Raw genomic sequence first — 72,089 nt, 5'->3', positions numbered from 1 at the left:
ACATACCGATGACAAAGGGAACAACGTATGTTGTTATGCAGTCTGACCGATAAAGATCTTCGTAGAATATGTAGGAGCCAATATGAGCATCTAGGTTCCGCTATTGGTTATTGACCGGAGACGTGTCTCGGTCATGTCTACATTGTTCTCGAACCCATAGGGTCCGCACGCTTAAGGTTTCGATGACAGTTATATTATGAGTTTATGTGTTTTGATGAACCGAAGTTAGTTCGAAGTCCCGGATGTGATCACGGACATGACAAGGAGTCTCGAAATGGTCGAGACATAAAGATTGATATATTGGACGGCTATATTCGGACACAGGAAGTGTTCCGGGTGACTTCAGAGAAAACCGGAGAGCCGGAGGGTTACCGGAACCCCCCAGGAGAAGTAATGGGCCATATGGGCCTTAGTGGAGAGAGAGAGGGGCAGCCAAAGGTGGGCCGCATGCCTCCCCCCCTGGTCCGAATTGGACTAGGAGAGGGGGGGCACCCCCCTTTCCTTCTCCCTCCCCACTTCTTTCCCCCTCCTAGTAGCAGTCCTACTCCTACTAGGAGGAGGACTCCTCCTTGGCGCGCCATAGGGGCCGGCCGGCCTCCTCCCCTTGATCCTTTATATACGGGGGCCGGGGGCACCCCTAGACACACAAGTTGATCCACGTGATCATATTCTTAGCCGTGTGCGGTGCCCCCTTCCACCATAATCCTCGATAATATTGTAGCGGTGCTTAGGCGAAGCCCTGCGACGGTAGTACATCAAGATCGTCACCACGCCGTCGTGCTGACGGAACTCTTCCCCGACACTTTGCTGGATCGGAGTCCGGGGATCGTCATCGAGCTGAACGTGTGCTAGAACTCAGAGGTGCCGTAGTTTTGGTGCTTGATCGGTCGGGCCATGAAGACGTACGACTACATCAACCGCGTTGTGCTAATGCTTCCGCTGTCGGTCTACAAGGGTACGTAGATCACACTCTTCCCTCGTTGCTATGCATCACCATGATCTTGCGTGTGCGTAGGAAATTTTTTGAAATTACTACGTTCCCCAACAGCTGGTGGGCGAAAGGAGAAAAAGACCAGCTCGGAAAGCCAGTCGCGCGAGGTTGAAGCACTCAACGCGCAAGTGGCCCGGATTCCGGAGATGGTCCAAGAGCAAGTGCAACAACAACTGGGATCGACGCTTACTGGCATTATGCCTACCTTGATTCATGGGATAACGACGTGGATTGCGGGTGGCCAACATGGGCCGCCCCCGATTCCCAGCTTCACGGCCAGCAACTCACATAACGCGCAGGCGGCGCCATTGGTGTCTCCGGCGGCGGCGGTATTGGTGTCCACGGCGGCGGCACCATTGGTGTCTCCGGCGGCGGCGGTATTGGTATCTCCGACGCCAGCATTGGAGCTTAATGCACCCGGGTGTACGCCGGTCGGCACCTCGCCAGCAAGCGGCCCCTCCGTCAGTTGCACGCCCGCCGTTGGCGGAGCCTCGACATTAGCCGAGCTCGACGGCATCATGGTAACTAAGCCTCTCGGCCGAGGACTACATCTCCTTGCCTTTGACTGGGCATCCCTGACGCCCTACATGTTTTCGCAGGGCGCCGCCAACTTCCTTGCACTCTCCAGCACTTCGTGGGCGGCGAGTTGGTCGATGTCGCCAAGGGCAGAATCATTCAACCGGGCAACCCCGTGTTCCATGGTAATCCGATGCCACCCACAATGTATAGGGTTGAAGTGGTTCGGGTGCTGCCAGGCTGCGACGAGCTGTTACCTCCGATTCGACCCGCTGGGCCGACGAAGAAGATGAGATGACCCTCAACGCCTGCGTAAGCTGGCCCCTGCTTTGGCCGAAGAGCCAGATTCGTTTGGGGGCGGGGGACACCACCCCACAGACAAGACCGCCAGTCGTGCCGGCGCCAAGCCATGGCAAGAACGCCGCAATGCTACCGGACATGCCGGACATCCCTATGGCACAGGATCCGGACATGCATATGGCACAGGATCCGTACGACGACAACGATGATGGTACATTTACCAACGTCGATAAGTACTTTGCCGAACATGGGTACGGTGACGAGTTCTGCGGGCCTCCTTCTCAAGAACCCAAACAAGACGACTGCGATCTAGCTGGTACGGCGGAGAAACCCAATTGCAACAGGCGTCGTCTGGCATTCAGTTCTCAGGAGACGCCTCCAGCTGCCGCCTTCACCGAGCCTCAGATAGCGGAGGTGCCAAATATTATCAGCCCCAACATGCTCAAGAAGGTGGTCTGTGAGCAGAACTCGGTCCCATTACAGCGGATCAAGAAGAAGGGCCGGAAACGGCCGACTAAAAAGGCCGCCGGTGTGAGCCAGCCGGCACCGAGTACGATCCGTGCTCAGGACGGGCCACCTTCACCTAAGGATATCTCGAGGAGGGTGCATGTGGCGGGTAGGGCGATGCTACCGACAAATATGCTCAGTGCTGTAACCGGTGCTATGCGGAGTCTGCACGACAGTGTTCTTTCTTTGGAGAAGCGGCGTCTCAGAGAGAATGATGTGGCATACCCGGTTTTCGTGGCCAAGGTGCCAGAGGGCAAGGGCTTTGTGGATGGCGCCATCGGGGGTATGATCGTCCTGCGGTTTGATGACATCTTTGCTATGTTCAACCTTCATCCGCTGCACTACACCTTCGTTCGGCTGTTTTCGCTGAGTATGGAGATGCGGATCATTAGAGACAAGACCCCGGACATCGTGATCGTCGACCCCTTCTACATGCGTGCCAAGCTCTTGAGCAGCGCTGGGGATCGCCAAGTCGCGAGTTCACACCTCGAAGACGTCATTCTAGCAAACCCAGATAAGGATAACTTCCTTGTGCCTTACTTTCCCGAGTAAGTCATCCCTTAACCGCCAAGTCGCGAGTTCACACCTCGAAGACGTCATTCTGGCAAACCCAGATAAGGATAACTTCCTTGTGCCTTACTTTCCCGAGTAAGTCATCCCTTAACCGCCCCATAACATATGATTTCTTAGATTTTGATCGTTCTTTTTTTTCTAACATTCCGTGTTCTGTGCAGTGACACACATTGCACACTCATCCTCTTAAGCCCGAAATATTCCATGGCCACGTATTTCGACCCGAACCATAACTCCAAGATAGACTACACAAATATCAAGAAAGTTCTTGATGATGTTCTCCCTGGCTACGCCAAATCTGGAGGCACCTTCATCAGGGCAGTTCGTAAGTACGGCAAGCACGTGTTCGCCCACAATACGATGTTCTGCTGCGTCAAGCAGCCGCCTGGCGGTCAGAAGGATGCCTACTACGCCCTCCATCACATGCGGGCGATCGTAAGGGACCATCATCACCTTCTGCTACCAAATAATCTCAAAGATTGGGCCGCGAGCTTGTCGGCAATCCAGGACGCGGACATCAGACAAGAATTCTTTCGCATCCAGTCGGAGTTTGCGAACATCATCCAGCAAGATGTCCTTCATACCTCGGGGCAGTTCTTCCTCAGATATCAACCGTCCAACATTGAGATAGACGGAGTGCTACAAATGCAGGCTGACAACGCCCGCGATTTCAAGACCATCACAACAGACGGCGGCTTCATCCACGCTCCTGTCCATGAGTCGAGTCGAAAGTAGTGATGTGTAGTTCTAAAACATTGATTGGCTCATGTTGTAATTAAACTTTAATGAATTGTATGTCTCTTTGGTTTGGACAGCCATTCAACTTAGATGTAATCGATGCTATTTATTATTAGGACCATGAATCGTGCTATTAATGTCTTGCTTTTCTCTTCTGATCCTTTTGTTGCATAATTATATATTGCTTATGTATGTATTGTCTGTTGTTTGGCTTGTGCATAGCCGTCGTATGTCGTGTACAAGGGTAAGGTTCCCGGAGTCTACGACGACTGGGAGGAGTGTCAGGTTCACCGTTTCAGCGGTAACAGTTACAAAGGGTACACCACTAGGGCGGAGGCCGAATCTAGATACGCCCACTATCTAGCGGGAGAGAGGAGGGAGCGTTGGAGGAACCGGATGAAGACCAGTTTGATCGCGATGATGCTCATCGTGATGATCGCAGCTCTCTTCTATGTGATGGTAGTTTAGATGATTGATATCGACTTGTAATGTGAAGACAAACTCGATACTCGCGGTCTCGAGACTTGTAATGTTTTATCTTTGTTCGGTCTTTTGAATTCGGAGACTAATATGATGAATTGTATTCGGAGACTAATCTTCTATTATATTCGATGAATCTGCTGTTGTTGTGTGCTACTGTCTATATTCTGTTAAATAATATATTTTGTAACCTGTGCAAAAATCAGAAAAGTAAAAAAAACCAAATATTCATACTAATGGCGCATCACCACAAGGTGCGCCATTAGTATGCCAAAGGATACTAATGGTGCATCAAGACAGAGTGCGCCATTAGTATGCCAAAGGATACTAATGGCGCATCAAGACAGAGTGCGCCATTAGTGTGCCAAAGCACATGGTTAAATATGGCCCCTGGGAGGCACACTAATGGCGCATGGTGTTATATACTAATGGCGCACTGGATGGTGCGCCATTAGTATACCAGATACTAATGGCGCACTAGTGGTGCGCCATTAGTAAAAATAACTAGTGGCGTGCTACTAATGGCGCACCAGTGATGCGCCATTAGTAGGCAAAACTGGTGCGCCATTAGTAGGCAAAACTGGTGCGCCATTAGTAGGCCTTTTCCTAGTAGTGCCACAGCCGATTAGTAGAGTTGTAGACCCAGGGGTTTCTCCCTCCTGCGTATATAGTCCCCGTCCAAGCCGGACTAGCCACTTATAATGGCGGGGAGCAAGCGGAGAGCTTCCCCAACTCATCCAGGGGGGAGCGGGTATGCCTTGTCCCTTACTTATTGAGGGGACTCAGATTTCCAATCCATCCGTTCCTCCGTGGGCTCCTGGAGTTCTATGGCCTCCAGTGGCATAACTTTACTCCCGGCTCCATATTACACATCGCCGGCTATGTCACCTTTTGCGAGTTGTTTCTGGGCTGCGAAGCTCATTTCGAGCTATGGAAGAGGCTATTCTGCCTCATACCCCGTACACAGGAGGGGTCAATATATCAAGTGGGCGGAGCCAAAATATGGCGCATCGCCGGGATCGGATACCTGTCCGGTACTCCGACGAAGACATCCGAAGATTGGCCTTCGGAGTGGTTTTATATGGAGACGTCCCCCTTCCGGACCCTATTCAGATGGGCCTTCCTGAGTTTAATAATGCCCCTTTGAAAAAACGCCGTAGCTGGCGCCCTCGGAGCCCCTAGGAGGAAGATAACAGAGAGGTCCTTTACCTGATGGGCGGGATAAAAATGTTGGCCAAATCAGGACTGACAATAATCGAGGTTATGTCAATATGTATAATTCGGGGGGTGCAACCACTTCAGTATCGGGGGAAACCCATGTGGCACTTCAATGGAGAAGACGATGCCACCCGATGCGGCCGTAAAGGTCCGGACTCCGCCGCTGCTCTAGCAAAAATACTGTCCGATTTATACAAAGGAGAGGAAGAGGAGTTCATCCGCATTAAGCCACGGGATGGATTCTCCATGTACAACCCCCCAAACTGGGTGAGCTGCTACCTTTTATCCTAGACCTTCCCACATTCTTCATCACAAATATTTACCTTGCTATTTCATAGCAGGAACTACGAAAAGCTGTGAGGGAGGTCCACAGCCCGTCTCCACAACCAGAGGACCCTGACCGGACCCTCGACCCCGGACTCGAAGAAGATCCAGACATATTTGTGGAGCTCATCGATAGGACATTCTATCAGTTAAGCTGCGACGGTGCCTTGGTGGCCATCATAGCCGATTATCCTGTCTTGCTCCCTTCGTCGCATGTAAGTAAAACCAGAGTCCCGACTTCCGAGAAGGATCCCTTTTTTGCACTTCACCCACCGCACACATATGGTGTCTTACAGGCAAGGCCCTCGGGACGCCATGCCGAACCCGCGGTGACTCACCAACAAGGGGCACCGAAGCCGGGTAGGCTTAAAAGGAAGGCGGTCAGGACTGAGACGCCGTCGCAGAGGTATGAACAAAAAACCTGCTCCGTAGTTGTCGTCTTTAAAATATAATAATGTCCATGGTTCTTGGCAGAAAAAACGCTCACCGAACCTTGTCCGGAGAGCCTGCTGGCCACGCCTCCACTAGCCGGACTCCAGAGCGAACTTAGAGGCAGATGCTAACGTGGGGACAACACCGGATGTTCCTCCTACAAAGGACGCGGATAGGCTGTCTGCTACGAATTCCAAAGTGGAGAGTGCCATGAATCACAGGCGTTGTCGGGCCGTACTCCGCGACCCTGGTTTCTTCGAAGAGGCGTTCGATCCCTTCAACTCAGGAGATGCATACATCCGAGCTGCTCAAAATGGTCTTGCCAGAGCCACGGACCAGTATGTAAAGGATGTATGGGTAAGAAAATCTGATAATTATGTATATTAGTAGCCCCTGAGACTTGAAACAGTTGGCACAACTGATTTAAGGATCATTATATGCGTAGGTTCTTACGGAGAAGAATACCCAGTTGTCTCAAGAGTTGTAGGAGTGCAAAGCCCAGCTACAGGACACAGTTGCCGAAATGAAGGAGTCCAAGAAGGCCCCATCTGGTAACACTTGTTCTGATCGAAAAGAATGAAATGACATGTACCGAGGGGAGGAGCAACATGCTCAACGACAGCTAGAGGCTGGCGAGTGTGTGCTTACGCGGGTTAGGCAGGAGAAAACCGATCTCCAAGATGCCAATACCCGGCTGGGTGTTGAACTAAAAGATGTTCGGGCCCAGCTAGCTGACTCCATAAAGGAGAATAAGAGGCTTCGACACGGCATTTTTAGTAAGTGCTTGAACGAACGTTTATAGAGTTCGACGAAGAAACTGGCTAACAGAGTTATATCTGTAGGTATGCTGACGGGTCATCCCGAAGAGGAGATGCCCGGATCTGCGGACGATCTTCTGCCAGAGCTCTCACAACTGCATGAACAAGTTTGGCAGGTGATGCAGGGCATTGCCCAGGCCTTGTGGCCATCCGCCTCCCTGCCAGGAGGCATGGGGGAGCTCATAGAGATGCTCAAGGGAGCGCGGCAGCGCTTCCGATTATGGAAGATATCTGCCTACCGACAAGGTGCAAGGGAAGCATGGGCCATGGTGAAGACGCGATATACCAAGGCTGACCCAAACCACATGGCCGAGGTCGGACCTGTAGGGTCTGATGGGAAAGAGATCCCCGTTAGTATGGTATATGACCAGGTAAAATTAGCCACAAAGTATTCCCAACAGGATTGTAGGCTAGACAGCCTGTTGGATGGTATAGAAGAAGAATTTAGTCAGTCTAAGTGACTGTGTACTTCAAGTGACATATTTTGTCCCTAGTCAAATTGTAAATCATTTGTCATGCCGGACCTTTTCGCTTCGACCTCCGGACTCGACAATCCGGAGTGCATCCGAATACCCGCTCAGTTGTGTAAAAACCGGGGTACGCGTGGAAACCAGGCGTAGGGGTCATAAGTGCTTGAACAGACAAGTACCCAACTAGCTATGTTATATTACATGGATAGTAAGAAACATCTTCCAGGGAGAATAGTTCCGTTAAGGGTTCCTTTCCCTGGGTACGCATGCATTAGTGTGCATGTCCGAACTGCAAAAAGAGACGCAGGATATGAACATCTGGGGGGCATGTATTGCAATAAGTAAAAGTCATCTTTTGTTCACCGACCGAATATTCCCTTAAGAACGCTAGCTTTTGGCTTCACCCAGTCTGAGGTACACATCCGGCTGACCCGGCAGTAACAATCACAGAAATGCTCCCCTTATGCCCTAGCCGAATTAACGGGAATGTAGGGCATAAACACAAGAACCAGGCAACCTAGCTTGCCCAAAACTTAAGTCATATTGATTCATATAATGGCGAAGAAAAGGTACATGTGGAAAAGTAACACATGTGCAGGGGGCATAGAGCCCGGAACATAATTATATTAAGCTTCTATATAAGAAGCCCCAATGTGTAATGAGCATGCATGGCGAGTCAAGATTGTGTAGTCAAGACACATTTTAACCTTTTAAGGTTGTGAAGAAAAAGGGAAGAAAGAAAGAAAGAAAGAAAGAAAGAAAGATAGAGGATATGTATAAAAAAGGCGGAGGTAAGGAGACGAACACAGAGTCCGACACTAGGCGTAGAACCTTCGGAGTCTGGCCGCATTCCATGGGTTTGGCTCGAGTCGATTGTCCGATGCATCAAGCAGGGGATACGCTCCACTGGTTAGAACTTTGTCGATGATGAAGGGACATTCCCATTTGGGCTTGAGCTTGTCCTTTTTCTTCTCGGGTAGGCGTAGAACGAGTTTGCCAACGTTTTAGGTTTGGCCCGTACTTCTCTGCTTTGATACCGTCGAGCCTGTTACTAATAGAATGCGGAGCGGGCTTTTGCAACGTCATGCTCCTCCTCCAAGGCGTCTAAACTGTCCTGCCAATCAAGTTCGGCTTCTTTCTCTTCGTACATGCGCACTCGAGGTGGGTCATGAATGATGTCACAGGGCAGTACCGCCTCTGCGCCGTACACCATAAAAACGGTGTGTATCCGGTAGTGCGATTTGGGTGGTCTGCAGCCCCCATAGTACGGAGTCGAGCTCCTCAACCCAATGCGTATCTGATTCCTTCAAGGATCGCACTAATCTGGGTTTAATGTCGCTCATAATAAGACCAGTTGCTCGTTCGACTTGACCGTTTGTTTGGGGGTGATAGACGGAGGCATAATCGAGCTTAATGCCCATGTTGCCGCACCAAGTTTTTACCTCGTTAGCTGTAAAGTTCGAGCCGTTATCGGTGATGATGCTGTGGGGGACACCATAACGGTGTACAACCCCGGATATGAAGTCTATCACTGGTCCGGACTCGGCCGTTTTAACTGGTTTGGCTTCTATCCATTTGGTGAATTTATCCACCATGACCAATAGGTACTTTTTCTTATGGCTTCCTCCTTTAAGGGGTCCGACCATATCAAGCCCCCAGACCGCAAAGGGCCAAGTAATGGGGATTGTTTGGAGAGCGGTAGGTGGCATATGGCTTTGGTTTGCAAAAAGCTGGCAATCGACGCAATGTTGGACGAGGTCCTGTGCGTCTGCTCAGGCTGTCGGCCAGTAGAAACCTGTACGGAAGGCCTTGCTTACAAGGGCCCGAGCTGCGGCGTGATGGCCGCCGAGTCCAGCATGAATTTCTGCCAAAATTTCTCGTCCTTCCTCTTCGGAGATGCACCTTTGAAGTACTCCGGTAGCGCTTTTCTTATAAAGCTCTCCCTCGTGGACCTTGTAGGCTTTAGACCGCCGCACAATGCAACGTGCCTCGTTTGGGTCCTCAGGGAGTTCTTGCCTATTTAGGTAAGCCAAGAAGGGTTCTATCCACAGGGCGATTGCAGCCATAATCACGTGGGTCGGAGGTGTTATTTCGGTGGCGGGGCCTCCGATTACGTCAGAGTGTTCGGGATCTGGTGTTGTGGCCGGATCCGGACTGTTGTTGCTGGTCTCCCCTTCCCACACCACGGATTGCTTAAATAGCCTTTCCAAGAAGATATTAGGTGGGACAGGGTTGCGCTTAGCGCCGATGCAGGCGAGGATATCCGTCGCTTGATTGTTTTCTCGGACCACATGGTGGAATTCGAGCCCCTCGAACCGAGCTGACATTTTGAGGACGGCATTGCGGTAGGCCGACATTTTTGTGTCCTTGGCGTCAAAGTCTCCATTTATTTGAGATATTGTGAGGTTCGAATCCCCATGCACCTCCAGGCGTTGAATGCCCATGGAGACTGCCATCCGGAGACCATGCAACAGGGCCTCATATTTTGCTGCATTGTTGGAGTCTGTGTATAATATTTGGAGTACGTATTGGACTGTATCTCCGGTGGGGGATGTCAGGACGATGCCTGCCCCCAGACCAGCCAGCATCTTAGAGCCGTCGAAGTGCATGATCCAATTGGAGTACGCGTCGTACTCTTTAGGGAGTTCGGCTTCTGTCCATTCGGCGACGAAATCAGCCAGTAGTTGCGACTTAATGGCTCGCCGTGGTTTGTATGTTATGTCGAATGGGAGGAGCTCAATAGCCCATTTAGAAATCCGGCCCGTGGGATGGCGGTTATTTATTATGTCGTTGAGTGGTACTTCAGAGGCCACCGTAATTGAACACTCTTGAAAGTAGTGTCGTAATTTTCGGGATGCCATGAAGACTGCGTATGCTATCTTTTGATAATGTCGGTACTGTGATTTGCATGGAGTGAGGACAGTGGATACGTAGTATACCGGCTTTTGAAGCGGGAACTTGTGTCTGTCCGTCTCTCGTTCGACGACGAGCACTGCGCTTACAACCTGGTGTGTTGCAGCTATATATAACAGCATTGGTTCGCCGATATTTGGTGCGGCCAAGATTGGGTTGCTTGCCAAGAAGGCTTTTATTTCTTCCAATCCGGTCATGGCCGCATCCATCCACTCGAAGTGTTCGGTGCGTCGAAGAGGCGATAAAGAGGTAATGCCTTTCTCCCAATCGGGAGATAAAGCGGCTTAAGGCAGCCACGCATCCGGTTAATTTCTGGATTTGCTTGAGGTCTATTGGGATAGCCAACTGTGACAGAGCTCGGATTTTAGCCGGATTTGCTTCAATTCCTCTATTGGAAACGATGAAGCCCAAGAGCTTTCCGGCGGGCACGCCGAAAACACATTTTTCCGGATTGAGCTTGATGTCATATGTTCGGAGATTGTCGAACGTAAGCCTCAAGTCGTCTATTAAAGATTCGACGTGTCTGGTTTTAATGACCACATCATCTACATATGCCTCCACTGTTTTGCCAATTTGTGTTTCCAGGCATGTCTGAAACATGCGTTGATAGGTTGCACCGGCGTTTTTGAGCCCGAAAGGCATGGTGTTAAAACAGAAGGGGCCGTATGGAGTGATGAATGCCGTTGCGGCTTGATCGGACTCTCCATCTTTATTTGATGGTATCCGGAGTATGCGTCGAGGAAACACAATGAGTCGTGTCCTGCGGTAGCGTCGATAATTTGATCGATGCAGGGGAGGGGGAAGGGATCCTTGGGGCAAGCCTTGTTAAGGTCCTTGAAATCGACACATAGGCGCCAGCATTTGTCGTTCTTTGGTACCATCACCAGGTTTGCTAGCCAGTCCGGGTGTTTTATTTCTCTAATGAATCCGGCCTCAAGTAACTTGGCTAGCTCTTCTCCCATGGCTTGTCGCATAGGCTCTGAGAAACGCCGAAGAGTTTGCTTGACCAGCTTGAATCCCTTTAGAATGTTTAGGCTATGCTCGACCAGCCTGCGTGGGATACCTGGCATGTCTGAAGGATGCCAGGCGAAGATGTCCCAATTCTCGCACAAGAACTCCCGCAGTGCGGCGTCTGTTGTGGGGTTCAGCTGTGCCCTGATGGATGTTGTTTTTGTAGGGTCCGTTGGGTGGACCTAGAATTTGACTATTTCGTCCGCTAGTTTAAAAGAGGTGGACTTGGGTCTTTTGTCGAGTATCACATCGTCCCTGTCCACTGTGGAGCGCAGCGTAGTTAGTTCTTTGGCGAGAGAATTCCTTATTTAACACTACCCTAAAATATGATGCCCTATTTGACATTGGAAAAATATTTCTTCCCTATCTAACTTCAACTTTAAATTTTGTTCCCAATATAACACTTTCATCCATTTTCTGAGGTAACAGTGTTAAATGGCACATGAAATGACATTTTTGCCCTCAAACATCTATTTGATCTTTTTTTTGCGGGGTATCTATCTGATCATTAGCTGGGGGTGCGCCCTCTCCTTTCTCTTGTATCTCTCTGGGTCCGCCCTCTCCTTTCCCTTGTATATCTTCTGATGTTTGTGCGTGAGTTCTTCCTGGATACTACGTGCGTGTATGATGGGTGCGTGAGTTCCCCTTGCGATGTCTGCGTATGAGTGGATCAGACGCATCGCAATAGTCCGGATATTCTGGATCGTTGATGCCTTTCCTTGCCCCCACGACCAAGTTGATCGGTTCCTAGTCAACACGCCTGGAAATAAAAAAATTCTTTAACCATACATACACAGGTGTATGAGTATTCAGGTATGTATGTGTGCTTGCATGTACGCGCGTGGATATTCGAGTATGTATACGTGTGTCTTCGGCCGCCGCAGATATTCAGGTATGTACAAACGATAAGTATCAGATGGCCATGATCATGTCATCACCGTGTACTTGCTCACAATGCATCCATGGATGGGTACGTGAAGGAGAACCCACATGCATGAATGAGTCACTAACTAATGTGCCAGTACACGTGTGTGTGCTTGCCGTTGTTATTGTTTTTTTCTTCTTTTTCTACAACGCCAAGTATAAGTATTTTGACATAGCTCCGTACAAAACCACTTCAAAGAAAAAAAAACACAGAGGCATGGGAAAGAGGAGTAAAAAATATCATATATTAGTTACAGGGGTAATATTGTCATTTCATGTGCAAGTTAACACTGTTAGCTCACAAAACTGATGGAAGTGTTATATTGGGAACAAAGTTTAGAGTCCGGGTTAGATAGGGAAGAAATATTTTATCAGTGTTAAATAGGGAAGATGATTTTAAAGTAGTGTTATATAAGGAATTCTTTCTTCTTTGGCCGCGAGGGCTTTGGAAAACGCCTCGAGGGCCAGTACGGCGGTTTTTTTTGGTGCGGAATGCTATGTCCGGATCACTAGCTAGAGTGATGATTTCATTGGGCCCGGGCATCTTGACCTTCATGTACCCGTAATGGGGTATAGCTTGGAAGATCGTGAATGCCTCCCGCCCTAAAAGGGCGTGGTATCCGCTACTAAACGAGGCCACTTGGAATGTGATTTCTTCGGACCTATAATTCTCCGGCGTGCCGAATACCACATCTAGTGTGATTTTTCCCGCACATCGTGCCTCCCGACTAGGGATGATTCCTCTGAAGGTCGTGCTTCTTTGCTCAATGCGGCTCTTGTCTATTTCCATTTTGCTGAGAGTCTCCTCGTAGATGAGGTTTAATCCGCTGCCACCGTCCATGAGCACTTTAGTAAGCCGGAAGCCGTCCACAATTGGACTAAGGACCAAAGCGGCCGGTGCTCGGGCTGTTCGGAATTGAGGTTCGTCACTGGCATTGAAGGTTATAGCCGTATCGTTCCATGGATTTATTGTTGCAACGTGGCAGACTTCGGTGAGGCTGCGGAGTGCTCGCTTGCGCCTATTATTTGAGGCGGAAGTCTCGAAGACTGTCAGTACTGTATTGTTATTTTCCACGGGATGGTGCTCTGTGGTATTGTTGATGAGGAGATCCTTGCCGCTCTTGGCCACCTGCCGGAGTATCCAACATGCTCTAAGGCTATGTGTTGGCATGGTATCCGGTGTACTGTGAATTTTGCATGGCCCATTGAGCCATCCCTCCAATACGGTTCCACGCCCTGTAGTGGTCTTTGGTTTCTTTGTACTTCAATCGGGTGACTTACGAGAGTACACCCTTTTAGTTCGGACGGAGGGTTTAGTGAGAGCCGGAGGATCCCAGAATTTTGTTTGGGTTTTCCAGGTGCTTTCCATCGCACAGTGGTTATGTACTATGGCCGCCAAGTCAGCAAAGTGTGCTATGTCATGGCGACTTATGGCGTTGAGGATTCCCTTGTCCGTGCAATTTTTGCAAAAGAATGAAATTGCGTCTTCCTGATGACAGTCCTTGACCTTGCTCATTACAAGGAGGAATCTAGCCCAATAGTGATGTAATGTCTCTTGGGGCTCTTGTCTGATGTGGGAAAGATCACTTATGTGAGGGTGGGTGGGCAGATTTAGGTCCAAACCCTGACCCGATCTGAGACCCAGGGGCAGAGGAGTTTTCGAGCTTGGCAGTTCGGGCTCCAGGACATTGCCCGATAGTTCTGGCCCGCTTTCTGATTCTAGGTTCGAAGCATGGGCCATGTCCTCCCGTAGACGGGTATCCGGCTTGGAGAGATCGGGAATCCGGACATAGTTTGTCCTCAAAATAGAGGAAGAATCGCTGCATTGCTCCTCCACCACCGCTATTTGATGGGTGACCGGCGGAGAGTTAATCTCCCTTCGGTCGGGTTTAAGCCCGATCTGATCATAGTCCGTAGCGACTCCCAAGGTGGCGATGCGATCCAAGAGCTCGTTCAAAGAAGAGAACTCCATTGGATCCATCTACTCGGTGAATCCCGAGCCGACATGGAGGCTGATTTTGATGACCCGAGAAGTCATCGTCGGCGGCGACGGCCGAACGGACGGTCATGATGAAGCCGCCTAGTCGGAGAGTTTGGCCTACAGCCAGGGCTCCCCCAGAGGTAATGTTGTCCTTGACAACAAGACGATCCATCAAGCCTTATCGTGATGGCACAGTGGAACTCTCAATGAAAGCGCCAATGTCGGTGTCAAAACCGGCGGATCTCGGGTAGGGGGTCCCGAACTGTGCATCTAAGGTTGATGGTAACAGGAGGCAGGGGACACAATGTTTACCCAGGTTCGAGCCCTCTCGATGGAGGTAATACCCTACTTCCTGCTTGATTGAGATCTTGATGATATGAGTATTACAAGAGTTGATCTACCACGAGATCGTAGAGGCTAAACCCTAGAAGCTAGCCTATGATTATGATTGTTGTTGTTGTCCTACGGACTAAACCCTCTGGTTTATATAGACACCGGAGGGGTCTAGGGTTACACAGAGTCGGTTACAAGTGAGGAGATCTACATATCCGAATTGCCAAGCTTGCCTTCCACGCAAAGGAGAGTCCCACCCGGACACGGGACGAAGTCTTCAATCTTGTATCTTCATAGTCCAACAGTCCGGCCAAAGTATATAGTCCGGCTGTCCGAGGACCCCCTAATCCAGGACTCCCTCACCCTCCACAGTTACACACCTCGGTCATATCGTCGTAGTGCTTAGGTGAAGCCCTGCGCCGGTAACTTCATCATCACCGTCACCATGCCATCGTGTTGACGAAACTCTCCCTCGGCCTCAGTTGGATCAAGAGTACGAGGGACGTCACCGAGTTGAAAGTGTGCAGATCGCGGAGGCGTCATGCGTTCGGTACTTGATCGGTTGGATCGCGACGACATTCGACTACATCAACCGCGTTACTAAACGCTTCCGCTTTCGGTCTACGAAGGTATGTGGACACACTCTCCCGTCTCGTTGCTATGCATCTCCTAGATAGATCTTGCGTGATCATAGGAAATTTTTCGAAATACTGTGTTGCCCAACACTTTGAACTTTTCAAATATTTCAGACTTATGTTTCATCAAGTAGATATACCCATACCTACTCAAATCTTTTGTGAAGGTCAGAAAAAGCAGCAACTGGCGCTGAGGACTAATTTAATAGATTAGTCCCAAAAAATGATATATAATTGCTTGTAAATGTATATAAAACATCCAAGATAATATAATTGCATGGAACAATAAAAAATTATAGATACATTGGAGACGTATCACCGCCCTGGGCGGTACTACCGCTAGCAACTGCAGCTCTACTTATGCTCGAGGGATAGAGCTATCCAAAAAGCAAAAAAGAAGCGGTGCTCCGTGCGGTAGAGGACAATTAGTAGTTCCACCGGAGAGATACTACCGTGCCGTAGAGCAGTACTTCCGTTTAGCTGAAGTATTGCCAGTAAACCTACGGTAGTAGGGAGGTAGCCAGGGCCGCAGTACCATTGGAGCGGTACTACTGTGCTGAACTACCGCTCTACTATCGCCCATTAACAGAACATAAAAAACAAGTGGAACCGAGCAGAGCATTACTACCGCTTAAGATGCTCTGGAAAGCCCAAGCATAGGGAAAGGCCGAGCTCAAATGCTGGGAAGGAAAGAGGGTGCAAAGGAACTATGTACGTGTTGATTGCAGCCCAAACCTTCTCGAAGCGGACCCCCTCTTAATACTATGGTATTCCTACGACTCAAAACCACCGAAAATGAAACGAAGGAAAAACACAGTCTTCGCAGTAGCTCAAAGGGGATGCTTGAGTGATTCAAAGCAATGGTCTATTGTTTGACATGAAGACATCAATACTCAAGCATAATAACAAATCAACCATGTCTTTCAAAATATCAACGCTAAAGAAAATTATCCCTAGCCCATTATGCTCAATCATTGATTCATTCATGAAACACACTCAACATTAGCTACACCCAATGCACAAGTATGACAATAGTGTTCCCTACTTGGTGTTTTGTAAGAGAAGATGGAGACTTAAAATAAAAACAAAAATTGCATAAAAGTATATAGATAGGCCCTTTGTAGAGGGAAGCAGAGATTTGCAGAGGTGCCATAGCTCAAGGCTTAAATTGAGAGAGATAAAATTATTTTGAGGGGCATGCTTTTCCTATCAACGAAAATTACCGAGAATTCCTAATATCTTCGATGCTAGACACATTATAAGCAGTTCTCAAACAAAAAATAAAGTTTATTTCCTTTTCTATCATTCTTTCACAATTCATGGCTAGCCGTATGCACGGGTGCCTTTCATACCAACACTTTCCAAGAAATTTATTATTATCATCATATTGAAAAAAATCATTTCAGGATTGGGCATCCCTATTACCAGCCACACTCTCGTGCAATGACAAATGAATAAATACTCATCATGAGAATAACCCACCTAGCATGGAAAATATTGGCCACCCCCTGCCACTTCATGAGCGGTACGGACACACAAAATGGAAAATTATTTTGAAAAACTAGAGTTGACACGTGCAAATTTACTTGGAACGACATGGAAATACCACATATAGGTAGGTATGGTGGACTCGGCACAACTTAGGGTTTAAGGAATTGGATGCACAAGCAGCATTCCCGCTTAGTACAAATGAAGCCTAGCAAATAGATTGAGAAGCAACCATCCAAAAAATGAAAATGATCATAAACATGCATTAAACATAATTAGGGGTGAGCCTCTCCTGGGGATCATGCGCAGCAAGGGCGGCCTATGGCTTCAACTCCTTTTGTAAAATACCCTAGGGGTGAGCCTCTCCTGGCATACTCCCGCTTGGGCGGGTCCCAGTTTTGGAGATCCATCCAAAGGATCAAGGAAGACATTCGTGTAGGAATCTCCTTCTCTATAGAAAATTGAGCTGGGACCCAATTTTGGCTGGACCCCAAGGTGGGTACCAAGCCTCTTAGGGTGAGCTTTCCTAGCCTATTCTAAATTTGTGTGGACCCGCTACTACTCATCTCCGAGGCTTTCTGATCTGGACAGAGGGATCTACAGTTCCGTCGTATTTGGGCAAGTGGAGAATGACGAGTGGAGTAGATTGCACACAACCCTCCCGTCGATGCTGCCGGACTATCCAGACATCGTATCCTAGCGGCTCTCACCATCGAGTGAATTCTCGATGAACTCGGCATACAAGGCATTATGCCAGTCACTCATCATTGCTTGGCTTTCCCCATGTGGAAGGCACACCTTTGCCTTTGAAGAATAAGATCTTTGTGCGGCAACTTCTACAAGATCGCATTCCTTCGGGGACCGAACTGCTTAAGTGGCATGGCCCGAGTGATGGCATGTGCCCCTTATGTGCGGTACCGGAGAATGGGACTCACACCCTATTCTTGTGTACGGCGGCTCGGGTCATATGGACATTTCTCGTGAAGCCCTAGGGCCTGACTAGGAGGCCCTGGACCTAACGGACTTCCTCCACGCCAAAGCTACACAGCCTGGACGACATCGATGTCTATTCTGGCTTATCTTTGCGGCTATGTCATGGAATTTATGGATGACTGATACGTCCATTTTGCATCATGCTTTTATATTGATATTTATTGCATTATGGGCTGTTATTACACATTATGTCACAATACTTATGCCTATTCTCTCTTATTTTACAAGGTTTACATGAAGAGGGAGAATGCCGGCAGCTGGAATTCTGGGCCAGAAAAGGAGCAAATATTAGAGACCTATTCTGCACAGCTACAAAAGTCCTGAAACTCCACGTCAGTCATTTTCAGAATATATAAAAACTATTGGGCGAAGGAAGCACCAAAGGGGGGCCACCCACCATCCACGAGGGTGGGGGCGCACCCTACCCCCCCTGGGCGCACCCCCTGCCTCGTGGGCCCTCTAGCAGGCCTCCGGTGCCCATCTTCTGCTATATGAAGTCTTTCGTCCGAGAAAAAATTATAAGCAAGCTCATGGGATGAAACTCCGCTGCCACGAGGCGGAACCTTGGCGGAACCAATCTAGGGCTCCGGTGGAGCTGTTCTGCCAGGGAAACATCCCTCGGGAGGGGGAGATCATCACCATCGTCATCACCATCGATCCTTTCATCGGGAGGGGGTCAATCTCCATCAACATCTTCACCAGCACCATCTCATCTCAAACCCTAGTTCATCTCGTGTATCCAATCTTTGTCTCAAAACCTCAGATTGGTACCTGTGGGTTGCTAGTAGTGTTGATTACTCCTTGTAGTTGATGCTAGTTGGTTTACTTGGTGGAAGATCATATGTTCAGATCCTTTATGCATATTAATACCCCTCTGATTATGAACATGAATATGATTTTTGAGTAGTTATGTTTGTTCCTGAGGACATGGGAGAAGTCTTGCTATAAGTAGTCATGTGAATTTGGTATTCGTTCGATATTTTGATGAGATGTATGTTGTCTTTCCTCTAGTGGTGTCATGTGAACGTCGACTACATGACACTTCATCGTTGTTTGGGCCTAGGGGAAGGCATTGGGAAGTAATAAGTAGATGATGGGTTGCTAGAGTGACAGAAGCTTAAACCCTAGTTTATGAGTTGCTTCGTAAGGGGCTGATTTGGATCCATATGTTTCATGCTATGGTTAGGTTTACCTTGATACTTCTTTTGTAGTTGCGGATGCTTGCAAGAGGGGTTAATCATAAGTGGGATGCTTGTCCAAGGAAGGGCAGTACCCAAGCACCGGTCCACCCACATATCAAATTATCAAAGTACCGAACGCGAATCATATGAGCGTGATGAAAACTAGCTTGACGATAATTCCCATGTGTCCTCGAGAGCGCTTTCCTTTATATAAGAGTTTTTCCATGCTTGTCATTTGCTACAAAAAGGATCGGGCCATGTTGTTGGACCTTATTTACTTTTATTACTTGTTACCCATTACAAATTACCTTATCACAAAACTATCTGTTATCGATAATTTCAGTGCTTGCAGAGAATACCTTACTGAAAACTGCTTATCATTTCCTTCTGCTCCTCGTTGGGTTCGACACTCTTACTTATCAAAAGGACTACGATAGATCCCCTACACTTGTGGGTCATCAAGACTCTTTTCTGGCATTGTTGCCGGGGAGTGAAGCACCTTTGGTATGTGGAATTTGGTAAGGAAAAATTTATATAGTGTGCTAAAATTTACTGTCACTTGTTACTATGGAACATAATCCTTTGAGGGGCTTGTTCGGGGTATCTTCACCCCGACCAGTAGAGCAAAGATTTGCTCCTCAACCTACTGAACCTACTGAAAATGTTTACTTTGAAATTCCTTCGGGTATGATAGAGAAATTGCTAGCTAATCCTTTCACAGGTGATGGAACATAACATCCCGATTTGCACCTAATCTATGTGGATGAAGTTTGTGGATTATTTAAGCTTCCAGGTATGCCTGAGGATGTTCTCAAGAAGAAGCCCTTTATCTTTGAACGGAAAGGCATTGACATGGTTTAGGCTATGTGATGATATGGGATCATGGAACTACAACCGATTGAAATTGGAATTTCATCAGAACTTTTACCCTATGCATCTTGTTCATCATGATCATAATTATATATATATAATTTTTGGCCTCGCGAAGGAGAAAGCATCGCTCAAGCTTGGGGGAGGCTTAAGTCAATATTATATTCATGCCCCAATCATGAGCTCTCAATAGATATTATTATTCAAAAAAATTATGCTCTGCTTTCTCTCAGTAATCGCTCCATGCTTGATACTTCTTGTACTGGATCTTTTATGATGAAGACTATTGAATTCAAATGGGATTTATTGGAAAGAATTAAACACAACTCTGAAGGTTGGGATCTCGGCGAAGGTAAGGAGTCAGGTATAACATACAAGTTTGATTGTGTCAAATCTTTTATGGATACCGATGTTTTCCGTGAGTTTAGCACTAAATATGGACTTGACTCTAAGATAGTAGCTTCTTTCTGTGAATCCTTTGCTACTCATGTTGATCTCCCTAAAGAGAAGTGGTCTAAATATAATCCTCCCATTGAAGTAAAAGTAGTTGCGCCTATTAAAGTTGAAGAAAAGACTATCACTTATAATGTTGATCCTATTTTTCCTACCGCTTATATTGAGAAACCACCTTTCCCTATTAGAATAAAGGATCGTGCTACAGCTTCAACTGTGGTTCGTAAGATTAATACTAGAACAGCTATACCCCCTGAGCAAATTAAAGTTGAACCTAGTATTGCTATGGTTAAAGATCTCTTGGCCGATAATATTGATGGGCATGTTATTTATTTCTGTGATGAAGCTGCTAGAATTGCTAGACCCGATACTAAAAATAAACATAGACATGTTGTAGGCATGCCTGTTATTTCTGTTAAAATAGGAGATCATTGCTATCATGGCTTATGTGATATGGGTGCTAGTGCAAGTGCAATACCTCATTCCTTATACAAAAAAATTATGCATGATATTGCACCTGCTAAGATAGAGGAAATTGATGTTACAATTAAGCTTGCTAATAGAGACACTATTTCACCAGTTGGGATTGTTAGAGATGTTGAAGTCTTGTGTGGGAAAGTTAAATACCCTGCTGATTTTCTTGTTCTTGGTTCCCCACAAGATAACTTTTGTCCCATTATATTTGGTAGACCCTTCTTGAATATTGTTAATGCTAGAATAGATTGCAAAAAGGATGTTGTTACTAATAGTTTGGGGGATATGTCTCATGAGTTTAATTTTGCTAAATTTCGTAGACAACCCCATGATAAAGAATTGCCCAGTAAAGATGAAATTATTGGTCTTGCTTCTATTGTCGTGCCTCCTAATGATCCATTAGACCAATATTTGCTCGACCATGAAGATGATATGTTTATGAATGAAAGAAGGAAAATAGATGAAGTATTCTTTAAACAGGGACCTATTTTGAAACAAAACTTGCCTATTGAAATCCTAGGGGATCCTCCTCCACCCAAGGGTGATCCCGTGTTTGAGCTTAAACCATTACCTGATACTCTTACATATGCTTATCTTGATGAGAAAAAAATATCCTGTTATTATTAGTGCTAACCTTTCAGAGCATGAATAAAAGAAATTATTGAAAACTCTGAAGAAGCACCGTGCAGCTATTGGTTACACTCTTGATGATCTTAAGGGCATTAGTCCCACTCTATGCCAGCACAAAATAAAATTGGAGAAAGACACGAAACCGGTTGTTGATCACCAATGACGGTTAAATCCTAAGATGAAAGAAGTAGTAAGAAAAGAAATACTAAAGCTTCTGGAGGCAGGTATAATTTATCCCGTTGCTGATAGTCAGTGGGTAAGTCATGTCCATTGTGTCCCTAAGAAGGGAGGTATTACTGTTGTTCCTAATGATAAAGATGAATTGATCCCACAAAGAATTGTTACAGGTTATAAAATGGTAATTGATTTCCGCAAATTAAATAAAGCTACTAAAAAGGATCATTACCCTTTACCGTTTATCGATCAAATGCTAGAAAGATTATCCAAACATACACATTTTTGCTTTCTAGATGGTTATTCTGGTTTCTCTCAAATACCTGTATCAAAAGAGGATCAAGAAAAGACAACTTTTACTTGCCCTTTCGGTACTTTTGCTTATAGACGTATGCCTTTTGGTTTATGCAATGCACCTGCTACCTTTCAAAGATGTATGACTACTATATTCTCTGATTTTTGTGAAAAGATTGTTGAGGTTTTCATGGATGATTTCTCCGTTTATGGAACTTCTTTTGATGATTGCTTAAGCAACCTTGATCGAGTTTTGCAGAGATGTGAAGAAACTAATCTTGTCTTGAATTGGGAGAAGTGCCACTTTATGGTTAATGAAGGTATTGTCTTGGGGCATAAAATTTCTGAAAGAGGTATTGAAGTTGATAAAGCTAAAGTTGATGCTATTGAAAAGATGTCGTGTCCTAAGGACATTAAAGGTATAAAAAGTTTCCTTGGTCATGCCGGTTTTTATAGGAGGTTCATTCAGGACTTCTCTAAAATTTCTAGGCCTCTACCTAATCTCTTACAAAAAGATGTTACTTTTGTCTTTGATGATGATTGTGTAGAAGCATTTGAAATACTTAAGAAAGCTTTGATTTCTGCACCTATTGTTCAGCCTCCTGATTGGAATTTACCCTTTGAAATTATGTGTGATGCTAGTGATTATGCTGTAGGTGTTGTTCTAGGACAAAGAGTTGATAAGAAATTAAATGTTATCCAATATGATAGTAAAACTCTAGACAGTGCCCAAAGAATATGCTACTACTGAAAAAGAAATTTTAGCAGTTGTATTTGCTTGTGATAAGTTCAGACCTTATATTGTTGATTCTAAAGTAACTGTTCACACTGACCATGCTGCTATTAAATATCTTATGGAAAAGAAAGATGCTAAACCTAGACTTATTAGATGGGTTCTCTTGCTACAAGAATTTGATTTGCATATTATTGATAGAACGGGAGCTGAGAACCCCGTTGCAGACAACTTGTCTAGGTTAGAGAATGTTCTTGATGACCCACTACCTATTGATGATAGCTTTCTTGATGAACAACTAGCTGTCATAAATGCTTCTCGTATTGCTCCATGGTATACTGATTATGCTAATTACATAGTTGCTAAATTTATACCACCTAGTTTCACATACCAGCAAAAGAAAAAGTTCTTCTATGATTTAAGACATTACTTTTGGGATGACCCACACCTTTATAAAGAAGGAGCAGATGGTGTTATTAGACGTTGTGTACCTGAGCATGAACAGGAACAGATCCTACGCAAGTGTCACTTCGAGGCTTATGGAGGACACCATGCTGGAGATAGAACTGCACATAAGGTACTGCAATCTGATTTTTATTGGCCTACTCTCTTCAAGGATGCCCGTAAGTTTGTCTTGTCTTGTGATGAATGTCAAAGAATTGGTAACATTAGTAGACGTCAAGAAATGCCTATGAATTATTCACTTGTTATTGAACCATTTGATGTTTGGGGCTTTGATTATATGGGATCGTTTCCTTCCTCTAATGGGTATAAACATATTTTAGTTGTTGTTGATTACGTTACTAAGTGGGTAGAAGCTATTCCAACTAGTAGTGTTGATCATAACACCTCTATTAAGATGCTTAAAGAAGTTATTTTTCCGAGGTTTGGAGTCCCTAGATATTTAATGACTGATGGTGGTTCGCATTTTATTCATGGTGCTTTTCGTAAGATGCTTGCTAAGTATGATGTTAATCATAGAATTGCATCTCTGTATCACCCGCAGTCTAGTGGTCAAGTAGAATTAAGTAATAGAGAGCTTAAATTAATTTTGCAAAAGACTGTTAATAGATCTAGAAAGAATTGGTCCAAGAAACTTGATGATGCATTATGGGCATATAGGACTGCATACAAAAATCCTATCGGTATGTCTCCGTATAAAATGGTTTATGGAAAAGCCAGTCACTTACCTCTTGAACTAGAACATAAGGAATATTGGGCCATTAAAGATCCCAATTATGATTTCAAACTTGCTGGTGAGAAGAGGCTTTTTGACATTAGCTCACTTGATGAATGGAGAACCCAGGCCTATGAGAATGCCAAACTGTTTAAAGAAAAAGTTAAAAGATGGCATGACAAAAGGATACAAAAACGTGAGTTTAATGTATGTGATTATGTATTGCTATACAACTCTCGTTTAAGATTTTTTGCAGGAAAACTCCTCTCTAAATGGGAAGGTCCTTACGTCATTGAGGAGGTCTATCGTTCCGGTGCCATAAAAATCAACAATTTCGAAGGCACAAATCCGAGGGTGGTGAACGGTCAAAGAATGAAACATTATATCTCACGTAATCCCATAAATGTTGAAACTAATGTTATTGAAACCGTATCCCCGGAGGAATACATAAGGCACACTTTCCAGAATGTTTCAGACTTCGAAAAAGAAGAGGTATGTGGTACGGTAAGTAAACCGACTTCAAAACAGTTCTAATAGCAATTTTTCTCCGTTTTGGAATATTTAAGAAAATAGGAAAATAAGAAGTAGTCCGGGAAGGGCACGAGGCGTCCACGAGGGTGGAGGGTGCGCCCCCTGCCTCGTGGGCACCTCGTGTGCTCTCCGGACTCCGATTTCTTGCATGATACTTCTTTTGGTCGGTAAAAATTCATTATATAATCTCCCGAAGGTTTTGATCACCGTACCACGCAAATATCTCCTGTTTTTGTTTCGAGCTGTTTTCTGCTAGGGTTGTCAAGGCCAGGCATCATGTCGTCTCCCTCCTCCAACAATGAGGGCAACGATGCTTGGGTAATGAATATAGAGCTGGAGAGAGAAGATCCCGGAGAGATCAACAAGGATGATGGGATCAAGAAGGCCATGGGGGATCAAGTTCCGGCAGTAGAAGACAAAGACATCCTTCAACCTCATCACAATCTCTTTACCTCAATGAAGATTGAAGCTTTCAAGATGATTGAGTTAGCTCGCATTCAAAACAAGTATCTCATAAGTGAAAATATTTTGTTGAAGGAGCATATCATCGCACTCAAGGGCATTATCCGAAAATTGGAGGATCTCCTACGCTCGATGTGCGACTATCCATCATCACCAACATCTTCTTCACCAACAAAGAAGAACAGAGTATCGGGTATGGGCACTCCACTTGGCAACTACCAAGCTTGGGGGAGGTGCCCCGGTATCGTATCACCATCACACTTTTATCTTTACCGTTTTTTCTTAGTTCGGTCCTTTTGGTTATATCTTGATCTAGTAGAATAATTTTTAGTATGATCTAGTTTTGAGTTTTGCTTTATGATCCTTCTATGTAATCGAGTCCATGAGCTATATATAATAAAGATTAGTTATGAGTCAAGGGCTTGATTATTTTGCCATGATCTGGAGGGAATAAAAATAAAAGAGAAGAGAAAGAATAAAAATAAATAAAGAGATCATATGGATCTTATGAAGAGTAATGACTTCACATATAAAGAGTATGATGAATAAAAGTTGTTGAGAGTTGACAAACATAGTTTTGGTCATCGTTGCAATTAATACGAAGTAATAAAGAAAGAGAGGTGTTCACATATAAATATACTATTCTGGACATCTTTTATGATTGTGAGCACTCATTAAAATATGACATGCTAAAATGTTGAGGTTGTACAAGGAAGACAACGTAATGGGTTATGCTTTCTTACATCCAAAATAAATTATATTGTTATGGATCATCCAACATGTTGAGCTTGTATTTCCCTCTCATGCTAGCCAAATTCTTTGCACCAAGTAGAGATACTACTTGTGCTTCCAAATATCCTTAAACCCAGTTTTACCATGAGAGTCCATCATATCTACCTATGGATTGAGTAAGATCCTTCAAGTAAGTTGTCATTGTTGCAAGCAATAAAAATTGCTCTCTAAATATGTATGATTTATTAGTATGGAGAAAATAAGCTTTATATGATCTTTTGATGTGGAAGAAATAAAAGCGACGGACTGCATAATAAAGGTCCATATAATAAGTGGCAATATAAAGTGACGTTCTTTTGCATTAAGATTTCGTGCATCCAACCATAAAAGCACATGACAACCTCTGCTTCCCTCTGCGAAGGGCCTATCTTTTATTCTTGTCTTATACTTCATACAAGAGTCATGGTGATCTTCACCTTTCCTTTTTACATTTTATCCTTTGGAAAGCACTATGTGTTGGGAAGATCCTGATATATATAGCTAATTGGATGTGAGTTTTCATGAACTATTATTGTTGACATTACCCTTGAGGTAAAAGGTTGGAAGGCAAAACTATAAGCCCCTATCTTTCTCTATGTTCAATTAAAACTTCATACCCATAAATATTGCCGGAGTGTTAGCAATTGTGAAATTCTAAATGATAGTTGAGTATGTGGACTTGCTGAAAAGCTATTATATTGACTCTTTCCGATGTTATGATAAATTGCAATTGCTTCAATGGCCGAGATTATAGTTTGTTAGTTTCCAATGAAGTTTCTGATACATGCTTGAAATTGTGGATGAATTGTTACTTTAGCATAAAAATCATATGACAATATATATGTTTGTGTTCTAAGAATGATCATGATGCCCTCATGTCCGTATTTTATTTTATCAACACCTCTATCTCTAAACATGTGGACATATTTTTCGATATCGGCTTCCGCTTGAGGACAAGCGAGGTCTAAGCTTGGGGGAGTTGATACGTCCATTTTGCATCATGCTTTTATATCGATATTTATTGCATTATGGGCTGTTATTACACATTATGTTACAATACTTATGCCTATTCTCTCTTATGTTACAAGGTTTACATGAAGAGGGATAATGCCGGCAGCTGGAATTCTGGGCCGGAAAATGAGCAAATATTAGAGACCTATTCTGCACAGCTCCAAAAGTCCTAAAACTCCCAGGGATTCATTTTCAGAATATATAAAAAATATTAAGCAAAGGAAGCACTAGAGGGGGGCCACCCACCATCCACGAGGGTGGGGGCGCGCCCCCTGCCTCGTGGGCCCTCTGGCAGGCCTCCGGTGCCCATCTTCTACTATATGAAGTCTTTCGTCCGAGAAAAATCATAAGCAAGCTCACGGGACGAAACTCCACCGCCACGAGGCAAAACCTTGGCGGAACCAATCTAGGGCTCCGGCGGAGCTGTTCTACCAGGGAAACATCCCTCCAGGAGGGGGAAATCATCACCATCGATCCTCTCATCGGGAGGGGGTCAATCTCCATCAACATCTTCACCAGCACCATCTCATCTCAAACCCTAGTTCATCTCTTGTATCTAATCTTTGTCTCAAAACCTCAGATTGGTACCTGTGGGTTGCTAGTAGTGTTGATTACTCCTTGTAGTTGATGCTAGTTGGTTTACTTGGTGGAAGATCATATGTTCAGATCCTTTATGCATATTAATACCTCTCTGATTATGAACATGAATATGATTTGTGAGTAGTTACATTTATTCCTGAGGACATGGGAGAAGTCTTGCTATAAGTAGTCATGTGAATTTGGTATTAGTTTGATATTTTGATGAGATGTATGTTGTCTTTCCTCTAGTGATGTCATGTGAACGTCGACTACATGACACTTCACCATTGTTTGGGCCTAGGGGAAGGCGTTGGGAAGTAATAAGTACATGATGGGTTGCTAAAGTGACAGAAGCTTAAACCCTAGTTTATGAGTTGCTTCGTAAGGGGCTGATTTGGATCCATATGTTTCATGCTATGGTTAGGTTTACCTTAATACTTCTTTTGTAGTTGTAGATGCTTGCAAGAGGGGTTAATCATAATTGGGATGCTTGTCCAAGGAAGGGCAGTACCCAAGCACCGGTCCACCCACATATCAAATTACCAAAATACCGAACGCGAATCATATGAGCGTGGTGAAAACTAGCTTGACAATAATTCCCATGTGTCCTCGGGAGCGTTTTCCTTTATATAAGAGTTTTTCCAGGCTTGTCCTTTGCTACAAAAAGGATTGGGCCATGTTGATGAACCTTATTTACTTTTATTACTTGTTACCTATTACAAATTACTTTATCACAAAACTATCTGTTACCGATAATTTCAGTGCTTGTAGAGAATACCTTACTGAAAACTTCGTATCATTTCCTTCTGCTCCTCATTGGGTTCGACACTCTTACTTATAGAAATGACTATGATAGATCCCCTACACTTGTGGGTCATCAATGACATGTAATAAAATAATGATTGAGCGGGTCTTTCCGTGACAGGCGTCTGACTCCGTCAAATTCCTTGCTTTTCTGCAGCATTGGCACTCACTCTCTAGGTGAGGCAGTCCTGGATTAGGAGGTCCTCGGAGGTCCGGGTTACTCGATATGGGCCAGACTGATGGGTCGTGAAGATACAAAGCGGAAGGTTTTCCCCCGTGTCCGGGTGGGACTCCCCTATGCGTCGATGGCAAGATTGGTATCTGGATACGTAATTTCCTTCCTCTACAAACCGACTCTGTATAACCCTAGGCCCCTCCGATGTGCATATAAACCGGAGGGTTTAGTCCGTAGAGGCTATCAGAATTCTCATAGGCTAGGCATCTAGGGTTTAGTCATTACAATCTTGAGGTAGATCAATTCTTGTAACCTCTATACTCATCAAATACAATCAAGCAGGATGTAGGATTTTACCTCCATTAAGAGGGCCAGAACCTGGGTAACACTGTGTCCCATTGTCCTTTGTTACCTTCGATCCTCAGACGCACAGTTCGGGACCCCCTACCCAAGATCAGCCAGTTTTGATACTGACACTAGGCAGCGCGACCACGGTTTGTAAGGCTGCTTGTCGGCAACCACTAGGTGGTTTTTTTCTATTTCTATTGTGTTTTTTGGATGTGATTGTGCTGTTACCCCAGCAGTTATTTTTATTTTCGGAGTTTGGATGTTGATTGTATGGATCATTGCTATATTTATAAAGTGTGGGGAAAGCCTATTTTCTTCTAAGGAAACGTTCGCCCTGCCATAAAATACAGGTAGGAGAGGACGTGAAAAGTCTGCTGGAACTTGCAGTCTGGTGAGGCGAGGATTTAATTTTAAATGACAACTGAGATTTCTTCTAATCCTAAAGTTTTGTCAAACGTCCATCTGCATTATGTTGCTGGTGGAGTGGACACGCATTGTCAAGCCAGAGCTGTTGGCTGTAACTTTGCGAACTTTGTAACTTAGTGGAAGAGCTTTTGGCTATATACTCATGCAGAGAGCGACGAAGAAAGCAACGACGGACCAGCCGATAATGAAGAAAGGAAAACCCTCGCCAAAAAAATACAATGAAGAAGAAAACATCGTTCGGTCATGCGTAACAAGTAATCCAACAACGCGAATTGGCAAAAAAACTATAAGAAGAAAATAATCCATTGTTGGAGGCTCGTATTTTGAAAACCGTCCGAAGTACTGACAATTGAACATTTCAACGCTGAGAAGATGGCGAGATCCAACGCCTGAAGGTATTTCCACCCTCAGCACCTCATTGTCTTCCACCCTCCCGACGGCATTTTCAATCACCACGAAAGCACGTCCCTGAGGGGAAACCTTAGCTCTTCATCGCTCTCTCCTGAACATATTTTATATTATATTCCCTTTGTAAATAAATATAAAAGCGTTTAGATCACTAACCTTAGGTCCTAACAACCAAATAACATTGCACCAATCAGGACAAAAACTACAATAAGAAATAGGAGTAGTGGAAAACAAGGTGTGAACACAAAGCCGAGAGGAATCGGTCCCAACCCTAGCAACGATTCGATGCACTTGCACCAATAATCAACACTAAAAATATAATATAGGACGTATGAGTGGTTAGTGTGTCTAAAGTAAAGTAAAGGTACTCTGCTTTGAAAAGAAAGATGGTTAGATGAACCTTTGGTTAGCAAATTCCCTGAGTTATATTCATTTGTCAAAAACGATGGCCCTACAGCTGAAAGTGGGATAATCTCAGAGGATCCCACTTTGAGAGCAAGCTCTTGTCCAGTACAATGAACTACTGGTGTTGCTGGAAATGCACACAAAGAAATGATATCTGGATTGGGCAGGATAGGGTGCTAAGTTTTTTTCCATCAAAATGTATCGCCAAATTTGTCTTGAAGAAGATCATTTTTTGTTCAAGTGGATGTGGAAAGCTGCTAATAGACTGGGGCACAAAATATTTTTTTGGCTCCTCATACATGCACTACTGGAATCTAGTTATATGCCGAGTGCCACGGACACTCGGCAAAGGGCCAATAACTGTCGGCAAAGCCTTTGCCGAGTACTACACTCGGCAAAAGCAACCCGGCGTACACCTCTTCGGCAAACAGGAATTTGTCGTGAGCCAGGACACGGGCACTCGGCAAAGACTTTGCCGAGAGCCAAACAATACAACTGGGCAAAATAAAGGGACTTTCACGTCGGCTGGTTCCGTCGGCTGTTTGCCGAGAGTGGCTCTCAGCAAAGATGCCACAGCCAATAGTTGGCGCATGCCGCTTTGCCGAGAGCAGCTCTCGGCAAAGATCCGTTCCCAGACAACATTTTACTGCTTTCCCCCTGATCCCTGTTGCAAAAATTTATATACAATACACAAACAAGCATTTCAAGTCTCAGTGCCTAACAACAAAGTCACATAACCATTACATAAAATAATTCACACGAACTTCTTTTAAGATCACAAGCTGGTAGCTCTTTAGTACAAATGCCTACTTGCTGAACAATAAAGTGGCCAATGCATTTCTACATGTGACCACAAGATAAAAGCAACACCACAATTATCACAAACTGAAGAAGAATTATCAAGTTCTTCTATCCACTAAACCCGATAAGACGTTTCTGGCTAGCACACCCAGTCAACCCATCCACTGAACCCACTAATTCAGATTTTCACTTCTGCTTAAGCACATACTGATTGTAATGATACTCTGCCTTCTCTCTGCTATTGAACGAGTCGTGGGAGCTGCCTTCATAGTAAATCACTTGTTCATTGCATTCAGACCATGAATCGTAGACTCCTGGACATCTACCTCTATCCACCGCATACCACTTCATCTACAAAGATAGAGAAAAAAGGTAGAGAAATAATGAATGGTTAAAAACAGCACATCATACATAATCCACGTAAGCGTTCATCGCTCATACTACAATCAAAAGCATCGCAAGTGGCAATCTAAGAAGTCCATATCAGCATATACATGACTACATCACTAAATCAACGCCAAACTATATAGGTGGACTACTCAGAGGTGTAGTCCATGAAACCAGTGATTGTGGAGTCAGAGCACGTCGGGGCATCCCCCACGGTGGAGGACCAAGCGTCATAGGGAATGTACGTCGGTGGACTCAATGGCGTCGGGTCATCACACTCCTTACGTGGTGGGGCCTTCTTCTCCTTGGTTGGGGGATTCTTCTTGGCCAGATCCTCAAAATACTTTATTAGGATCAGCTGCGGGTTCTTCTCAATAAGCGCCGCCAAGCGGTCCTCGGCGAGCTTCTCCTTGACAGCGGAGTCAACCCTAATGGAAGATGCGTAGTCGGAGGAAGCATAGCCACGAAATCGATCGGTGCTAACACCTTTCATCACACAATGAAAAATAGCATAAGAATCAAACATCAAAGATTACTTCTAAGCAAATTAATCATGATGGACACTATCTCACGGATATTTCGATTTTCGGTGATGGTCGAGCTGGGCGAGTCCATCGTGCGTGAAAATGTATAGCACAAGACGAACTCGCCCAGGTCGACCGCCTTCAGCAAAAGACAATTTTCTTCCTCCAAGAACAACTCTCATCTCTCTCACGTATATATGGTGGAACTCTCTTTGCTGGTGGTATATATGATGGACACTATCTCACGGATATTTCAACTTTCGGTGATGGTCCAGTTGGGCGAGTCCATCGTGCGTTGCAAATGTATATCACAAGAAGAACTCGCCCAGATCGACCGCCATTGTCAAAAGTCAATTTTCTTCCTCCAATAACAACTCTCATCTCTCTCATGTATATATGGTGGAACTCTCTCTACTGGTGGTATATATGGTGGACACTATCTCATGGATATTTTGACTTTCGGTGATGCTCAAGCTGGGCGAATCCATCGTGCGTGACAAATGTATATCACAAGAAGAATTCACCCAGATTGACCGCCTTCGTCAAAAGTCGATTTTCTTCCTCCATATAGCATCCATACGAACAACAAGAACTATTAGATGCATCAACAATTAATTATCTATACAAAAAATTAACAATTATCTACATTCATCCGTACTTCTTTGCATCCATCTATGCATTCATGCATACATACATACATACATCTATATATTGATACATAACAAAAACTACCAAAATTTTACTACAAAAATAGTCCATGCATCAATCCATGCATTAAAACATACATATATACATTCATACATCTAGCCATCCATCAATCCTTGCATCCATATAAAAATCCATGCATCCATATGATACGTCTCCAACGTATCTTCAATTTTTGATTGTTCCATGCTATTATATCATCTGTTTTGGATGTTAATGGGCTTTATTTTACACTTTTATATTATTTTTGGGACTAACCTACTAACCCAAGGCCCAGTGCAAATTGTTGTTGTTTTTTGCCTATTTCAGTGTTTCGCAGAAAAGGAATATCAAACGGAGTCCAAACGGAATGAAACCTTCGGGATCGTGATTTTTGGAACAAACGTGATCCAGAGGATTTGGAGTGGACGTCAAGAAATGAACGAGGTGTCCACGAGGCAGGGGGCGCGCCTACCCCCTAGGTGTGCCCTCCCCCTCGTGGGCCCCTCGTGGCTCAACCGACCTACATCTTCCTCCTATATATGTTCACATACCCCGAAAACATCCAGGAGCACCACGAAATCCTATATCCACCGCCGCAACCTTCTGTACCCAAGAGATCCCATCTTGGGGCCTTTTCCGGAGCTCCGCCGGAGGGGGCATTGATCACGTAGGGCCTCTACATCAACTCCATGGCCCCTCCGATGATGTGTGAGTAGTTTACTTCAGACCTTCGGGTCCATAGTTAGTAGCTAGATGGCTTCTTCTCTCTCTTTGAATCTCAATACAACTTTATCCTCGATCTTTTTGGAGATCTATTCGATGTAACTCTTTTTGCGGTGTGTTTGTCGAGATCCAATGAATTGTGGGTTTATGATCGAGTCTATCTATGAACAATATTTGATTCTTCTCTAAAATCTTTTATGCATGATTGGTTATCTTTGCAAGTCTCTTTGAATTATCAGATTGGTTTGGCCTACTAGATTGATCTTTCTTGCAATGGGAGAAGTGCTTAGCTTTGGGTTCAATCTTGCGGTGCTCGATCCCAGTGGCAGAAAGGGAAATGACACGTATTGTATTGTTGCCATCGAGGATAAAAAGATGGGGTTTATATCATATTGCTTGAGTTTATCCCTCTACATCATGTCATCTTACCTAAGGCGTTACTCTGTTCTTATGAACTTAATACTCTAGATGCATGCTGGATAGCGGTCGATATGTGGAGTGATAGTAGTAGATGCAGGCAGGAGTCGGTCTACTTGTCACGGACGTGATGCCTATATACATGATCATGCCTAGATATTCTCATAATTATTTGCTTTTCTATCAATTGCTCGACAGTAATTCGTTCACCCACCGTAATACTTATGCTATCTTGAGAGAAGCCACTAGTGAAACCTATGGCCCCCGGGTCTATTTTCCATCATATAAGTTTCCAATCTATTTTACTTTGCAACCTTTACTTTCAATCTATATCATAAAAATACCAAAAATATTTATCTTATCATTATTATCTCTATCAGATCTCACTCTCGTAAGTGATCATGAAGGGATTGACAACCCCTTTATCACATTGGTTGAGAGGTTCTTATTTGTTTGTGTAGGTACCGGGGACTTGCGTGTGGCCTCCTACTGGATCGATACCTTGGTTATCAAAAACTGAGGGGAATACTTACGCTACTTTGCTGCATCACCCTTTCCTCTTCAAGGGAAAACCAACACAGTGCTCAAGAGGTAGCAAGAAGGATTTCTGGCGCCGTTGCCGGGGAGTCTACGCACAAGTCAAGACATACCAAGTACCATCACAAACTCTATCCCTCGCATTACATTATTTGCAATTTGCCTCTCGTTTTCCTCTCCCCCACTTCACCCTTGCTGTTTTATTCAGCATCTTTTTCATTCGCCTTTTCTTTCGCTTGCTTCATCGTTATGGCTAGTCCTTTATCTACTCCTTTGTCTCCCGAGAATGAGGTCCTTAATTTTAAACAAGGAGAGGGAGAAAATCTAAGAGATGCTTGGTTCAGAATTTGCAATGCGCAAAATAGATCTACTAGGAAGCAATCTACTTCCGTTCTTCTTCGCAATTTTTATGTAGGCATCATTCCTTGGAATAGATATATTCTTGATACCATTACCGGAGGAAATTTCTTGGGTAGCCACACTTTTGATTCGTATAACGCTATGATAGATTTGTTTGGCACACCACCTCTCTTGGTTAATGGAACTATGTTAACTTTGAAACATGTTATGCAAAGGCTCGATATTATTGAAAATAAAGTTGCCATTGTTGAATTGATTGGGAATTTGGATAAAAAGATCCACAACCAAATTACCCAATATGGATCTAAGGTAGGAGTTACTCTAAAAACTTTTAAATAAAAAGAACCCGTAGTTAATGAAAGAATATTACCAACTTGGGGTCCGCTTTTTCTGCCGTTAGGAACACTCAAATCCTCCTACCAAAGTTGCCAAAATTATGTACGTTCCTAAAAATAAGGGTGAAACTTCTAGTAAGGAAAATGCGGATCTCAAATCCATTAGTGTTCACCCCAACTTTCTCACTATCATTAAGGAACCTTTTGCTACAAATGATTTTCTTGATTTCTTGCCTAGGAGCTTAGTCATTAATAAAGAGAAGAAAACTCCTAAGGGTTATAAGTGTTCTATTGAAGAATTGCATACCAAAGATGATAATACCTAGATCTATCATTGCTTTTATGCCTAGCTAGGGGCGTTAAATGATAGCGCTTGTTGGGAGGCAACACAATTTTATTTTTGTTTCTTGCTTTTCGATTCTGTTTAGTAATAAATAATCCATATAGCCTATGTTTATATATGGTTTTATGCTTTTAATTAGTGTTTGTGCCAAGTAGAACCTTTGGGAAGACTTGGGGAAAGTCTTTGCGATCTTGCTGTAAAAAATAGAAACTTTAGCGCTCACGAGAATTGTTGCCATTTTTTATTGGAGAGTGATATTTAGTTAATTATTTTTGAATATGATTAATAAATAAAGTCCTCACGTCTAGCAAATTATTTTAGAATTTTTGGGGTTCCAGAAATATTCGAAACCTACAGATTACTACAGACTGTTCTGTTTTTGACAGATTCTGTTTTTCATGTGTTGTTTGCTTATTTTGATGAATCTATGGCTAGTAATAGAGTTTATAAACCATAGAAAAGTTGGAATACAGTAGGTTTAACACAAATATAAATAAAGAATGATTTCATTACAGTACCTTGAAGTGGTGGTTTGTTTTCTTTTACTAACGGAGCTCACGAGATTTTCTTTTAAGTTTTGTGTTGTGAAGTTTTCAAGTTTTGGGTAGAGATTTGATGGATTATGGAACAAGGAGTGGGAAGAGCCTAAGCCTGGTGATGCCCAAGGCACCCCAAGGTAAAATACAAGGACAACCAAAAGCCTAAGCTTGGGGATGCCCCGGAAGGCATCCCCTCTTTCGTCTTCGTCCATCAGTAACTTTACTTGGAGCTATATTTTTATTCACCACATGATATGTGTTTTTCTTGAAGCATCTTGTATGATTTGAGTCTTTGATTTTTAGTTTACCACAATCATCCTTGCTGTACACACCTTTTGGGGGAGACACACATGAATTGGAATTTATTAGAATACTCTATGTGCTTCACTTTTATCTTTTGAGTTGGATAATTTTGGCTCTAGTGCTTCGCTTATATCTTTTAGAGCACGGTGGTGGTTCTCTTTTATAGAAATAATTGATCTCTCATACTTCACTTATATCATTTTGAGAGTCCTTTAGAATAGCATGGTAATTCACTTTGGTTATAACTTTTAAATGCTAAGAGAAGTTGGATGCTTGATAGATGGTTTTGAGATATAAAGGTGGTAATATTAGAGGTGTGCTAGTTGAGTAATTGTGAAATTGATGAATACTTGTGTTGAAGTTGGCAAGTCTCGTAGCATGCACGTATGGTAAACGTTATGTGACAAATTTGAAGCATGGGGTGTTCTTTGATTGCTTTCCTTATGAGTGGCGGTCGGGGACGAGCGATGGTCTTTTCCTATCAATCTATCCCCCTAGGAGCATGCGCGTAGTTCTTGGTTTTGATGACTTGTAGATTTTTGCAATAAGTATGTGAGTTCTTTATGACTAATGTTGAGTCCATGGATTATACGCATTCTCACCCTTCCATCATTGCTAGCCTCTTCGGTACCGTGCATTGCCCTTTCTCACCTTGAGAGTTGGTGCAAACTTCGCCGGTGCATCCAAACCCCGTGATATGATACGCTCTATCACACATAAGCCTCCTTATATCTTCCTCAAAAAAGCCATCATACCTACCTATTATGGCATTTCCATAGCCATTCTGAGATATATTGCCATGCAACTTTCCACCATTCCATTTATTATAACACGCATCATCATTGTCATATTGCTTTGCATGATCATGTAGTTGACATCGTATTTGTGGCAAAACCACCATGCTCAAATTTTTCATACATGTCACTCTTGATTCATCGCAATCCCGGTACACCGCCGGAGGCATTCACATAGAGTCATATTTTGTTCTAAGTATCGAGTTGTAATTCTTGAGTTGTAAGTAAATAAAAGTGTGGTGATCATTGTTAGAGCATTGTCCCATGTGAGGAAAGGATGATGGAGACTATGATTCCCCCACAAGTCGGGATGAGACTCCGGACGAAAAAAAAAGAGGCCATAAAAAAAGGAAAGAAGGCCCAAATAAAAAAAAAGGAGAAAAAGAGAGAAGGGACAATGTTACTATCCTTTTTCCACACTTGTGCTTCAAAGTAGCACCATGGTCTTCATGTTAGAGAGTCTCTTATTTTGTCACTTTCATATACTAGTGGGAATTTTCATTATAGAACTTGGCTTGTATATTCCAATGATGGGCTTCCTCAAATGCCCTAGATCATCGTGAGCAAGCAAGTTGGATGCACACCCACTTAGTTTCTTTGATGAGCTTTCATATATAGCTCTAGTGCATCCGTTGCATGGCAATAACTACTCCTTGCATTGACATCAATCGATGGGCATCTCCATAGCCCATTGATTAGTCACGTCAATGTGAGACTTTCTCCCTTTTTGTCTTCTCACACAACCTCAATCATCATATTCTATTCCACACATAGTGCTATGTTCATGGCTCGCGCTCATATATTGCGTAAAAGTTGAAAGAGTTTGAAAAGGCTAAGTATAAAACAATTGCTTGGCATGTCATCGGGGTTGTGCATGATGGAAGCATTTTGTGTGACGAAAATGAAGCATAGCCAAACTATATGACTTTGTAGGGATATGTTTTCTTTGGCCATGTTATTTTGATAAGACATAATTGCTTGATTAGCATACTTGGAGTATTACTTTTTTATGTCAACAATAAACTTTTATCTTGAATCTTTTGGATCTGAACATTCATGCCACAATAGAGAAAAATACATTGAAGAACATGCTAGAAAGCATTCCACATTAAAAATTCTGTTTTTATCATTTACCTACTCGAGGACGAGCGGGAATTAAGCTCGGGGATGTTGATACATCTCCAACGTATCTATAATTTTTGATTGTTCCATGCTATTATATTATCTGTTTTGGATGTTAATGGGTTTTATTTTACGCTTTTATATTATTTTTGGGACTAACCTATTAACTCAAGGCCTAGTGCAAATTGCTGTTTTTTTTGCCTATTTCAGTGTTTCGCGGAAAAGGAATATCAAACGGAGTCCAAACGGAATGAAACCTTCGGGAGTGTGATTTTTGGAACAAACGTGATCCAGAGGACTTGGGGTGGACGTCAAGAAACGAACGAGGTGTCCATGAGGCAGGGGACGCACCTACCCCCCCCCCCTTTGCGCGCCCTCCCCCTCGTGGGCCCCTCGTGGTTCAGCGGACCTACTTTTTCCTCCTATATATGTTCACATACCCCGAAAACATCCAGGAGCACCACGAAACCCTATTTCCACCGCCGCAACCTTCTGTACCCAAGAGATCCCATCTTGGGGCCTTTTCCGAAGCTCCGTCGGAGGGGGAATTTATCACGGAGGGCCTCTACATCAACTCCATGCCCCCTCCAATGATGTGTGAGTAGTTTACTTCAGACCTTCGGGCCCATAGTTAGTAGCTAGATGGCTTCTTCTCTATCTTTGAATCTCAATACAAAGTTTTACTCGATCTTCTTGGAGATCTGTTCGATGTAACTCTTTTTGCGGTGTGTTTGTCGAGATCCGATGAATTGTGGGTTTATGATCAAGTCTATCTATGAACAATATTTGATTCTTCTCTAAAATCTTTTATGCATGATTGGTTATCTTTGCAAGTCTCTTCGAATTATCAGTTTGGTTTGGCCTACTAGATTGATCTTTCTTGCAATGGGAGAAGTGCTTAGCTTTGGGTTCAATCTTGCGGTGCTCGATCCCAGTGGCAGAAAGGGAAACGACACGTATTGTATTGTTGCCATCGAGGATAAAAAGATGGGGTTTATATCATATTGCTTGAGTTTATCCCTCTACATCATGTCATCTTACCTAAGGAGTTACTCTGTTCTTATGAACTTAATACTCTAGATGCATGCTGGATAGAGGTCAATGTGTGGAGTAATAGTAGTAGATGCAGGCAGGAGTCGGTCTACTTGTCACGGACGTGATGCCTATGTACATGATCATGCCTAGATATCCTCATAATTATTCGCTTTTCAATCAATTGCTCTACAGTAATTCGTTCACCCACCGTAATACTTATGCTATTTTGAGAGAAGCCACTAGTGAAACCTATGGCCACCGGGTCTATTTTCCATCATATAAGTTTCCAATCTATTTTACTTTGCAACCTTTACTTTCAATCTATATCATGAAAATACCAAAAATATTTATCTTATCATTATTATCTCTATCAGATCTCACTCTCGTAAGTGATCGTGAAGGGATTGACAACCCCTTTATCGCGTTGGTTGCGAGGTTCTTATTTGTTTGTGTAGGTACGAGGGACTTGCGTGTGGCCTCCTACTGGATCGATACCTTGGTTCTCAAAAACTGAGGGAAATACTTACGCTATTTTGTTGCATCACCCTTTCCTATTCAAGGTAAAACCGACGCAGTGCTCAAGAGGTAGCACCATACATACACTCATGCATAAATACAAGATCGGGGAGGGGGGTGAAACTCACCGAGAGGGCGAGGTGGTGCCGGCCGGGTTGGTGGGGTCGCCAGTGGGCTTGGGGAGGGGGCGCCAGCGGGGTCGGGGGGGCACCGATGGGGTCGTGGGGCGCCGGTGGGGCTGGGGGCGTCGGTGGGGAGGGCACCAGTGTGGAGGGCGCCGACCGGGGCGGGGGGCGCCGGTGAGAAAGAGAGAGAAGAGACCACACAGGGGGTTAAGTGTTCGCCGACCTTTACCGAGCGTCTGTCGGTGCGGCTCTCAGTAAATGTACACAACCTAGATCTAGATTTTCCACCTTTTCCGAGAGAAACGCTCGGCAAAGGATAAAGCACACTCGGAAATGGAAAACATACCGAGTGAGGCACTCGGAAATGACACTCCTCCCTCATCCAATCAAGGCGTAGGCATGCCACAAGGACATCACAAGTGATTCCCCATGCCGTTACCCGCCAAGATTTCATGTGTCGCCTTGCTGATCTGCAATTCCCAGCGATGAAACCCTAGAAGAGCAATAAATTTCCCGAATATTGCGCGCGTCCCCGAAAAATGCAAGGCCGTGGCACGTGCCATGCGGTTGCCCCCTCTTAGAGCACGAGAAGTTTCGAGGCCAACGGAGCAACAGGACCAGCACTTCCTGCACAAACTGGACACGTTCCCTCTCGATACCCAGATACTAGCTCGTAGACGGTGCGGTTTACAAGTGGCCGAAGGGGAGGCTTACTCGAAACGTGTCCAAACTTTTACCACACCCTACAGAGGCCTTGTGATGACACCGTGCTAGATCCCGAGCAATCCTACCATCGTACGATTTTCCGAGGATTTCAACGGTTGCATCAGGAATGACACCGAGGTACTTTTGGTAACCCGGTGGCAGGGCATGCCCCTGCCTCGTCTGTGCAAGGCGTAGGCATGACACAAGGACATCCCAAATGATTCCCCGTGCCGCTACCCGGCATGATTTCATGTGCCACCTTGTTGATCTGCAATTCCCAGTGATGAAACCCTAGCAGAGCAATAAATTTTCCGAATATTGTGCGCGTCCCCAAAAAATGCGAGGTCGTGGCACGTGCCATGCGGTTGCCCCTCTTAGAGCACGAGAAGTTTCGAGGCCAACGGAGCAACAGGACCAACACTTCCTACACAAACCGGACACGTTCCCTCTAGATACCCAGATACTAGCTCGGAGACGGTGCGGTTTACAAGTGGCCTCAGGGGAGGCTTACTCGAAACGCGTCCAAACTTTTACCACACCCTACATAGGCCCTGTGATGACACCGTGCCATATCCCGAGCAATCCTACCATCGACATCACAAATAGTCCATCTCCTTAACAAGGGTGTAATGAATACCGAAGCTTACTGCATCTGGACTATCCCACTATTTATATTTAAACAGGTCTTGTTGCTTGTCTATAGGCGAGGTGGGACTAAACTTTGATGGTGGCCTTATCTTTACCGAGAGCCACTCTCGGTAACTTCTTGTTTACCGAGAGCAACTCTCGGGTAGCCGAGTTTAGCGAAAAAATACATTAGTCATCCATGTTCTCCACTTGAAGAATATACACGATGAATACAGATGATAAATCATACTCATCCTGCATACCCTCAAAATAGAGTGCAAGGTAGACCCAAGCTTGTAACAATCTAATAGATGAAGGTATTTAAGCAGGTGCAGAACTTGCTCGGGGGGCGAGGTGGGACTATACTTTGATGGTGGCCTTATCTTTACCGAGAGCTACACTCGGCAACTTGTCATTTACCGAGTGCCACTCTCGGGTAACAGCCACTAGAAGAATCATAGTGATTGTATGGACTCTTAGTAATGAGAGAAGACCGAAGCTTACTGTGGTTGGACTATTGAACTATTTAAACAGGTCATTTTGCTAGTCGGCAGGCGAGGTGGGACTAAATCTTTGCCGAGCATCACACTCGGCAAAGAGTTGCAACCGTAACCATGCCGCCAGTCGCCGCCGAATGTGCCACGTGGAAAAACTTTGCCGTGTGTGGCCGGGTGGCCCTCGGCCAATAGTCCCTTTGCCGAGTATAACTTGTTTGCCGAGCAATGCTGTTGGCATTGTCGTGTGTTTGCCGACTTACTCCCTTTGCCGAGTGTGACTCTTGATGTTGTTTACTTCGCCGAGTGCCCGTGTTTTGGCTCTCGGCGTAGACGCCCACACCCGGCGTATACGAAAATTTCAGTAGTGATGGTAGAGTAAATACCAGAAACCTTTTAAGAAGGAAAAACTTTTATCTAGATTGCTATGAGTGTCCAGTGTAATGAGCATGCTGAGGAAGTAATTAGACACCTTTTTTACACTACTGCTTTGCACCAAACTGTTGGAGCAGTATCATACCAAATAAGAGAGCGGGGATTTTCATTTTTGCTGACATAATTCTGGCTCATCAACAACTTCCACCCACGATTGATGTGGACATATTTATACAATGGTACTGGAACATTTGGTTACAAAGAATGGGAGAAATATTCAGACAAGGGGTTCCAAGTGTTATTCATGGAAAAAATCGAGAAACTTCCAATCTATTTATTTTTAATCATGGCAATATAAAGAACAACAGAGATAATAAAAATCACAACTATGTCTGTGGACCACATAGCGACGACTACAGGCACTGGAGAGAGCCGAAGGCACGCCGCCGTCGTTGCCCTCCCCAACCGGAGCTGGGCAAACCTTATTGCAGTAGACAATCAGGAAGTCGTCGTGCTAAGGCCCCATAGGATCAGCGCACCAGAGTAGCAACCATCGGCGATGAAGAAAGTCGTAGATCAGAAGTGTCAAACCTGTAAACACTCAAACGAATCAGATCCAAACAGATTCACCGAAGACCAGCACAGACCGAACCCTAAGATATCCGACGGTGACAAAGCTCCACACGCCTTCCGATGATGCTTGAGGCACCATCGGGATGGGGATATGACGTGGGAGACATTATTCTTACTAAGGGACATCGCCGCCGTCACATAGCCCTAACCAAGACGCCGAATCTAACAAAAACGAAATCCCAAAGCTGATTTACTGCTGTTGAAGCACATAATTAAAGTTAAAAATTTGAACAGCCTGAAGCAATGGATTGCCATCCATCTGTGATGAGTGTAAGACAAGGATCACATTTTTATGTGTGAAAATCATGATGCTACGAACGGGTATTGGTTGAGAAAGCTCCTGCAGGACTAGTACTGTTTTTTTTTCTGTCTGTCTTGTAACGAAACTGCTCCACACACGACGAGCTTTGGACGATCTGTGCACGATTAAAAAAATCCACCGTCCGTTGCTCCGACGTGAAGAACATTGCACCGCTGGATTCAATCGTCGGCTGCAAATCGTCAAAATAATGTCGTCTGGATAGCACTGCTCCTCTTGTAAATATTACACTCTTGTGGATACTTGATTAATGAAAATTACTGTATAACTATTGTTCTACGGTTTGCAATTCAAAAAAAGAGAGTAAAGTTTCAGACTGTCATCATTAGTTAAGGCGATAAGATCCTTACATAGTGAAGTTGGCCACATTATTTAAGCTGATCGAACCCATCCTTTGGGGTCACAACTTAGCACATTCCATAACCATCCTAGCTTTCGGAGAACCAAGAGAGACAGAACTCATGGAGCGCGCGTCGGTGGCCGTTTTGAGCAACGTTGTGCAGCTGGTTGGGCAGGAGTTCCGCCAGCTCCGCGCCGTCCGCGGCGAGGTCACTGAGCTGAGGGACGAGCTGGCCACGATGAACACCCTCCTGCGCATGCAGTCCGAAGCTGATGCAAGTGGCTTGAGCCACTTCGTCCGGGAGTGGATGAAGCAACTCCGGGAGCTCGCCTACGACGCCGAGGACTGCGTCGACCTCTACCTGTTTCGCATCAGGTGCCAGCAGGGCGACGGCTTCCTCGTCTGGTCCAAACGCCTGCTTGCTACGCTTTTCCCTCGCCATCGCCTCGCCGGCGAGATCACGGCCCTCCGCATCCGTGCTGTTTCCATCAGCGAGCGCCATGCTCGTTACGGCGTCAGCATCGAGCTGCTGGGCCGCACTGCTTCTTCTTCGGAGGCTTTGCAGGCAGTGGTGGCGTCAGCACGTGCGCCACGCCCTCACAACGACCCCAACCAGTTCGTCGGCATCAAGGCCCAGGCTGAGAACCTGGGCAAGAAGGTGGTGAAGGCGGCTGTCTGTGAGAGTGACAAAGAGCTCAAGGTGTTCTCTATCGTGGGCTTTGGAGGCCTCGGGAAAACCACGCTGGCCATGGAGGTCTGCCGGCAGCTGGAGACGGAGTTCAAACGCCAGGCCAATGTGTCCGTGTCGCAGACCTTCGGCAGCAAGGATCTCCAGGGATTACTAAAGCGCGTGCTTCTGCAGGTCGTGACCCTACCGTCTAATCAAAACGAGCAAGCGGCGCTCCTTCGTAAGATTGACGGCATGGATGTAGGCGAGCTAGAAGGCATGCTCAAGGAGAGTCTCCAGAACAACAGGTATACCGTCGATAAGATGATTATTTCCATCGATAAGATGGGCAGGCCTAGCTTTTCCTTCTTAGTAGTGTTAATATTTACATATATATATATATATATATATATATATATATATATATATATATATATATATATATAGAGAGAGAGAGAGAGAGAGAGAGATAAAAGTAAAATTTGTTGGTGGCTTGGTGCCATTATTCAACTTGCATGGTATGCGATCAGTTTAGAAATAATTAAGAAAATGCATGTTCATATAGTCACATAATAAGCTGAATAGCAGCCAAATTTTACGTCACCTAAATTTTATCTTCCTGAAATCAAGAAGAACTTCAGAAAATGTAGATCACATATTTTTTGTATGTGACGAGAAGATGTGAACGTATAGAATGATGTAAGGTAAGAAAATCCTGGATGCAAAATAACTTATTCTCCACCCTGCAGTAATATATATTAGTGGAAAATGTCGAAAAAGGAGTTTAAAACACCATCCAGTAGAATTTCATACAATTTGATGCAATCAATTGCCAGTTTCTGCAGACAGAATATTCTAACTCTTGCATATCTATGAGTGTAGGTACCTAATTTTTATCGATGATGTATGGAGCAAAGCAGCCTGGGAGGCAATCTGGTCCAAGTTACCAAGCAGCAACTGCGGCAGCAGAATCATCGTGACCACTCGGATAGATACTGTGGCCAAAGCATGTTCTAATTATTGTGATTATTACATCCATCATATGAAGCCCCTAGATGAGAAAGAGTCAGATCAGTTGTTCCGAAGAAAAGCATTTGGCTCAATGACCGAAGATTCTTGCCCAGAGTATTTGAAAGGTGCAATGGAAAACATCTTGAAAAAATGTGGTGGGCTACCCTTAGCCATTGCTAACATTGCAAGCCTTTTGGCAAGCTATACACATCCAGAAGGGAAGAAGATGTGGGAAATAGTTGGCAAGTCAATTGGTTCACAGATGGATAACAATCCTACTCTTGAGGGGATGAGGCAGATACTCACACTTAGCTATGACCACCTACCCCACCACCTCAAGGCTTGCATTATGTATCTTAGCATTTTCCCAGAGGATTACGTGATCTGCAAGGATCGACTATTGAAGAGATGGATCGCTGAAGGGTTAATTCCTGAGAAGCGAGGGATGACCCAGATGGAGCTTGCTGAAGCCTACTTCAATGAGCTGATGAGTAGAAGCATGATTGACCGAGGCACCGATATAGTTACCGTGTACCAATGGAGGGAAGAGACATGCCGAATGCATGACATGATGCTTGAGGTCATGGTGTCCAAATCCCTAGAGTCTAACTTTGTTAGCCTACTAGGTAGGCAATATGAAGGGATGGCATATGATAGGATTCGACGTCTTGCCATACATGGCGGAGTAGAGGCAACCCAAGAGTCTTCATCAAAGAAAATGACAGCACACCGTGGTATCAAGGCGATGACTATGAAGCATGTCCGATCACTAAGCATATTTGATACTGAAGCACAAAATCTGCTTGCCCGGTTAGGAGAGTTCATGTTGCTAAGGGTACTTGACCTAGAAGACTGCAAAGGTCTGCAGAAAGAGCATATGAGTCATATCTGTCGGATGTATCTTTTAAGGTTCTTAAGCTTGAAGTGTTCAGATATCAAGGTGATGCCTTCAAGAATTGGTGATCTCGAGCATTTACAGACACTTGATGTACGTCAAACACAACTGACGAGTCTACCAGAAACAGTCACAAAGCTAGAGAAGCTGGAGCACCTGTTGTTCACCACCAAAGATGGCAATTTAATGTCTGGTTGGATACTGCCCCAAGGGATCAACAAAATGAAGGCACTACGCCAGCTGAATAAAGCGGTTGTGGTATCTGAGGAGAAGGTCGCCAAGGAGATTGGTGACCTGGATCAATTGGAAGACTTATGCATCTATGTAGACACAAGAAATAAGGATATGGATCAGAATGTTCTCGAAGAGCTTGCCAAATCCCTGAGCAAGATGAACTCCCTCCAGTTGCTCGACATTGGAAATCTTGGTTGTGATAAATGGCCTTTCAAACGGGCATTGCATTTTCTCCATCAAGTAAAGTCGCCACCACAGCTGCTCCGTTACTTTAGGATTTGCGGCCTCATTGACCAATTGCCAAAATGGGTGGGGGGACTCATGAATCTTACCGAGTTGGTCATAGCTTGGACATACGTTGATGGTGTCCAACTATTCAGCGACATATGTAAGTTGCCCAACCTGCAGAGGCTGACCCTGGGGCCATACTTCATAAGACACAGGCAAGACATGGTTGCACGCAGTAGCCAGTCCTTTCCGAAGCTCAAGGAACTAACTCTGGGCTATTCTCCTGAAGTTCCTGAAGTTTATGGATTTGAGAAAGGATGCATGCCAGAGCTGGAGACGCTTGTGCTGCAGTTTGATGACCAGTGGAAGACAACTGCTGGTATTGAGCACTTGAAAAACCTTAAAGAGGTGCAGATCAGTTGTGTCAAAGAAGGTGCATTGGCTGCTGTAGTAGAGGTGCTGGAGGTGGAGAATAAGAATCGACTCAAATCTGACCGCGAAGAGATCAGAGTTATAGTGAGGTCGTAGGAGCAATAAAGCTGCTTGAAGCCTTGGAGTATGTTCAACAAAAGAAGCTTGCTCTAAAGCAGGGAAAGCTGGAGTCCCATCAGTTTAACTTGGTCCCTTCATGGTTGATGTGGTTGGTTCTTGTCATGTAAGGCTGGAAGTCCCCAGCTGTTTAATTCATGTTTTATTTTATCTTTCAAGCATTGTATTCCAATAAAGCTGAACACTTGTACCAACTGTTTTGTGATTACGCTGCCTTAAATATCTATGTAATTTCCAAATTCAGGTCTTCTCCAGCCGAAGTTTCCAACATTTAATTCATGAGGGAGGTTGCTTTAGTTGGTTATATACTGTTATTGCTCCAACAATATAATACAAGTCGCAGTCCACAGTTGAAGCAGAGGTGCTTGATGGCCTTTGCACATCGAAGCATCTCGAAATGCTAGAAATTAGCAAGCGCAGCGGTTACCCATTTTGGATGGTGGGTAAGCAGAATGGTGACACAAGTATCTGCGTGAATTATGGCTTGAAAACTGCAGGCGACATGAACCCGCTCCTCCACTTTTTGAACCCTTGGGCAGTAACAAAACGAACTAAGGTTAAGCACTGGGAAGATCTCAACTTGCCAAAACATGACACCGTTCAGATTCAGGCCAAGATGCTCATGTTCATAGTTCACTGCCGTTCATTCACTCGGATCAGTTCCCTCCGTGCGCACACAGAATTATGCATAAGCATATACAGATATGCTAGAGCAGATTCAATTGGTACTCCGTCACTTTGAATTCTTTCATATGACTTTTACAATCAGAAGTTGCCTGATAAAAATCATGCTGCTGTTGATGGTCGCTCAACAAGGTAGCAGCTATGGTTTATCCCAGCGACTCATATGTCTAGGTATCAGGACCAAATACTTTTTCCTTAATACACGTATATGTGATTTTTTTTTTGCCCTGTCCAATGATTGTTCGGACTTTCTTTTTCACGATGTCATTCTTCTCCCTAATACTAGCTCCCTGCCTCCTCCTATCATGATTGGAAGCTGCTACTAAGTACTTTCACCTAAACAAGGGCAACCAAGGTCATTAGAACTTGATGGACACAAAAAGATTCATAATCCAGAAATCAAAATGCATAAAATCCATCTTGCTTAAATTTGACCGTATATGCTACGGTAATAAATCAACCGATAAATTAAGGAAAAAGTTTACCTTCAACCGGCTGATGCGCGCGCGAGCCGCCACTTGGGTAGCCGTTAGATCAATCCTGATCAAGTAGTCACGCTGGCCACAAGGCAGTCCCGCGCGAAGAGTCGTTTTCTTGCAATAAGGGTCTTGTTTTCAGTTGATTTCTAACACACATGACTAGTTTCAGAACGAAAGAAAAAACGATTCGGTGGTGAAGGTTTTTTTTCTGCAACTGGGGTCTTGTTTCAAAAGATTTCCGCAACATATCTTTTATTTCAGAAAGAAAAGAAATGTTTCTGTTGTGAAGGTTTTTTTTTTGCAACAAGGATCTTGTTTCAAAAAATAGCCCGAGTTGCAGCGCCGCAGGAGCGCCCGACGTTAGAGAGTGAGTGGTCAGACATTGCAACATGAGGCATGTTTTAGAAACATAGCTTCAGTTGCAGAAAACGCCGAAGAAGCGTCAGGCGTGAGAGGTGGCCACCGTCGTGCTCGATTGGAGCTAGGAGCTGCTCGCGGGGCTGAGACGGAGGAGGAGCAGCAACTCCGGCGAGCACGGCAAGGACTAGTTCCCCGACGCGCCGGCGGTAGCGATTTGGTGGTGGTGGCGACTGCCGCCGCGCTGGGCAAAGCTGTGGCAGGACGACGGTGAGGGGACTCTATTTCCAAAACTGAGCGGCTGTTGTAGGAAGTAGGGAGGTGGTCACGCGCGTGCGATGTTTAGATCAGACTGCTGTCAGGGCGCTCATCCAACGGTACTCCATGCGGCGGAAGTAAACATCCGCCGGAAGACGCGTAGCGGCGCCCATAAATTAAAGCCATCCTCTATTACTTCTCGGTTGTGGGAAATCATAAATTCAGAAAGAAGAGTTATCAACTGGGGATAAAATCAGAAGCACTCACGTCTCACGGTGCTGCTTCTGTCGCAGTGGAGCGTGCACAGGAGGCCAACGTAGTGCGTGCCGGATCGGTGCTACCCTGGCCCGGGGCTGTGCCAGTCTTCGGTCGGGAGGCGGGCGGCGGTGCGCCGTTCTGGTGCGAGGACGGCTGAAGACGGGGCGTTGCGTTAGCAGCCAGTGTTCTTGAACTTTTTTTTATTAGGGGAACCAGGGTAAGGGTTCCTAAACGAGAGTGGATCATGTTTCTGGCCTAGTAGCAAGCTTCCAGGCCTCGGATGGCCTGCTGGCAGCCCGAAGCAACACCTTGGTCCAGTTTTGAGAAGGCGTTGGACCCTGAACCGGGAGCAACTAGTTAACAAGCGCTTCTTCGGGAGCCTCGCAACGATCAGCGTCACTTGGCGCGCTCTCAGCCATTCGCCACGTGTCACGCTCTGGACACTTTCTTTGGATTTTGTTTTTTTTATTTTTTCGCACGCGTTTTCGGCTTTTTAAATGGTTTTTTTTGGATTTTTTTCGATATTTTGGTTTTCCCCCGGTCTTTTTTAGCTTTTCGATAAAAAAATTGAAAAAAAAAATTGCGCGAAAAAACACGTTTTCTTTTTTTTTCCTTTTGCAAAAGTCACGATTTTTCTTTCGCGAGAGGCACGATTGTGCTTTATCGAGAGTCACGGCCGTGCCTTTCGGAAACAAAAAAATGCGTTCTCTGTTTTTTTTCTTTCGTGAGAGTCACGGTTTTGATTTCGCAAGAGGCACAGTTGTGCTTTCGCGAGAGTCACGGCCGTGCCTCTCGGAAAGGGAAAAACAAAACACGTTTTCTGTTTTTTTTTCTTTGTGAGAGTCACGGTTTTGCTTTCGCAAGACGCACAGTTTTGCTTCCGCGAGAGTCACGGCCGTGCCTCTCGGAAAGGGAAAAAAATACGCATTTTTTTTTCTTTCGCAAGAGTCACGGTTTGCTTTCGTGAGAGGCACGGTTGTGCTTTCGCGAAAGTCACGGCCGTGCCTCTCGGAAACGAAAAAAAGCGCTTTCTGTTTTTTTCCTTTCACGGGAGTCACGGTTTTGCTTCCACGAGAAGCACGGTTGTGATTTCGCGAAAGGCACGGGCGTGCCTCTTTCGGAAAGGGAAAAAACCGTGCTCCCGGTTCGGTTTTTCGCCCGGTTTTTTTCGTCCGATTTTTCATGAAAAAAAAAGTTCGTCAAAACCTATCAACATGGAATCTAATTTTGAAAATCTCGACGCGAGGAATTCAATAATGAAAACAGTTCGAGATTTGGACGCACGATTTAAGAGATAAAACGTTTTGAATAAACAAATCTACGGGAAAAAAAGGAAAACTCCCAGGTTGCGACAAATGGCGTGCTGCATGTGCGCCAGTTGTCGCGACCTAGGAAAGTGGAGTGTTCTTTACAACGAGTACTCTTTAATTAATGATTTCGCACTGAACCGGCCATGCTCCCAACTGTTGCACACCACCTACTTGGGCCTCGCGGCACAAGTTTGCGGCATTTCTTATTTTTGGCCACCGGCGCCAGTTAACGTGCATTTTGTTAACTGGCGCCCGTGGCGTCCGTAAATGGGCCGGCCCATCTAGGGGCCGGTTGACGATTTGTTTTTTGAAAATTCTGTGAACTTTTTTGAGATTGATGAACTTTTTAGATATTTAATGAATATTTGTCTTGAAAATGGATGAACTTTTTTTGATTTATGAACTTTTTTTCAGTTCCATGAAATTTTTCTAAAAATATATGAACTTTTTTTCAATTTCTACGAACTTTTTTCAAATTTGATTAACTTTTGCTAAATTGCATGAACTTTTTTCAATTTGAATGAACTTTTTTTCAAACTGATGAACTTTCCAAAATTTATGGACCTTTTTTTAAGATGTGAACATATTTTTTCAAATGGATGCACTTTTTTCTTTAAATCTGTAAACGCTTATTCATTTCATATTTTTAATTTCATGAAAAAATAAATAAAAAACTTGAGGCAGCACGCTAGTGGGCCGGCCCATGCTACCAGCGCTACAGGCACCGGATCGGGCGCCTGCAACGCTGTATAGGAGCTCCCCAAGTTTGCACGTTGGCACGAACCATTATGTATCTCTACTACTTAAAAAGAACGTAAGGTTCCTATTTCACCTCTCTTTCGTCCAACCTTTCATATATACGTCCCACTCTTTCCTTATCTTTTTTTATTTTTTCCACCCATATTTAATTTTTCTCTCATCCATTCAATTGTCTCATGTTTATTAACTTACCAAAATAAATACATATTTTGTTGGCAAGTCATTAAATCTCTACTACTTAAAAAGAACGTAAGGTTCCCATTTCACCTCTCTTTCGTCTAACCTTTCATATATACGTCCCACTCTTTCCTTATCCTCTTTGATTTTTTCCTCCCATATTTGATTTTTCTCCCATCCATTCAATTGTCTCATCTTTATTATCTTACCAAAATAAACACATATTTTGTTGGCAAGTCATTAAATTCTTACCAAATAAGTGCTTAACAATAAAATGGCAAAGAAATCATGACGATTGCATACAAAGATTTGGTAAGATTTTAGCGTATCAATATCCCTATACTTAAAAAGAACGTAAGGTTCACATTTCACCTCTTTTTCGTCCAACCTTCCATATATACGTCCCACTCTTTCCTTATTCTTTTTGATTTTTTCCTCCCATATTTGATTTTTCTCCCATCCATTCAATTGTCTCATGTTTATTAACTTACCAAAATAAATACATGTTTTGTTGGCAAGTCATTAAATTCTTACCAAATAAGTGCTTAGCAATAAAATGGCTGATAAATCATGGCGATTGCATACAAAGATTTGGTAAGATATTAGCGTATCAATATATTAATATACGTGGATTCTCAAAAACAATAATACAATAATAGATGTGCAGTCAGGGGCTAATCTACTAGAATGTTTATACTCCCGTTGCAACGCACGGGCAATTGTCTATTCTATAAAAAAACACTACGTACTAGTAAATCGGACGATTGATCCCGTGAAAGAGACCAAATTATTTCTCAGCTAGCTGAGAAAGAGCAAGACCGTTAAAGATTCCAAGAAATTAAACCAAAATCCATACGTAAATACGTAATGCATATGATAGGCTTTTAAGGAGGTTTCCTCGTACTTAAAAAAAGGGAATTTCCTCGTGGACACGTGGGTGTGCGGCTTTGAGCCGGTCCGTTCACGTCACTCCTTCTAGGACGGTCCCTTTTTAGGCCTTGTACGATGCTAGGTGCTTAGAAAAATAAATCGAGTTTTCTGAAGCACCGGTGCCTATATCTACACGAGGGACGCCTAATTTATGCAAAGTGTTTTTTACTGGTGCCGGGGATGTACAGGTGGTTCTCTCATCAATAGCATGCTGCCAGCTCAAAAGGTGTACATTTGTATTCCCCCCTTCTATCTATTTAAGTCACCGTATTTCATCAGACCGGGTCCATCATGCACATGCAAAGGACGCATGCATGGTCCTGCTTTTCTTTTTTCACTGCTCATGGTACATACTATAACATGCATGTCTCTGACATTATCTCTCCTCTCTCCATCTCTAAATCCATCACTTTTAATTCCCTTTTCACCATTTTAGATTGTTCATATCTTCAAAACAAAAATTTTGTTTTTGAAACTTTGTATATATTTGAACTCCTGGAGCTTTAGAATAAGACCAATCTTGAATACATTCAAACATATTTAAATTTCAACATTTGAAATGAGTGAAATCAGCTTTCTAAAAATAGTGAAATGTGATCTTTGAATTGGGTGAGACCATTTTTTAAAAAAATGAGTGAAATATGTTTTACGAAACAAGTGATTTTTTAATTGAGTCAACTAAGTGTTTTCAAATATTTGAAATCAGTTATTTGCTTTGAGTGAAATCACCTTTCTAAAAATAGTGAAATATGAGCTTTGAATTGGGTGAGCCAATTTTTTAAAATGAGTGAAATATGTTTTTCATACACATGACACATTTTGGGTGTGAAATACATGAAACTTCTTATTTCAGAATTTTAAACTAGTCATGTAAAACATGTCAAACTAATTATTTCAAACATTTTTTGAATGAGTGAAATATGTTTTACGAAACAAGTGAAATTGCTTTTTTAATATATATTTTTTGAATTGAATCAAATAAGTTTTTGGAAATATTTGAAATCAGTTATTTGCTTTGAGTGGAATCAACTTTCTTAAAATAGTGAAATATGATCTTTGAATTGGGTGAGAGCAATTTTTTAAAATGAGTGAAATACGTTTTTCATACACATGACACATTTTTGGGTGTGAAATACGTGAAACTTGTTATTTCAGAATTTCTAAACGAGTGAAATCAGTTTTTCGCACTGACTGAAATCCATTTCGAACTGAAGTATGAAAATGAGTGAAATATGTTTTCTCAATTTAGTGAAATTATTTTTCTAAAATGAGTGACATCAATTTTTTCATATGAGTGAAATCATTGTTTTAACATTGTGAAATGACTAAAATCAGTTTTAAAAAATTAGTGTAGCCAGTTCTTTGACACAAATGTAATATGTGTTTTCAAATATGTGAAATCGGTGTTTAAATTTAGTTAAATTTGTTTTTTTACACAATCGTAATGCATTTTCTGAAAGGAGTAAAATTGTTTCTGTAAATGAGTGAAATATGTTTTTCGGAATAACTGAGATCAGTGTTTCAAAATGAGTGAATTTAGTTTTTTGAAATGGGTGAAATCACCTTTTCGAAATGAGCGAAACCAATTCCTTGAAATGACTTAAGTATGTGTTTTGATACGAGTGAAATCAGTGTTTTTAAATGAATAAAAGTAGTTTTCAAAAATGAGTTAAACCAGTTTTTAAAATAAAGTGAAACGAGTTTTTTTAAATGAGTTACATCCTTTTTTTTTGAAATACCAAAGCGAATGAAACGGTAAAATTCAAACTACCCTAAAATATATTGAATATTGGTCTTGTTTTAAAGATCTTGTCTTTAGGAACTCGAATATATAAAAAGATTTAAAAATAATTCATTTATTAAAAAGATATCAATAATTTAATAGCTAACAAGAAAGTAAAATGTTGCTACTATAGGTTGAGTGGTCCGGGAGTACACATGCATGAGCAGATGGAAAGGTTGTGGGGCATGTTCACGTAATAGTGAGGTGGTGTCAGACTTGTATAAAGATGTATTTCACCCCACAAAAGATTTTTTAGTTTATTACTTAAAAAACAGTGTGCATCTTGATGTTGACATGGACGATGAATGCTTCACCGGTACATCCCAATTCCGATAAATTTACTTATTCGGCCTAATTTATGCGTCTATCATGTATAAATAAGCATCGGTGCTTAAAAGAAGTCTGGTTTATTTTTTGAAGCACCTCCTCTAAGCATCTTACATTATACAAGGCCTTGCAGGCTACCATCTGCGCTCCCCCTCCGTCCCGTTGTCCGCCTTCCCCGTCCGCCGTTTGCCGCTTCCCTTCCTTCCCTTCACAGCGTGTTTGGTCGAGGGAATTATAGATGAGGAATGGGAGTTGAGGGGTAAGGAGATTAAAAGTCCACTGTTTGATTAGAGGGAATGGGAGTTTAAGTGGGAAAGGGACTAGGAGTTGAGTAAGCCAATTCCCATTGATTTCTTCCCAGGGGTACTCTATTAATTCGTGAGATGAGTTTTATCCCACGCCAATTTCCATCATATGCCAAACAAGAGAATGGGACTAAAAATTTACTTCTCATACCTAATCCCTTCATAAGCATCCTTGTACAAACTCTCATTCCTCTACCCGAGTGTTTACCAAACAGGCTGTCAGGTTCACGTATGGATCTTTCCGTCGGAATCGAATAAGCCCCATGCCGCTTCCTTGCTCCACCTGATGAATACGCTCGTCGTAACCCTAACTAGTTGTTCCGCTTTGCAACCATCGGATCCCAAACTCCCAATCAGAAGCTGCAGAACAGAATTAAAAACAAGCATCAACCATAATCCACAAGGACTAATCTTTAGATATCACAGCTTCTGATCGTCCCTCCTTCCTGCGTTGTTAATTTCTCGACCTCGTTCCTTGTGCCATCTATGCCAGGTCACAAATCAAGGAAGATATGCAGTGTGAGACAGGCGCACGCTCCAGCAGAAAACCATGGTTCTCCAAAAAAAAAAAATACCACTCCTTCCTTTTTTCCCTGCACACCTTTATATATAACCACACTCGTGTCTGTGTTGTACGATCAATGCTCCCTGAGCTGGACCAGGAGATTTGCATCTGGATCAACTCCATATTTCCAACCCCGATGAAGAGGACGAACCTGACAGCCCAAGTGAAGGAGTTTGGTGTCGATCACTTCGTTCGATGAGGGTGAGGGTGATTTGCTACTTATCTTTGCTTGCTTAGTTGCTTCCATACATCATGAATTCAGGATTGCAAATTTTAAGGATTACCTACTTGTGTTTGTGCAGGTGGTTCCACACATTTTGCATGCACAGGCATAGTTATTGGCTACACCAAAACGACAGCAAATCTTCTGGCTTCATTAAACTTGTTTAGGTCTAGAGATGGTGACAGAGAGATCACTGAAAAAATGGAGGTCGGTACCGCGAGATTTTCCATACAACCCCTTGCTTGCTCATTTCAGATTAAGGGCAATAATCATGTTTGTTGACGTGCTGTATAATCTGCTTTTTTTTTTAGAAAAGAAGGATGACCCCCGGCCTGCATCTGGGAGATGCATACGGCCACTTTATTGATTATTCTCGAGGACCTTACAAAGTGTTACAACAATAAGCCTGAATCCACCATCTAGGCAACACATGCCGCTATTCCTATCCATATGATGAAGGGGTGCTAGCTGGGCCACTACCCAGACCACTCACCTAATCCTAACATCGAAAGCCGGAATCCCCAGCCTAGCCACATACCGTCTGGGGCATAAACCGGTCTGACGCACTCACAGGTGTCGTCTCTACCATCTTCCACTGGTTCATCCCAAGCAGATTGAGGTGCCAACCTTGGCAGGCTCCTCCGCCATCAACGCCACCATAACGCCAAATGACGACCACCACCTACGCTAGGACATCTCCAAGCATACAAACGACACAAAAACGAACAACAAGAAAAGCCCAAAAAATACAAGGGGGCACTCTGAACTTACAACACATCGGAGAGCTAGTTACAAGAGGTACTAAGAAAGCGCACTACTAGCATAAACCGATGACCGCAACCCTCAGGCGCTGTATATTCTGCTAACCGTTATGTATGTATATATGTTTGTTGACGCGCTGCTTCATCGTTATAATATTGCAGACTAAAGTGCGCCTTCCAAATAATCATGTTGTCAATGGATATTTGCTATTCCACGATTTGAGACACAATCTTGCCATTGTCCGTGCCTGGCCAAAAGGCGGTGGCCTTTCGTACAGCGTGTCTAGATCAGCAGCAGCAGCAGCTTGAGTCTAACAGTCAAGTAGTTGCTATCCGGCGCTGCTTCAGCTCAGGAAAGTTATTGATGGCCACAACTGCGATGTCGGCTGGCGATCCAATGGGTGCTTATCCCGAACAGGTTGCCATCTCGATCAACATGTGAACCTTACTATGTTGATTTCTCTTTTACTTCTCATGGTCAACATAAATAATTGTGTCATGACATGAGTGACTTAATAATATGCACCACCTTAGTCAACATGACTAGCTAATTTTTCTGCTTGACTAAGCACAACTTTATTTATTTTCTAGGCTGCTTGAATCCTCATTGATTTTTTTGGGAACTTTGTTGGGTTGAACTATTATGACAAAGAAGGGACTGCTTTCATGCCAAGGAGTACAATTCTGGAATCCGTGGCTGGGTTTCCGAAAACATATGCTAGAAAGTATGCCCTCAGTACTCCCTGAACTTATATGAGCTACATATACAGTCTTGAAGTGTGCTTACACATGTTTAGGAAATTTTATGATGTGAATTTTCATATAATTATATATTTTTTATGATTTCTATGCTGCGATTTGCATTTCCTTGTTTTCATTATCGGCACGGTACACATCACAATACATTTAGCATCTGACTCCAATCCCTCTTTTTTGCCTGCGTAGTCCATGTTTATCATTTCAGTATGTATAGTTTCGTCCTTGTGCGCACATATTATATATGATCTACTTTCCCTGGACTTGCTCTTATGTATAAGCTTACCAAATTCTGCAGCAGGCTTAGGATTCAGAAAAGAACAGCTGGCCGTCGAAACACTGTCCCATGGTGGGGGTCCAACACAGAGCAATCAATATGCCAGCACGGTTCCGGGCTTCCGGCCTCATATACCAAGTTTAGAAGGTGAGAAGAGCATACTCACTCCTTAGTTGGAAATTCATCGCTAAACTATGAACTATCTGGAAATTCATTGCCTTAGTTGTAAATTTGCAACCGCATTTGTGTGAGATAGTATGCCACTTGTTTTTTTCTTGATGCCAAAGGTCAGCATAAATATGAGTACAAAGTATAGGTGGAGATAAACAGAAAGAGACCCGCTTCGGTACAACCCCCCTTCTAAAACATATAAAGGGTAATATAGTCATTTCACATGTCGTATTTTTTTTTTGAAAAATCACCGGGGGGGAAGTTCCCCACCTGAATATATTTCTCATGATTGTAACCCAACAAATGTTCGATTACAAGGTGAATTACATAAGCACGTGTAGTCGTGATAGGAGATAGGAGCGCCATGAGGAGGCGGCCTGTTTCTGCTCTGTTTTCTTGATCCTGTGCGTCCAGAGCATGAGGTCATCAATGATTCGCTTGAGGGTGAAAATGCTATGGTGATTTTGTTGCCTGAAGGCCATAGCGTTCCTGGAGTCCCATATTTTCCAGAGAACAATGAGGAGGATGGAGTGCCATATGATCATGTCGACCTGTGGTGGCAAACGACAGCCCCAAAGATCAGCGATGCTCTCAGATGGTGTAAGTCCAAGCCTGTGCCAGATGCGCTGAGCAAACGGACAGTGGATGAAGATGTGAGAGTTGTGTTCGCCATCGAACCCGCATCTTGGACATAGAGCATCAGCGACGATATGTTTGTGAAGCAGATTGCTCTTGGAGTTGAGCCGATCCCGAAAGAGGAGCCAGGCAAAGATCTTCACACGGTTAGGAACGCATGAAGACCATATGGAAACGGCATGCATGTCCTCATCATGGTTGGCCATGGATAGCTGGTAGGCAGCCTTAGTTGAGAAGCACAGGCCGCCATTGAGGTAGCGCTCATCCGTACTTGGTTTTGTGAGTATGGTGCGTAGCCCCCGGGACGTATACGTAAGAAGATCACCCGCCTGGGCTGGCCCATGAAGATAGCGTGTAGCAGCGCTTCAAAAATAAAACCGCGCTTGCAAAAATTCGAACTCAGGAGCAACTGAATTCAAGAAACGTGTTACAACCAGCTCGCCTAGCCAATGTTTTTGCCTAAATATCAGCGCGAAGCCTTAAGGATAAGAACAATGCAGAATAATTTTAAACACTTTCAACGCAAAATATTTTTTTGAAAACAAAACATGATTTTTTTGTGAATCCCTATCACTTTTCAGATTCTTGAACAAATATAAAATAAACTGAAACAGTTTTTTAAAACCATGAACAGCTTTGAAACACGAATATTTTTTAAAACCGGGACATTTTTATAATTCAAATTTTTATGTAAACACAAACAATTGTTGGAACGTGAACTTTTTTGCAACTCCAGAAAATGAATGAAAAAACAACAAAAATTTTTGTAATTGCGAACAATTTTTGTAACAGAAGCATAAGACCATCATTTTCTGAATTTTTTGAACATTGATTAATAAATATGAATATTTTTGAAATTCTGAAAATTGGTTTTAAAAATATTCTAAATATTGAAGGTTGAGTGGTCACTAACGATGCTCAATAGGCGAGACCATAACGTTATTTGCTTCGCTCGTTTTATCCGTTTGGTTGACAACTTAATGCGACGAGTGCCAATTAGGAAATTCCATATGTTTCGGGAGTAGCGTCAAATAGACGGCAGCACACGCAGGAGGCCGGCCGACTGGGATGGCCCATTGGCGCTCACAAAAACAGAAAATAATTCACCAATATGATAGTTTTAAGTAACTATTTTTATTATGAATTTAAATATTTTTCCCTTCGAACCTAGCATGGATGCAACCCATGGGCATGCCCACCTGCTAGCAAAAGTTGGGATCGTTACAAGAATGTCCCAAAAAAACACAAATGGAAATGGAAATGGCCCCAATTTTCTTCATGGCTTGTATGACCAATTCAAGGTACCATGCCAAGTTTCTTGGGTTTTCGAAAAGTTTTACATTTTCTGGTGTTTTCTTGGTAAAAAAAGATCGATAAATGACTGGACGTGTCACAACTTGCATACTATGTCGAAAATTGTTCAAACCTGGCATAGATGCCTACCTTGGGCATGCCCACCTGCTTGGAAATTTGGGGTCATTTCAAGAATGTCCAAATAGACCTGTTCAACGGAGAGTGTCCGCGTATGCCATAAAGGTCCGTTCGAGAGCATGTTGTTTCTCAACATCCTTTAGTTGGCCCAATTTTTTTCATGGCCTTTTATGACCAATTCAAGACACCAGTTCAAGTTGTCTGGGTTTCGACAAGTTTTGCCTTTTCTGAAGTTTTCTCTGTCAAAAACTACTGATAAATGGTCGGAGGTCTCGCGACTTGCATACGGTGTCAGAAATGGTTCAAACCTGGCATGGATGCATATCATGGGCATCCCCACCTGCTTGCAGAAGTTGGGTTCATTTCAAAAATGTCCAAACATTGGTTTTTTCTTTTTAATAACCGAATTTAGATCAGGTTCGGTATTAAACTGTATAATTGAAAGAAAAAACAGAAATCTAGGCATCCAGTACGAGGCTCCCTCACGCGTGTCACCCAACACCAAAGGCTCAATCGCGCGCACGTGTCCAACCATGCAGGATACGAAGGGCCCAATGCATGCTTTGTTTCCCACATGAGAGCTAAACCAGCTAAGCTATTGCTAGGCTTCATTGTCCACCTAATTGCAAAACCCAAGGGCAACTACTAGTACTTTTGTGGGCAGGCAGAGCATGCAGCGGCAACCGTCTTAGTTGTTTACTACCACAACGCGTAGGTATGCTCAGAGGATAAAGGTGGTCATGGATATTAGAGGACGACACAAGGGAAGCGCTAGTAATTGTGTCGTAGCTTTTACGTGTGCGCTACAAAAAGATTTTCATTATAAACTGAAATCCAAACCGAATCAGTTGGTTAACGAAATATCGATTTATTGTATTGGGTTGCCATTTTCAGGTTTTAGGTTTGCTAACCAAAATCAAAAACACATGGTAAAAACGGAAATTTCAATTTCTACCACCCTAATGGGTGATCTCATCACTCCGGTGAGGCACCTATTTGGCCGGCCCAAGCGTTCGTGGATTTGAAATAAGTTCATCAATGCTGGAAAAAATATCCATGTTGAAAATTTTCCAAAAAAGTCCACCAAAAAAGTTGGAGAAATAAGCTGGAGAAAGTGAAAAGGATTAAAAAATAGGACAAATTCATTATTTTTTATTTTAAAAGGTTCACACATTTGAAATAACTGGAAAAAATAAAAAGGAAAAAATGGAAAAATAAAATAAAAAAGGGAAACAAACCAGAAGAAAGCAAGTGTTCAAATTGTGTTCATAAAATTGTTCAGAATGTTACTTCTTAAGTTTGCACGCTCCTCATATCTCTTTAAAATTATTGAAAATGTTGTTCAAAAGAATATTCCTAACATTTTGAACTAACATATCTCTTTAATTTTTTTTGAAATGTTCATGCTAGGAAAAATATGTCATGCTTCTAAAAAAATGAAATTTTCGAAAACTATTGGATATTAAAAGATTACTTGATTTGTAAAAATATATTCAGAATTTCCAACAAATGTTTGATTTTTTTGAAAAGGTGCCTAAATTCTGGATTAGTGTTAGTTCTTAAGTATGTGCACTCCTTGTTTTGCAAAAACATTAGTCAGCTTAACTGATATGTCGCTCACGGTTGTTGAAAGAGATCTGTGGTTAGATTCCTGGCTGGTTCATTTCTTTTGTGATTTTTTACAATCTGTGAAAAGGCGTGTTCCCTGGTGTTAGTTTTTAAGATTTCACGATCATTGCTTTACATAGTCACTAGCTGTGTCAATTGGTGAGCCACTCAAGCTTGGTGCAAGAGGTTTGTGGATCGAATCCTGATAGCTAGGTTTCTTTTCAATTTTTACAACCCGTGAAGGGGCGCGCTTACTACAGCCATCACCATTGGGCCCGGCCCAGTCCGGCGGGGGTTGGGTGTCGTATACATCTTGACGGAAAAAAAAACTCATCATCAACTAAAAAATCAAAAAAAGACCATCCTACCCTTTCTCATGAAGAGGTATAAACAAATCTCCACCGTTGATGTGTTTAGGGGGGTTGTACTGAAGAAGAAGTGAAACAGAAAATCCCTTATTACAACGGAGAATAACACTTCTTGTGCATGGAACTAGTATATATCTCAAACAATATGTAATTTCCTTGCCAGTGCCGCAGATTTAACTAATTTTATACTATATGGTTGCACCGGTCTGTGTTGGTTTATTAATTAATACTAAATACAAGGATATGCAATATGAAAATATAACCATGTCCTGTACTACATTGCACTTTTTCAGTGATTTGAATTTATCCTGTTTGTCTCATCTTTTCAACTTTAGGCAGCTCAAGGATTTCTGGGTGTCATTACTGTGATCCAGAAGGTCAATCAGGTTGGATCACTTCCAGTTGTTACTTATTTACTATCGGTAATACATAGTCATTGACTGCTTCACCTTGTGGCACCAGCACTCGGAGGCCGTTTCAAACGTTTTTCCTGTTATCATCCTCGTTGGTCGGCTATCGGTGATAGCGGTAAGTCCCTGCTCTCAGTTTTCCAGACCGCTGTTAGTAATGCAGTTATATGGGTGATTAGTCAGTCCACCATGTTGCAGCAGTATACAAGGAGGCTGATAAAAATAGGCTAAGGTCCAGAGGTTATCCCTTCCCAGCTTTCGAAGATCGTGAGTTATTTCTTTTTCTTTAGCTGATTACTCTATTTTGCCACACTTACTATCCACTGCTCTATATATCCAGCACTTCCTCAACTGCTGTACCTTGTTTCTGCACCAGTTGGCATGCGTTTGCTTTGTAATTTTGAAGAGGAATTTGGTGAAGATATCTGGAGTTAACTCGGCAAAGAGGTTGCTTCGGAGATGTCTCAAAGTGTTGTCGCACTGGCTTCATTCAGTGGTACTGACCATATATATAATATAATAACCTCATCACTTTTTGACCTGTATTCTTTCTGCTGTTCCATTACTGACTATAATGATCTCAATTATTCTCTTGTAGGAGATACAAGGGTTTTTGCTTGCACAGGTGTATTTATAGGCTGCAATGAGTTCACCACAAGAATTCTGACTTCAGCGAGTTTGATTAGAAATCCTGATGATGAAGCTAAGATAGCTGATGACTTAACGGTCGGTACTGCTAATAATAGTTTAACCCCATAACTTACTGCTTTATTAATACAAAGCTGGTTTCTTACTAGCTTTATCGTGGCAGATTGAAGTGTGCCTTCAAGATAATCAACATGTCACAGGCACGTTGCAGCATTACGATTTACATTACAACATCGCTGTCATCAGCATCATGGGTTCTTGCTGCACTCGGAGAGTGAAAATGTATGATGAGGTACAAGCTGAACCTCAAGGGGAAGTAGTAGCCGTAGGGCGCTTCTACGAATCAAGCAAGTGAACTTGATTGCAAAGAGCTTAGGGCATCTCCAGGTACAAGCCAAGTGAACTTGATTGCAAAGAGCTTAGGGCATCTCCAGCCGTTTGCTCCCCCCCCCCCCCCCCCCCCCCCCCCCGGCATTTTTTCGCCTCCTGGGAGCTGCCGGCGAGAATTTTTGCCTGGGTGTCAAAAAGTTTCCACTCGTTGTCTCCCCAACCCCCTCATCTGTCTCTCCTCTGCTCGGCCATGGAGGTGGAGGCGGCATGGCGTGCCCAAGTCTGCTGCCCCGCCGTCGCGTTCGATACCGCCCCGGCCACGCAGAGGCGAGCGCGAGCTCCGCCCCGACCACGGGCGCGGGCAAGCTCCGCCACGCACAGGCGGGCGCGGGCGCGGCAAGCTCCGCGTCTGCTCTGCTCCGCGCGTCCGCCCTCGAGCGCGGCTCCGCCCCCGCTCTGCCGCGCCGATGCCGCACCGATCCGGCCGTCCCCGCTCGCGCGCTGCTCCGCCCCGCGCATCGCCCAGCCGCGCCGGAGAGGCCGTTCCCGACGACGTTGCCACGCGCGTCGTAGGCCACGTCGGACCACCGTCACGGGCTCGCGTCCAACTTCCTCCACGTCTCCAGCGCGGTCCCGCCCATGCCATTCGTGAGCGACCGCGCCCATCGCAGCAGCGCCTCGCCCTGATCGTTGATGGCGTGGGCGCGCGGCGGGACACAACGCCGCGCGAGGAGCAGCCAGGCACCACGCCGGTCGCGTGCTCGCGCGCCTCCGGCGCCGAGCCGCCCGAGCGGAGCACCTCGACGAGCACCGGCACGGCGCCCGCGCGGACGATGCACGGCGCCCAAGCGGAGCACCTCGACGAGCGTCGTCCGGCCCCGCCTACGCCATGAGGATGGAGCCCAGGAGGCAGCACGACGGCCGGAGACGAGGCCATGCTTCGGGAAGGCGGCGCGACGGCCGGAGACGAGGCCATGCTTCGGGGAGGCGGCGCGACGGCCGGAGATGAGGCCATGGTTCGGGGAAGCGGCGGACGCTAGCGAAGTGCGGGGCTGGGGGCAGCGGCGGCGCTGAGAGGACGCGGGCCGGCGTGGGCGGAGGCGCGACGAGGCGTGCCGGAGCGCGGGGCTGGGAAGGAGGAGGGGTCGGAGGAGAGGGGCGCGGCGGCTTGGGCGGCGGGGTCGGGGCCTCGTCGGCTTCGAGGGAGCTGCAGCTGGTGCGCTTCGAGAGAGAGAGGAGGAAGCACGTGGGTGGGCCAGCGAGGAAAAGTCAGGGGAGAGGAGGAAGACGCTGGCAGGTGGGGCCATCGCCTAAAACGGCGAAATTAGGCCTCCCAGGAGCCCCCGGTGCGCTGGGTGTCGCATGCGGGCGCCGGCGCTGTTTTTTGCTTTTTCCGGTGAAAAACGAGCACTTGAGGGCACAAATGAGACGTTTTTTGTCCGCCGGCATCAAAAAGTGGCTTGGGGAGGCTTTTTGGGAGCCCTAGTGGAGATGCCCTTATGATGTCCACTTGTAAAATCACAAAGGTGCGCCACATGCGTTTGTTTTCTATTTTTTGAATTCCTTTATGTCTTACAAATATCATCTTTTTTTACTTGCTATTTTGTTTTTGTGCTAGGTTGGGATTGGAGGGCCTATTGTTGATTGTTTTGGGAATTTTATTGGCATGGACTTCTACAGCTTGAAAGAAACTCGGTACCTGCCCAGAAGTATAATCCTGGAAGTCTTGAAGAATTTCGATGCAAAGTATGTTAGTTTTATGAGTACTGTTATTGAACATATTGTTTTAATTGTAATTCTTAACAGATGGCCTGTCCCTAAGCCATGTTGGTGATATCCGTCGTGGCACGAGTGTCTCGACGAGTACCTGGGCAAAGTTCCAGATATGATTCCGTGCGGACCCCAGCCTATGTAACCCTGACAACATATCAAGCGCATGGGTTCTCTTATATATAGGGAGCGGATGAGAATTGGCATCATGTACCATGTTTTTAAGTTTCTTATAGATGAGAATTAGCATTCTGTACTATATTTACATAATGCAACCAGTGTGCAATATGATTTTTTCAAGTTGTAGAAATAATAATATTTCATGACTACCGCCATGTTTTTCAAGTTGTATCGCCATGTTTTTTCAAGTTGTATCACTGCACACATGTCAAATGTTTCTTCCATTGGAGCTCCCACATATCGCGCACGCGTGTGTGTATAAAGATAGAAAGAAGCACATGTATGTGTATTATTTCATTGGTTTCAAGATGAACATGTCCCTTTGAAGAAGCACATCTGCGGCACACTTTTTTACAGAATGCACATAGGCATGGTATCACTTTTTTTTAGGAAAAACTTTGTTTTTGCTACTTTAGCTTTTAAAGGTGCAGAACCCATCCAGGCTACATCACCACGTTATGCACGCAACCACCACACACCCACATGGCTTAAACAACAACGCCTCAGAGAAGCCGTGCAAATCGCCGCGTAGCACCCCCGCCATTGCCAAAACCTTGCGTTTCTCAAGAAGTCTTGCAAGAACATAAGCTTCGGAGTTAAAAGACATAGGTGACAGAGAAGCGCGTCTGCACAATCTAATTCTGAAGGACCATGCTTGAAAATTGGACACAAGGCTTTTATCCTTTTTCAGAGCAAAGCAACCAACATGAACAACAAAAACTTTATAGCATATGACCTCACTCAAACAGGTCCAGTTGCCACAAGTCTACAAACCAGCTGACTTTGCCGATGCTTTGTAAACTAATTGACCAGAGTACGAGGAGATGGGATATGAATATTGTCCGGGAACATCGATCTCCTCGACATGAACACGGAGCTACACATGAACTGGGGAAGTAGACCTTCACGTGCATGGAGAGCTATTCATGAAGGCAAAGGATTCTTGATAATCAGTTGCCATGACATTTTCAGACGAGACCAAGTTGTATGATCAAGTGCAGCCAATCCTCCGATGAAAGTCAGTATGATTAGGCCACAGTGAACTGCTGGCACAAATGAACTCAATGAACTGCTGGCGCAAATAAACTCATAAACTCTACCACCAACACATTGACTATCGAGTTCCCCTGAATCTCTAACTTACTAACCTAGACTGGACAAGCTAGCTGGTAGTAATAATCTCCATACAGATGTCATTGTTGCGAGGATTTTCTCCTTCTGTTGCTAGCAGTTTCTCTTGAATACTGTCGAACTCGAGCATGAATGTGTTGCATTTCGTGCCATCACTGCATATCTTCTTGCTGAGATCGGCCATTTTGCTCATCAACATTTCATATCTCGCTGTGCTGTCTGCTTTCTCTAGGCATTTCTCTGTGTACTGCTTTGCCTTCTCTTCCTTGAATTTGTCGGTCCATCTGGGGACGATGTATTGCGCGGGTATTTCGTTGATTCCAAGCTGCGTGAAAAGCCTGAATATGTGGCAGCACAGTAATCTATCTCTGGCAAACTTTGCACATTGGCATATGAATGTGTTGCTGACAGGATCAACAAACACTTCGAAGGCATTTCTATCAAACTCTGGGTTCTCGTAGTTGAAAACCCTCTCCAGTCGGTACACAGACCCTTTCTTTACCACGTGCACGTCGAACGCCGTAGAATGGAGTAGTTCTCTCTGCACTTTCAGGAATATCTGCCTGGTGTAAATAGTAGATGCATGCTTTTCTATTGGCTGCAATGAGAAGCATGAAGGTACAGTTCCTGCTTGCCGTCTATCTTCGTCATCCGTTTTTAGTGTCGTCTTCTGTATCTCCTCGTATCTTTCGATGAACTTCTCTATCCTGTCCTTTGGAAGCACATAGTTTCTGAATAATACGATGTTCATACCTTCACTACGTCCAAGTGATTCGGCAAATGGATAGAAATCTTGTCTGAAATAAACAGGCGCCCAGATTTTCCTTATCCGCCACATGAATTGTAGGTACTCATTTTTACTTGCATCATATCTCTCAATAAGTGAACTCCATCCTTCTTCAAATTCCATTTCCGTCAGTGAGTTGTCAACTAAGCTATCCAGCTCTAATTTTATGTTGCCTCTTGCTGCCATGAAGGCTGCTATCCTTTCATGTGCTTTACCCATTACATCACATTTCCAAAACCTGAGCCTTACCTGTGGCAGGACCTCTGCAATAGCTCTTCCTAGGGGTTCATCCTGGTTTGTAATGATTGATCCTGATATTTTTCCTCCCATCACTTGCAAAAGTGTTTGGAACATCCATTTAAAGGTTTCAGCTTTCCCATCGCGTAGCAGGGCGCATCCTAACAAGAGAGTTCTCCCATGGTTATTTATCCCAATAATGGTAGCAACAGGCAAATTATGCCTATTTGTGGTGTAAGTTGTATCAACCGAGATGAAATCTCCAAAAATATCATAATCCATCCTTGACCTTGCATCAGTCCAGAAAATACTGCGGACTATGTTGTCTTCATCTGTTTGCTTGATGTAGAAAAAACTTGGGTTCCGCAGCTCCAATTCTTTGAAGTGCTTCAACGCACTTTCAACATCTGAGTTTTCTGTTTTCCGTTGTTCTGTACACTGTAAACTGATTGGATCTTTTTTCTTGGATGGTATGTTTTCAGAACTGCTTCTCACAGAACTGACTGGATCTTGTTTCTTGAATGATATATTTCCAAAACTACTTCTCATTCTCCTAAAAATCCTCAGAATTTTATTGGGAGGTATCTTACTTTGCTGCAGAACTTTTAGAAACGACTTTTCCTCACTTGACATGTGTTTCTGGCTCAGGAAAAATCTTGCGAGGGAAGGGTTTGGAGATAGCGGATGGTTGTGCTCATTCCGAACAGTTGCGAACTCCCATTGTCCCTTAGTGAGCTTCACTATCACCTTTGCTTGGCAATTTGTCCTCTCAAAGGAATTTATTTTCCTCTTCCTGTTTGGGTTCCGAGCTGGTGTTGGTTTGCCACTCCTATTGCACTCTATGTGATACTTCTTTCTCCTGTAATTTGAATTTCGCTTTGCCACAAAACCAGTCAAGAGAGCATAAGTACTATAGAACCCGTTTGCATCTTCGAGGGTTTGAAACTTCATTCCAGGTTCTGGTTTTCTTGCAGCCTCCAATTCCTCAAATTTAGGATAAAAGTATTTCCCTAGTTCACTGTCTGAGTCACTCCCTGAGCTGCTATCTGAATCACTTTCACTGGGGTTCCTGTTTACCATTTCATTGTTTTCCACATTATCGTGTAGTTGGTTCTGTTCTTTGGCTTGCTGCAGTGAATGGTCGACTGAGTTGGTTTCTTTATCCGCTTCATCTGCTAATATTCCATCTGTATTCTTTTCAATACTATCTGAAGATAGTTCCTGCATGACAATGAATACTTTATGCTAAGGTACTGCAGAATATCATATTGAAATGTCCATACATAAGTGACATAATTATGTTCTGTTTGATCTGCATACCTCATAACTATCACCGGTTGGTTGTGGTCTTTCTTCTGTCATTGATTGTTTCCCAACAGGTTCCTGCATTAGGTATTATTTGTTTCTGATAAATACCAGGCGTGAAGTCATTCTAAGAAATGGTAAAGCTGCTAACTTAAAGTACCTTGCTCAATTCACTTGCAGATGACATTGTTTCCGCAGCATTTTTACTGGCCTGCAAAACAGTGTGAAATACAGTCACCATGTAGTTGTGATAACCTTCGTTGCCAATTTCTCCATATTCTATATATATACTAATTACAGCCTCCCAAGAAATACACGTACTAATAATTGGAGAAAAAGGAAAATATCTGACATTATATCTGTGAGATGGGACCAGTTAGAAGAGCATCTGCAGCCAGGCTCCTCAAAGGGCCCCTATTACTGGACATCAGCATGCTGATGCCAAGTCCGAGGGAGAGGATGGTGAGGAGACAGGACACGAGCGCGCTGATGTGTAACCCAAAGCTTTTGATCACTGGTCACGGGGACGTACTCGGGCGGGTGCGTCGGCCAAAGGGCGTGGTCCGCAGCCGGAGCCGGGATCACGCAGCTCATCGACGAGGCCCGCCAGGATGCCATGGCTGGCCACGTGCATGACGCTCCAGTCGGCCGCGTCGCGCAGATGGCGGTCACGTAGGCGGCGCTAGCGAAGGAGTTTGGATAGGACATTGCAGGCATCGAAACCGGCCACGTCGACTCCGGGAATCTACGGAGAGCCAGAGGAACCACCTAGTCATAGGCATCACCCAGGCCTTGGCGCAGCTGGCGCTCCTCCTCCGGCCACACGTACTCCGCCGGGATCGCTGCCAGGCTTAAACACGTGCCATTGTAGTTCTACTTGGTCCATGGAGCGAGCTTGATGAATGGAATGGATTAATAAGCTGCATATGCATGTGCATTCATACATGTGGAGCCCAACGAACTCCATGGAAGCTGGCCGTCGCATACACTTTGGTCGAGAGACTGGATTCTGTCCACAGATTGAAACGGTTTGAGACCGATTTGTTTGTGTCCAGACCAAACCAGTCTGATCCAATAGTTTATAAATCCAAACCACACCAGATTGCTTTACATTCTCAGCCCATTTAAACCGACCAAACACAATCCAATAGGAAAACCAACCGGAAACTAAAGCTTCAACCCAAACTATTCCCAGGTTTAATACCCGCACACTAAAAAGCACGGATACGGGAACACGGACACGGCGACATGCATACGGGGACACGGGATACAGCATTTTCCAAAAACAGCCCATCGGACACGGCAAGTATATATAAAAAATATGCCATGTAATATAGAGTTAAGAGGAAAAAATAACGAGAAAGAGATAGCCCCATTCAGCAGTACTGGGCCACAAAGAAGATGATCCATTAGTAGTTAGGCCGGCCCAGCTAGTGCCATTTCAAGAGCAACTGGATGCTACAGATTAATCTGCACCGTCAAAACTCAAGCCCTATCTCTCTCTGCCCTAACGCTTTGACCAAGCCGCCACTCTCCTCCCAGCGATGGATCTCTCATCTACCCCACAGCAGCTCTCGCCACCGCCCTCCTCCCAGCGTGCTCCTCTTGCAGCAGCAGCAGCAGCGGCGGTGGCCAGCGCTGCAGCGGGGGATGCAGCAGCAGCAGCACCGCTGTGGCGAGGGCGCAGCAGCAGCAGCGCGGCGGCGGGAGGGTGCTCCAGATCCAGCATTGCCTCGTGTCCCAGCCGTGTCCTCCCTTTTCTTTCTTTCTTTTAATTCCTAATATGGGAAATACGGCGGGATACGCGTATCCCCGGGTGTCCGAGCGTGTCCCCGTGTCCAGCCGTGCCCTCCCTTTTCTTTCTTTCTTTTAATTCCTAATATGGGAAATACGGCGGGATACACGTATCCCCGCGTGTCCGAGCGTGTCCCCGTGTCCAGCCATGTCAGCACCGGGATTCGGCAACTTCTGCCGTGTCCATGCTTTGTAGCCCGCACACACTGAAGACTAACTAGGTGCCTACTGGAAACTAGGGTAGCGGTGAGATTACGAAGATGCTCTATGTGCATCGCTGTGAAACGTGAGTGTGTTGCTGCTACCAGAAGAAAAATCTTGTGAATAGGTAAACCAACTACTTAAAATATCTACTTAACGCATTAAAATTTCTGCAAAAAAAAAACTTTTTGGGTTCAAATAAACCAGGACATTTATCATTGGGTTAATTAGATAAACTAGGTTGTGCACTTACGGGTTGGCCACTAGCGTCATTAACCAACTGGCCCACAAAAACACTAAACAGATATGTTCAAGCGGTACCTTTTTCCTATGCAACTCTGGTACAGAGGAACCTTCATCATCAGCTACACGGCATGTCCTTCTCTTTTTTGTGGAGTTGTCTGCGGTTTCTGCTCCTGGCTTGTCCAACTCTGTAACCATTCCTGTCATAATAAACTGTAATAATTCCATTAATTGTACTGTACTAGCAAAACACCCATGGGTTGTTATGTAATAATATAGATATTTCTACTGTCGTTGACCCACTAATAGTTCTTTTTACAAACACAGATGCCAAAAGCTTCATGTGGGTTTTAGGAATTAGGACTACGTTGTGGCAAACATAAATGTCTTTCTCCCTGGCTCCCCTTTCCACAACACCTGTGCATCCTACTCCTTCCTACCTGCCATACATCTCCTTCTCCGCCCTCATCTCGCCAGAAGACAAGTACTGACATACATGTGCGATTTATTAAGAAGATGCAACTTTCTCATTTCCACGCCGCTACAAACATTCAGCGTGTTGTCTGCCTTGATTTATAAAGAAATTCATCTCTTCTCTGCTTTCTTGGTCATGCCAATCATGAGCCAAAAAGGCATAATATAGCTCCCAGCAAATTAAAGTGAGGCTCTGTCTGATTTTAGAAACAAAAGAACAAGGAATAGCTGCTACAAGAGTCCATCTTCTTAATCCAACAAACAAGGGAGAAATGTTGCATGGGAGCATCGTTTGATTTAGTACTAGTCAGGATAAGCAACAAACAGGGCACGTCTAGTGAGTAGAATAGAAATCCCCGTTCTTGGAACGACATCTAATACGTTCTTGCTGAACTTCAGCCAGCGAGTTATTTCGCAAATCTAGTAATGTTAAAATGGCATTTCCATAAAATTCAGAAAGTCACCAGACAAAAATCTAGATATAAAATCACATATTCACATGTCAATTTAAGGGTTCAGACCAACACATACAAAAGGGGAATTGATCAGGATTCAATCGAGAGGTGAATTGAAGATTACTACGTACTGGGGGCAGGGTCGCATGAGCCGAGAGGAGCCGCGCGCCTGTGCGGCGGGCTCGACCAGCTCCTCCGCGGCGGAGGGGCCGGAGGGGGAGGCCGGGGACGACGGCCCGGGGGAGCAGCTACCGAGGCGGGGGAGGGCGGGAGGGAGGGGGGCGACGCGGCAGAAGAGGCGAAGGGTAGCGCCGCGCCGGCGGCGGCGGCGTGGATGCGGATGGGAGGCGGCGCGGCGTGTGTTTTGGCACAGTGTCTGGTCGAGGCGACGCCTCTCTCAGTCTAGTTTTTTTTTTCCAGATAGGTAGCCGCTCTGCCGAGTAGTGGGCCTTTGGTGGATTTCTACTGGGCTGGACTACGATTGACAATGGGCAGCCGGTCCGCTGCCGATCTCGTACTCGCTTGTTGCAGCAGTCAAATGCTGGTTCCAGCAAAACAAAAACTATGCAGCAAAAATCATGGCGGCCACCCAGCACTAGCCTCTCCTGTTGCAGCAAAAAAGAAAGCGGGTTCCAGCAAAACAACAACAAAAAAGCAACTTACCATGGCCACCACCGTCGCTGCCCACCACCATCCTCGCCGCTTGAAGAAAAACCACTGGCCGGTTCCAGCACCGCACCACATCGCTCGCAGCATGTCCCCCGCGTCACTGCCTGTCCCAGTCTTTTTCGCTGCTGGACGCAACAGCTTCCGCCGCGGGCCGGCCGCTCCACTGCCTTGCATCCACCGGCGCAGCTCACCACGCGCCATGGGTGCATCTCATCACCGGTGGTGTTGCTCTTGGTCAAAGGGGAAAAAGAGTGGTGGGGCAGCCCCAACCAATACACAGGAGAAGAAAACAAAAAGAGGAGGGGGTGGCCATGGCCGGCCGCACCGCCTCGCTGGTGGTAGCGGATCTCGTCGGAGAGGCAGGGGGCAAAGTGCAAGCGGCCGACGAAGCAGTGGAGATGAGGTTGTGCGAGACGAAAACTAAACTGGATCTCGTCCCAGTCCGGAGATAAGGTGATGGAAGGGGCGGTGGACGGGTCCCACTTGAGAAACATGCGTGTGACGCCCGCGTGCGAACGACTGAGTTTTCAACCGACGCACCGGCCACAAACGTTTTCCATTGACAATTTGTCCCAGGTGATCGGCTTAAAAAAAGTCAGCTTCTTTCTTAAAAAAAGTCAGCTAGTAAAACGAACTTGTCGGAACAGCACATATAAGTCCTCGGGATCCAAAAGTGTGGACCAAGGTCCTCGTATCTTTGTAAAGGGGTCGTAATACGGTCCTAATCCCCTCTCCTGCATGTATTGCGGTTATGTGGACCGATTTCCTTCACACTTTGTACTTCATTTCCTTTTTTGTTCTTTCCGTTCTCGTCCTTCCTCCTTCTAACATCTCTTCCAGAGTTTTGGGGTTCTTT

The 72,089-nt window shown here is 44.4% G+C and overlaps 2 protein-coding genes and 1 pseudogene across 3 annotated transcripts; 2 read left to right on the top strand and 1 right to left on the bottom strand.

Annotated features, from left to right (window-relative positions):
• The first annotated feature begins 42,674 nt into the window (after positions 1 to 42,674).
• LOC125555502 (disease resistance protein Pik-2-like) lies at positions 42,675 to 46,370 on the top strand. Its single transcript, XM_048718436.2, has 2 exons — positions 42,675 to 43,567; positions 44,142 to 46,370. The coding sequence occupies exons 1-2, from the start codon at positions 42,714 to 42,716 to the stop codon at positions 46,153 to 46,155; spliced, it is 2,868 nt and encodes a 955-aa protein (XP_048574393.2). The 5' UTR covers positions 42,675 to 42,713; the 3' UTR covers positions 46,156 to 46,370.
• Positions 46,371 to 53,743: 7,373 nt separating this feature from the next.
• On the top strand, positions 53,744 to 64,532 carry LOC125506685 (uncharacterized; annotated as a pseudogene).
• A 60-nt stretch (positions 64,533 to 64,592) lies between these two features.
• LOC125507554 (protein FAR1-RELATED SEQUENCE 9) lies at positions 64,593 to 70,978 on the bottom strand. 2 transcript variants are annotated; one of them, XM_087525380.1, is made up of 5 exons: positions 70,696 to 70,978; positions 69,714 to 69,848; positions 67,558 to 67,608; positions 67,413 to 67,475; positions 64,593 to 67,313 (listed from the first exon to the last, which is right to left on the bottom strand). In XM_087525380.1, the coding sequence occupies exons 2-5, from the start codon at positions 69,840 to 69,842 to the stop codon at positions 65,100 to 65,102; spliced, it is 2,457 nt and encodes an 818-aa protein (XP_087381506.1). In that variant the 5' UTR covers positions 69,843 to 69,848; positions 70,696 to 70,978; the 3' UTR covers positions 64,593 to 65,099. The 2 variants fall into 2 exon arrangements, with proteins under 2 accessions (XP_087381506.1, XP_048528055.1); XM_048672098.2 differs by having other exon boundaries at positions 69,714 to 69,835.
• Positions 70,979 to 72,089: the final 1,111 nt, after the last annotated feature.

The sequence above is a fragment of the Triticum urartu genome, chromosome 5A (genome assembly GCF_056163025.1).
Source record: "Triticum urartu cultivar PI428250 chromosome 5A, HENAU_Tu73, whole genome shotgun sequence".
In the NCBI taxonomy this organism is placed as follows: domain Eukaryota; kingdom Viridiplantae; phylum Streptophyta; class Magnoliopsida; order Poales; family Poaceae; genus Triticum; species Triticum urartu.
Note: the sequence above shows the minus strand (reverse complement) of the source record. Positions and strands in the feature narration are given on the sequence as shown.

What these genes read in the sequence shown, in the direction of transcription:
- LOC125555502 (XM_048718436.2), top strand. Translation starts at nt 42,714, where the DNA reads ATGGAGCGCGCGTCGGTGGCCGTTTTGAGCAACGTTGTGCAGCTGGTT. An exon ending in GAGAGTCTCCAGAACAACAG is followed by an intron (nt 43,568 to 44,141) that starts GTATACCGTCGA and finishes CTATGAGTGTAG; the next exon opens with GTACCTAATTTTTATCGATG.
- LOC125507554 (XM_087525380.1), bottom strand. Translation starts at nt 69,842, where the DNA reads ATGACAGGAATGGTTACAGAGTTGGACAAGCCAGGAGCAGAAACCGCA. An exon ending in CTGCAAGTGAATTGAGCAAG is followed by an intron (nt 67,476 to 67,557) that starts GTACTTTAAGTT and finishes TACCTAATGCAG; the next exon opens with GAACCTGTTGGGAAACAATC. An exon ending in CAACCGGTGATAGTTATGAG is followed by an intron (nt 67,314 to 67,412) that starts GTATGCAGATCA and finishes ATTGTCATGCAG; the next exon opens with GAACTATCTTCAGATAGTAT.